Source organism: Schistocerca americana, chromosome 4 (assembly GCF_021461395.2).
Source record: "Schistocerca americana isolate TAMUIC-IGC-003095 chromosome 4, iqSchAmer2.1, whole genome shotgun sequence".
Lineage (NCBI taxonomy): Eukaryota > Metazoa > Arthropoda > Insecta > Orthoptera > Acrididae > Schistocerca > Schistocerca americana.
In genome coordinates, this window is record NC_060122.1 from 517,238,217 (window position 1) to 517,310,305 (window position 72,089).

The following is a 72,089-nucleotide window of genomic DNA, read 5'->3' on the forward strand; positions in this document are numbered from 1 at the left end:
TGTATACAAATATCTCTCAGCATTTCAACTACAGCTATACAACAAGTGCAGTTTACTGCTTCATTTTGTATTACTTCTCTCTGATGAAACGAAATACACTCACCTCCACCCTTGGTCTTTCTGTTTACTGGCACGTGGTTCACACAATTTACGTAAGGCAAGAGCAACCAGTTACACTGCGCTCTCTGTACTCATTTACCCGTCAAACTGGCTAATGGAAGACGAGATAATGATCTGCCTTTCCACAATCGTACATGCAGCCAAGGTTGACTTTATATTGTGGTATGTTCGTCTTAAACAGCGGAAAAGACATTATTAACAACTGAAGTCACCAGAAAACAGCGCCTGTAGGTGGAAGCACAACCAGCCTCTAGTCTCGTGTTCTACGTCCTGAAAAAAAAGAAAAAATGTGAAAATATTACACACACGCAGCAGGATTTTAATTAATCTGACGCTGTTATAGCTATTTTGTTATTCATTACCTTGTAATTGGAATGTTATTCTATACTGTGGAAATTAAATCAACGGCTCGCATTATCGATGCTGATGTACACACATTTTCTGCCCCTTATATTATTCATACCGACGTAATCACTCAAAATTAGCGACACACGCACGTAACCTCGTTCGTATGGTGATGAATTTGACACAAAAATTATCCTTCCGTGTTACTAAAATCTGTAGGATCGTTTATCACTGTTGACTGTTATCGAAACTGTCCGTTCTGAACGTATGTCATTTATCTTTTTACTTTCCTCTTGCCCTACATTGTAACAGCCCTATATTGAAGGCTGTATATTAATACCTGTCGCCAGAAGGTTTGTATCATGACCTTATACTGAAAAAAGAAGTTACTTTTGAAAGCAATGTATGTTGTTCGGTAGATATGCAAGGCGATTCAAAATCAGTATATAGCATTTATAAATGGCTATAGCTATTTAATGAATTTCGATACATCGATAATAGTTACAAAGATTGGAAAACAAAATTGAAAGAAAAATTTTGATTCTTAGTAGGTGTTCTATCACAGCATCGTCATGCGCAGCAAACCCAAGCCAAAAGTTTGGCAGATATAAAAATGTGCGAACTTCCATACATGGCATCCGATGCACTGCGACTGCACAAGTATAGAAATTTTGTACTCTTTTCTATATTATCGATTTACCGTTAGGCAGCAAATAGCTACAGCTGCTTGTAGTCGCTACAGTTATTTTGAATTGCCATGTGCAAAGTTCTGTAATCATAATCTTTTGATCCATTTTAATCGAAGGGAAGAAACATGAGGAAGTAGGGAATGGGCCGCGTAACTTATCAAGGCATATCCATTTAATTTAATTTTATTGTGTTACGTATTTTACAAGTATACCTAGCAGTACACATACTAGTCGCACTGAAATTGTGCTATAAAACGTCTCAGTCTGGAGCAAACTCTGAAATACCGCTACAGTTCTTTTTATATACTTACAGGGAAATATAAGTGTGAAGAGAGACAAAAGAACTCATACAAGAGTAATAGAATAAGAAAGAGCGAAACTGCAGGAATAACAGTATTGTATTTTAAATGTATACCGTTAGTCCTTCTTGCCTTGCTTTTCTAAGGTACAGATGTGGTGTTACTCTTATAACGAGGCTACAAGTGAGTTCTTATGGAATATAGTAGAAGGCGATATGAGCAGTAGGGTAATGAGGCTCTGAACCCAATTTTAATTTCAAATTGATATTGTGGGTCCATCCCTCCTCCTCCCTCCCCACCCATCCTCCACCCCATCCCGCACCTACGCTATTAGTGGGAATTTCGAATTTTGGCGGGAAAATAAAAAATGGTGGAAATTTCTAAAATGATGCAAATTTCATTGTCCCAAGGCTTTGCTGAGGTCGTGTCCCACCCTCTCCTCCAGATACTGGGGGTAAATTCAAAATGGCGGTGATCTTTCCAGGACCAACCCCATGTCCTTCTTGTCAGAAGCCCATGTGTACCCGCAGCACAGGGAAACTGTCCAATTGCAGGAGAGGAAGGTTAAGTCGGTGTATTACTTATTTTGATTGGCAAACTGAAGTAAAGATCGACAATAATTACGTAATTTAGCATAAAGTTCGGTCCTAATTATACATGTATATGCATAGCACTACACAAGGAGTGCCTAAAATAGAAATAAAGCTCTAAAATTGATGGTGTCATACAACTGGTGTTATCCAGCTGGGAAAAAATTTCACAATAACATTCTAAACTAGTGGTAGGCGTGCTCAAATTCTACATAGGATGATCTCTTCACGTACAAGCTGGTGGGAAAAAGGCTGGAGTGGGGGGGTACTATATTTTTGGAGGGTATTGCATTCAACTGTCGAGATGTTGGTATTGGACTGAGAAAAGATTAATAAGTGTATTACATGTAAACATACAGTTGACGACAGTACCTACCGCTGTTTGACGTCAGGGTTCGCTACAGATGCCTCCCGCCGCATTGTTCGACAATCACCCTGCAATCCAGGCGCTCGAAATTCAGGAATACCAATACACACCACCGCAACTGATGGAAATTGCTTTAATAATCTACTTACACATCGAAACTGTCGTGAAAAAAAAACAGCGCTTGTAAACAACGGGTCATAATGCATTATATGTCCTGGGGATTGGGGAAAACCGTTGTAATAACACAACTATCCCAAAAACCGACCCCAAAAGATTGCACCAGGAGAAAGGAGTGGCTGTTCCACGTGAATGTTCTCCTCAGTATGCTATCACGAACTAACCAATTGACAGCCAGACTTTACTCCCCCTGTTACCACTCTCCTCTCTCTTTCCTCATTGTCGGTGGGAGTACAGGCCTGTTCTATCTTGTCACTGATGGCCCTCAAAGAGATACGTCTGGTGGCAGTGATATACTGTCTGATATTCGGAACTCAGTCACAGATGGACGCTTTCAGGAAGCTGTTAAACGAATTTCCCAGGAACACTGGACACCTGCCACCGCCCTGGAACAACAACGAAATTCCGAAGACCTCTCCAGATCACTTCTCCAAACATCCACTGTTTCCACATCTGCGTGCAGACATGCAGTCCACCCTCCAGCAGATAGATGTTGTTGGAGGTCCAGGCAGTTGGTCAGCGCTAACGATGCCGATATATACAATAGGCTGCGACACTGCCAGGCCATGAAACAAACCAAGATAAATGACAGCTATCCCAACCAAGACTTGTTTGTTTAATCTGCAGCAGCCCCCCCCCCCCCCCACCCACACACACCACCAACTCCCATAAGCGTCCGACATTATGCGAGGAAAACACATCACTGTAACCATGGTATTTGACGTTAAAGCACCTCTTATAAGTGGGTATCTGCTTAAGAAAGAAAACGTAATCGCAAAGATAATAAATGTCCTGTTTCTATGAAAACATGAGCACTCTATTTACTTTTAGTTTCATGAGCAAAACCAGGATAGATTTTACGGTCGACTTCACGATACAGTTCACATCTCTCTCTCGCCACACACCTCGTTATTTTGTGACATCCAATGATGTGAAAAAAAAAAAAACTACAGCACTGCCACCATTTATAAATGACCAAACTACAGAGGTTGGTGTTGTACATTTGACAGATGTATTAACATATCTCATCTCCTATACAATTCAAACTTGTGTAAAATAAAAAAAAAACTTCCATTATTGTGCTGCAAAAACTACTAATAACTGCACAATGTTTTTTTTTCGAAACTGTCATCCGAGTAAAGAAAAAGCGAGAATTTATGAAACTCCGAAAAAACCTATATGTTAAGCAATTTCTTTCAGTTTCATGGACAAAATTGCATGGTTGAGAGCATCCTGATGTTCAAAGCAGTGTCTTTAAATAAACTGGCGTCCATGTGGGAGTTACAAACATTTCAGACACATGAAATAAAATTATTGAATAAAGTCTTTAAAACCATTTGTTCAAAAGTCAGAAAAAATACAATCGTTTTACGTTCAGCAACAACAAGCAGTAATTCAAGGGGATATTGTTGTTTCATACACAGGTCCCATTTTACTAGTGCAGTGGTAATACCTTGTAACAGAAACTCACAATGTCACCTAATACAGAACCCTATAATACTCCACCGATATATAGAAACAATTACTGTATGCGCACTGACCTCTGACATTTTTTTTTTTTTTGCTCCATAACTCACCTCTAGCAACCTGTGCGTAAAGTTTCTGTCACCCAGCAGCCATCATTCACAATAGCAGCAGCTTCTTGTGCTGCAGTTTCATAAGCAATTTAGTCATCACAGAACAGCCTGTTTCATGCTATCTACTCACATATCGGGAAAAACAGTTTCATTTCTGGATTCCAAAACGAGCTATAATTTAAGTGAGGCTACTTTATAATTAGAGGTTATGAAGTATGAAATAACACAGGACTTGCAGTAATACATGTCTCTAAACACATAATCATTACAATAATAATGAAAACAGTAATGATTCCTCAAGAATAGGTACAGTCGATTGTTTCGTGAGCGAAATTGATTGTGAATGCATCACATGCTCAAATTATGAATTGTCGTGCATGAGGGCATTACATTCATTTTAAATGTATAATATACCGATACAGATCAGCATCTAAACAGTCATTTATCATGTTCGAGAGCCCTCTTCATTGTTATTTTGTGACATCGACATTAGTTAAGAACGAGAAAAAAAGCTACAAACTATCTCCATCCAAACTTAAACCAGTACACCACTCTTTGCAATACAACTTTCTGTAAGATTTTACTGCGTCTCTCTTCTGATATAGCGAAGAACAAATACGGTCTGCATGTTGGCATCGACAATATTACACATACACGTATTCGACCACTGGAGTAGGTGGCCAGTGATCGAAGTCACTTTCACACAACTGTGTAAAGTCTTGTCTCTTGTACTGGAGGAAGACCATCTCCCATAGACTGACAAATCACAAGAGGGGGTTCCTCTGTAGTTCTTTCACAGGTAGTGTTATACATTGTTTTTCATCTGTAACAATCCATGCAGTGTGTGACTACAGCTTTGTACACTAATATAAGTTTTGTTTTTCTACCATGGCTTTGAGTGGTGTGTCAGGTGCTAAAGCGACATTAACATGTTTCCATCTATTGGCTCTGGCAGAAAGCTGGACTTCACATGATGGAAACTATGCTGCTAACACAACACACAGAATGGTAGGAACAAACAACAGAACCAATGTTTCTTATTGATAAAACAGTGGAAGGCATCGCAAAGTATGGAAACGTGAAGAGTTTGAGGCACTGTGGAACGTTTCCTAACAGCTGTCCGAAGGTGGTGACCTGTACATTTAGTCCCTCTTCCACACTGATGAGGTATCAGATGTCTCGATGTTCCATTTTGGAGAGACCAAGAGTATTGTTTCCTTATTTTGTAATCATGTACATTATCACTGTTCCAGTCTTGACAGTCACAAAAAAATGGCTCTGAGCACTATGGAACTTAACATCTGTGGTCATCAGTCCCCTAAAACTTAGAACTACTTAAACCTAACTAACCTAAGGACATCACACACATCCATGCCCGAGGCAGGATTCGAACCTGCGACCGTAGCAGTCCCGCGGTTCCGGACTGAGCGCCTGAACCGCTAGACCACCGCGGCCGGCTTGACAGTCACAATACGGTGCTGTTCGCAAAACGTGCAGTGTATTAGAAATAAAAAGAGGCACTGTTATCTTATTGGTGAAAAAGAAAGGAATGTGGAGGGCATAGCAGCATATGGAAACAGGATGAGTCTGCAGTATTGTGGAACATCTCCAAACAACTGTCTGAAGGTGATGACCTCTACATTTAATTCCATGTTCCACCACAACAACTAGCATACGTCCAGTGTTCCGCCAAAACTCTCCCCATCTCAGACAATCAGTTAATCATTATGTGGTAATCAACAGTGTACCAGTGGATGGATGGGATGGAAAAGATACCATTGATATGGGACAATGTACTGTAATAACCACTGCAGTTGATAGCGCTATCAGTCTTATCAATTTTACCAATTGTTCCATAATTTCAACGTCAGAGAATGACAAAGCAGAATACTTCACAATTTCTGTTTAGTTGGTAAATCACCACTCCACTACTTTGCAAGTACAATATACTAGCCTGCAATTGCAGGTAAATGACTGTGCAGTACATCCATTCGGTCATATGCATCAAAGTCAACCAGACAGCATCCTATACCAATGTAGTTAGGTTTCCTACTTATTTCTAGCACGTCGATCACAGTGCAGAATTTATCATTATGACTGGTCTTCTTTCCCTGTGTAGATTGAGTCAAAGAGTATTCCTGCGTTCATAGGATAAAATCAGAGATTCACAGATCCCCCTTCCGCATTGTCCATGACCAACTCTCTGTGCAACACAGGCGCAACTGCTCACAAGTAGGAGGATACTATACCCACTACATTCCATGTCTCATGAAGGAACAGACCCAACTTGTCCATAACTGCTGTTCAGCAAAGACTTCCGCAGCTGTCTTACTTACAGCACCTATCCAAGTGCACAAGGTCTTTCCAGATGCAAGCATGTCAGGGAAGTTAGCAACTCTGTCTCTTATCAGTGTATAGTAGACACGAGAGTGTTTTGGTGATATAACAGAAAATTAAGAAGAAATGTGTGGTTTATAAATGATGAAGCTCCAGACAGGTGAAGTTTGAAACATTTTACGTAAATCAGGTGTGGTACCATATCTGGAGTTTATTCTAGTGTCTGGAGTCAGTATCAAGAAGGTACAGGCATGAGAGAAATGATTGTTAAGCATAAACACAAAGACTCCTAAGGCTACACTGTTCTGCACCTAAAAACAATGTAGTGTTAAAGCCACATGGCTTCTGAAGTATACTCATGTGGAATGCAACACTCATAATACTTTAATGCAGGACACATATGTCCAACATCTGACATACAACCACCCTTCTAGTTTTATAACCCAATCACTAAGGCGACAAACTTAAAGGTGATAAAATTATGTCATTCTACGCTATTTTGGTGTCCTAGGAAGGGACCAAGCTGTTTCTCACAACGAAGGTATCGTTGGTGTAAATCCAGTGCTCGACTGCTTATAAACAAACTAGGACGAAGTCGGGAGACTGCTGGTCTGTCTCTTTGTACATTGGAGGATTTTATATGTCCTTTGAAGTTGGGAATATACATACTATTAATCACATTTTCAGCAAATTTGTGCTTATTAGTAGTAATAGCGGTTTTGATTGGTACGGCTGCATCTCACTAGGAAATAGAGCGAGGAATAAAACGACATGAATATTTTCGATAGCTCATGCATTGAGGTACCACCCACGGCCTGCTGAATGAACATGGACATAAAGAAACAGCGACTTCTTATGAGGAAGGAAGCACCACGATCAGTAGCCAAAGAAGATGTAACTATCCTACTGCTGTTTACAGTACCATCACCATGGCTCTAGTAGCATTCTTCTCGCACGCAGAGCCGGCCGCGGTGGTCTAGCGGTTCTAGGCGCTCAGTCCGGAACCGCGCGACTGCTACGGTCGCAGGTTCGAATCCTGCCTCGAGCATGGGTGTTTGTGATGTCCTTAGGTTAGTTAGGTTTAAGTAGTTCTAAGTTCTAGGGGACTGATGACCACAGATGTTAAGTCCCATAGTGCTCAGAGCCATTTGAACCATTTTTGAACCATCGCACGCAGAGTACATGGTGTAATGTTAGGCAGTTTTACTCTTGTATAGAATAATAAAGCAATTTCGTCCTGACACCAGGTCTCTAGAGTACATCCTCCTTACACTATTAAGGCTGGTATATAGAGTAAATTTTTCCAACATGAGGACTCTTTGATGAAAGGATATGGAAGAAAAATGCTCTAATGAACTTATGTCCGGAACTGCATGTTTTTCATGCAAGAAACTATCTACTGAACCATTCTTTGTTACAGAGACTGCAGTCTAGTACCATGGTTTCCTCCTGGAGGGCGGTACAGTTCCTCATATGTCATGCCGTAGCACCTTCTCCTATCATAGTAGCTGATGATGTCGTGTCCGATTCACTTCTCTTGCTGATCCACGTTGTAGTGGATGTGATACAGAATTATACACAATGGTTCCGTTTTCGCATCAAGAGCTTGCCGACAAGTTTACTAATGGAAAGGCAAACGGCAGTGGGCAGCGGGCAGCGGTCACCGAAGTTGTGTCAGAAGACCTATCCCCATCACAACAAACACAGCATTAGATGTCTGCAGTAGCGTTCGCCTTTTGTCTGAGGCAGAGTCGTTTCAAGTAGCAGAAAATCTGAATGTTTGGACACCAGACTTGGAGGAAAATGTGATACGCACTGCAGCAGACGACCACCGTGTCTGTATCAGGAAATTGTCCCACCAGTACAAGATAAGCTAGATGACTATGTGGAACATTCTCCATGGCAGTTGTTACTACCCTTATCACTTACAGCACATGCATTGCTTACTACCGGTAGACTTTTCACATCAGGAGTAGTTTTGTCACTGGGTTCTTCACCAGGCAACCACTGTTATGTGATTTGTGTCATCCATATTACTCACAGATGAGGCCACCTATTCAAGGAGTGGTATCTTCAACTTTCATAACACTCATCTGTGGGATAGTATGCAAAAACCCCATGGTATGGTGACAGCGAATCATAAGTATTGGTGCAGTCAGAATGTGTGGGTCAGGATAACTGGCCACTATAATTTTGGACCATTCTTCCTTCCACAACGCCTAATAGGCCGGAACTATTGGCGTTCCTTGTGGGTGACTTTGCCTTTCTTGCTGAAGTAAGTGCCACTGATGATTATAAGGGCTATGTGCCTGCTCAAGGCCACTTCGCTGTTTACAATGGGATGTACCTCAGTCACGTCTTCTCTGGTCGATCAGACGAGGGGGTCCAGTTGTATGGCCTGGTCATTCACCGGATCTCAGCTCATGCAATTTCTGGTTATGAGGCTATCTCAAAAGTATCATGTATGCAGAACCCATTCCAGATGTGGAGACCCTGGAGCAGAGTATTCATGCTACCTTTGACACTGTTCGCATGCAGCCTGGCCGATGTGAATGTGTGAGACAGAACATGCTATCGTGTGTACAAACTTGTGTTGAGTCACATGGAAACCATTTTGAACACACACTGTAACTGTGGCTGCATGGTACAGTGCATATTAGACCACAGTCTCTGTAATGATGTATGACTGAAAAAATGTTTCCAGACATAAGATCGTTAGACCTTTTTTGTTTCATATCCTTTCATCGATCAACCCCCTGCAGATTGTACACGGTGGAAAAAGTCACCCTTTATGTGTATGTGTGTACAGCTGTCAGCGGTGGATGGATATAGAATGAATATAGAACTTGCTAACTGCTAATGTATAAATTACGCTGCTTGGGAGACGCATTCTATAGGCAGGGAGAATGGGAGCTCTTACAGTCCAGTATGCTAAGTGCAGACAACGCACTCTCAACTAACGAATAACTTATTATTAGGACAAAAAAATTCCTGTTATCTACAGTTAAAGAGGCGAAACTTCTGTATCCCTATACAGGGCTGTGTTTTCACACATGCAATCGAATACAGATATTACCGAATTATGGTTGCTTTTCACCAGCAATGTTATTCCATAAGTATTGAGATGAAGAATCAATGTGTTTATCAGAATTAAGGCATTCCCTACCGCGTTCTGTAGGAGAATTGGCTGATGCCACGTATGTCAGCCTTGATAGTGTGAGGACGGTGTCCTCTAGAGACGTGGTGTTACGTCCAAATTACTATATTATCCTACATGTAAGCATAACTACCTAACATCATACCATGTATTCTGTGTGTAAGAGGAATGGTAAGTAGGCCATAGTGATCCTACTGAAAACAGCAATAATACTGTACCTCTCCTTTGGCTGCTGATCGTGGTGCTCACTCTCTCGTAAGAAGTCACCATTTCTTTGGGTGCATGTTTTGTGCAGCAGGGCGAGTGGTAACTCAATGCATCAACTATTGAAAATATTCACGTCGTTTTCTACCTCGCTCTATTTCCTAGTGAGCATAGCAGCATCCTTCAAAACCGCTACTACAGCTTATAAGCGCAACTGTGAGAGGCACCCACATCCCTTGCTCATACTGTGGCATCAAGCAGTCAAGCCTGCAAGATGAGTGGTCTGCCAAGCGAGTGGATTCATTCTTATTTATCAAGTAACATGAGCTCTAGTACTCACAATTAAGTTACAAATTATTCTCCTGTTCGAATATTGCGCAACGGAAGCGGATAACGCACATCTGACTGTTAAAAATTTGCACAACTCTGATTGTTCACTACGCACTGGCAATACCACATTTTCTTTCTTATTCAACAGTTTTGATCAACACGTGGCCATCGCACTGAATACGAATGGCGCACACTTTATAAATTCTGGATATCATGACAACATACTATTCGAAGGAAAAGGCCACCAATCTTTTACTTTTCACTATCTTTTTTATTCCGATAAATTCTATAACCTAAACAAACCATTACATTTTCTACAACAATTACACATGAGAAACTTCGCCCAGTGGGCATTGCTTTACATTGGTGATTCTCTATCTTATGGTCTCTTAATTATGTAACACTACAGTGCACTTTCTGGATAGGATGGTGGATCTTTTGCTATATCTCACACTTCGACTCTCACACCCATAATCACGAAAATTTCCTCCACACCGAGCGGTAGAAAAGGAACATGCATAACCCACTACCTCTGAACCTATCTTGCTACTCTCCCATGCAAACCACACATACTTAAATTACATGAAATACACCACACTGGCAACATGAAATACAACACAAGGAATAATCACAACGTTATAATCACATCACTTTCAGCTTTCCCACTTTAATTAGTATTCACCCCAGTTTCACACGACACTGCCCCACTTCGTAACATTTATTTCCTACTATGAACTCTGGAGGATATATGCACATATTCCTGTGCAATACAAGCCGAGCGGCGTTGCTGGATAGACGGCTGACTCACCTTGCTTCACTCTCAGAGTATTATAGTTTGAATCAAGCGTCACACGGAAACATAACACTCAAAGTAAATTAAGAACATATTCCTCACACACGCGAGTCCTCAACCGATACCATGGACCAGTACTTCTCTTTATCCTTTGTCTCACACACAGATTGAGACTCACACGGTACTCACCACGTGGAAGTACTCGTCTCTAATTTCAAGTCCTGCACACGCTATTTCTTAAATATTGAAACGTCCCCTTTGAACAATTATACAGGACTGTGCTTAAACTGATACACAGTATTTTTTTTTTAGCGCAACGCAATCTGACTTTCAAAAATCCCTACAAAAGAATGGCCCTGACTAACATTAAACTATACCTTTCACAAATCACTAACCTCACAAAAATCTTCGCTGCTCAAGCTACTGCAATACAGAGAGCTCCACTACTGCCAGCTAAATAAAAGATTCAAACTATGGAAGGCACTAACTACTGATAGGGATAGTTAGCAAATGAAAGATATTAGTAGAGAACTAACAATGTATTTACCTTGATATCATCATATATAAATATAGCAGTTCATGACAAATTACAAATCTCCGCCATCTCTCTCCCCACATCCACCACTGCTGGCGGCTCACCTCCAACTGCCCAACGCTACGCGCTGTTCACAGCCAGCTGCCTAACACTACAATGGCGAGTATTACAACAATGCAAACCAGCCACAGACTGCACACAGCACAGCCAGTGATTTTCATACAGAGGTGGCGTTACCAATAAAAAAACCTAAACAGCCTACTTACAATATTTCCAACTTATAGTACACACGCCAGTAATTCAGCTTAACTTAAGCACTCAGAAGTACTTCAACTTATTGCTAAACGTGGTTTCATTGTGACCGTTGGTCACTTCCGAAGATTACTACGATCCCCTTACTATTACCTGCCTGACATTTAATTCTCCCCACAAAAGTTCCTGAGATAGAGAAATTAATATTCCAAAGTACTCTTAAGTGTTCCACATGCATACCGTTCTATCCACTCTTTTGTCTTTACGGAGCACACCTAAGACAGGTCTTACCAACACAAGATCCAGCGCCAGAATGCCGAAAACATGGTCGTTCTTCAGGTCATCTCGCACCTCTGCCGAAGTGGAGGAGCACCGTGCTACCGTATTGGTCAGCCACATTTCAGGCGCTCGTAACTCCGGTAAATTTCATCTCTTTGGTTCCAGCAAAGGTGACCAAAGGTTCGTCTCAAAGATGATCATATATTGCACATTCACTATCTGCGATTAGCAGACGACCATACATTCATTCATTTCGCAGATCTCACCAAATTGGATATAGGGATTTATTTTGTGGGAGTGCACATGTGATCAATTAAATAAATAAATTGTCATTCTTTCCTACACTTGTATCTGCCTTCTGTGTATTAAGTGAAATTGAGTTATTATTACAAAAAATATGTTTTTCTGACAAGAATAACGAAGAATTTTGTACCTATTTTCAATGTCGGGCGGTACTGTACCCTTTCAACTGATATGTGAAATGTGATTGACAGCATGCCCTTTTCCAAATTAAACGACATATAAAATCCGTCAGTGTCCTAAGAGACAAAACAGCAATCACCTGACATCCTCCTAGTTAGTTTACAAGCAGCTCAAGTGGTCGATATACGCTGATGATACCTTCATAGTGAGGAACAGCTTGGGCACTTCATAGAACGCCAGAGTAGTGTGGAAAGACATAGTTTTATCGTCTTAAAATTTGTCACTGTAGTGATTGGGGTAGAAAACTTGCAGTGTGATTGTGTGCCAGGTGTTGTACATGTATGTCTTGCATTAGAGTAGTAAGAGCATTGCATTCCATGCAACTAATAATTCAAAAGCTGTATGACTTTAACAATATAGGGATTTTAGGGGCAGAACTGTGTAGCCTTAGAAGTGTGTGTGTTTATGCTTAAGGTGCATTTCTCTCGTGCCAGTACCTTCTTGGTACTGACTCCAGACATTGGAATAATATTCCAGAATTGTTAGCACACTTGATTTATGTCAAATGTTTCAAACTCCATCTGTCTGGAACTCCATCATCTATAAACAACACATTTCTTCTTAACTGTCTGTTATATTATCAAAAGACCTTCATACCTGCTATACACTGATAAGAGGTGCTAATCTCCTCAACATGCATGTGTCTGGAGGGATCCTGTGTCTTGAACAGGCGCCGTGAGTAAATCGACTGTGGAATGATCTTTACTGAATAACAGTTATGGACAGAGCTCACTGTGTTCCTTCACGAGACATGGAATGTAGCGGGTACAGTACCCTCCTTCTTGTGATCTGTTGCAAATTAAATCGGCGACTGTGTTGCAGAGAGAGTTGGTCACGGACAATAAGAAGGGGGGAGGGGATGGGGATCTGTGAATCTCTGACTTTATCCTATGAATCCTGGAATACTCTGTGTCTCAGTCCATACAGAGATAGAAGGCCAGCCAAATCTGTAAATTCCACACTATGACCGATGTACTAGAAATAGGTTACATAACCTAACTGCATTGGTATACGATTCTGTCTGGTGCACTTAGGTGCATATGGCGAAATGGACATACTGCAATCATCTACCAGCATTCTCAGTCTAGTGTGCTGTACTTGCAAACCAGTGGAGGGGTGATTTAGCGGTGATACAGAAACTGGGAAGCAATCTGCTGTGTCCTTCACTGGCATTGAAATTATGGAACCACTGGTGAAATTGCTAAAATTGGTAGTACTATCGCATGCAGCCCTTATTACGGTACAGTACACTTCGAAATGGAACACCAAGACAACCTCTACCATTTCACTGTCGAACATGAGATAAAATGTACAGGTCATCACCTTCAGACAGCTGTTTGCTAGTACTCCATAATGCCTTAAACTCTTCCAGTTTCCATAGGCTGAGATATCTTCTATAGTTTTGTCAATAAGAAACATCGGTTCTAAGTTTTATATTTAGAAGTCTCATTGTTGTGGGAGCAGAATAGTTTATAACACGTGGAGTCGATCTTTCTGTGAGAGCCAATCCATCGAAACATGTTAATATCGCTTTAGCATCTGACACAGACCTCAAAGCCGTGGTAGAAAAACGAAATTTACGTTGGTGTACGAAGCTGTAGGCATACTCTGCTTGGAATGTTACAGGTGAAAAACTATGTGTCAGACTACTTGTGATTGACAGTCTGCAGGGAAATGGCCTTCCTCCAGTACAGGTGACAAGACTTTATGCAGGTATGTGCAAGGGACTTCCGTCACTGGCAACTTGCTCCAATGGAACAATACATGCATATGTTATATGGTCGATGTTTACATGCAGGCAGTATTTGTCTTTCGTAATATGAGAAGAGAAAGATGTGTTAAAATCTTGTTGAAGGTTCTATTACAAGGGGTGGTACACTGTTTAAAGTTTGGATGCAGATAGTTCGTAGCTTTTATTTTCTTCTTTAACTACTCCAGATGTTACATTTGCCAATATAATAAAAGACTGTATAGATGCTGGTCTTTATTGGTATTTCGTAAGTCTGAAATGAATATAATGCCTTCATGCGTGATAATTTGTAATTTGAACATGCAGAATGCTTACAAACTATGCTGATTTCTCTGATAAAACTAATAGAAATCACTGCATCTATTCTTGTGGAATCATGACTGTTTATCATATCGATTGTCTGTTTAAAAATATGAATTACTACTGTAAGTAGGCTGTTTATGTTTTCTTATTGGCAACGTTACGTAGCGCTCAGTATGAAAATCACTCGCTGTGCTGTGTGCAATCTGTGGCTAGTTTGCATTGTTGTCTGCCACTGTAGTGTTCGGCAACGGCAGCTGGATGTGAACAGCGCGTAGCGTTGCGCAGTTGGAGGTGAGCCGCCAGCAATGTTGGATGTGGGGAGAGAAATGGCGGAGTTTTGAAATTTGTAAGACTGGATGTCACGAACTGCTATATATATTATGACTATTAAGGTAAATACATCATTTGTTCTCTATCAAAATCTTTCATTTGCTAACTATTACTATCAGTAGTTAGTGCCCTCAGTAGTTAGAATCTTTTATTTAGCTGGCAGTAGTGGCGCTCGCTATATTGCAGTAGTTCGAGTAACGAAGATTTTTGTGAGGTAAGTGATTTGTGAAAGGTATAGGTTAATGTTAGTCAGGGCCATTCTTTTGTAGGGATTATTGAAAGTCAGATTGCGTTGCGCTAAAAATATTGTGTGACAGGTTAAGCACAGCCATGTATAATTGTTCTAAGGGGACGTATCATATGTCGACCCTTAGCTGAGGATACCTCACTGGAATCTTCTGATTTTTTTTCTTGTAGTTTGTGTAATTAGTGTAGATTTTGTTTATTGCTAGCGCGTAATTGTAGAGAGAATCTCCTTTGTAGTTGCAGTCTTTCATTGTTGTTGTGGCATGCATGTAGATTTGCACTAAGTATTTCTCTGCTGCGCTTGCAATTAACTAGATATTATTTTCAGTGCTATGTTAATGTGTTCTCTTATTTTTGCTCTTCAAATTGTGTTTTTCTGTGTTGCCGTGTGAAATATTGTGACAATAATGGCGTGTGAAAAACGTAATACTAGGCTTCAAAGTAAACTGAGAAATGACAGTGAAGACGAAAGCAGTGGGTTAGCGCCGCAGAGTAATGAATTAACTAATGTTCAAATTAGTAATTTGGTAATTGTGCATAGGGAAATGGAGCAGGCTGCAAATAATGGTGTACGCAGTGAAACAATTAGTGAACAGGGAAGCATTATCGATCGATCGGTCGGCAACAGCTCGCCTCAGGATTCCGAAATTGCAGGACACAATCTTGCAATTACGGTAGATTCAGGTTTTGCGTCCTCACCGTTTTCTCAAATAAATCAAGACACATTTTCTGCTTTTCAAAATGCGAATATTGCCGGTTCAAATGCACTGCCGAACAGCACTGAGGAACATGTTTCAGACACCAGTGCATTGTTATTACAGTTAATGCAACAAATGGGACAAAGGCTACAAAAGTTAGACACAACGCTTGAACAAAATCAGAAACAAATGGGACCAAATCTTCAAAAGTTAGACACAATGGAACAAAATCTTCAAAAGTTAGCACAATGGAACAAAATCTTCAAAAGTTAGACACAATGGAACAAAATCTTCAAATGTTAGACACCACACTTGAACAAACACGTGAAGATTTAACTACTGAGTTACATAAAATCGAGTCGAAATGTCAAAAAGTCTGTAAGACGTAAAAACACAAATTTGTGAGCATTTCCAACCTATTTTTTCGCGTCATGAAAATGCATTACAGAATCACGAAGCAGCCATAAAGGAACTGCAAACTATTGTTCATGAAAATCATGAGACCTTGTGGGCTAAAATTGACTCAGTTGCATCTACCGATTCGGTTACGCAACTTGCAAAAACTCAGGAAAACTTAAAGGACACAGTAGATTCTATTTGAACACAAATGGACACTCTGAAACTTGGTTCAGAAAAACACACTGAGGAAATGTGTTCACTATCGGAGAAAGTAGCCGAACTTTCGGATCAGTTCACTATCTTATCCACAATGGTAGATGATAATCTGAATGACACAAAACCGGTAGTCTTTAATGACACAGAAGAGTGCGAACAAATTAGGAAATTCAAACAAAATCAGAATCAAATTAATACGCAACACCAAAAAAAAAAAAAAAAAAAAAAAACGGAAGTACAAGATCAGCTGACACAGGTAATACAAGAATTACGTATTTCAGAGGACACTCGCGCCCCAATATGGGAAGAGGGACATAGAAATACGGAACAGCCACAAAATAATAACACAGCGCATTTCGGAAATTATGAAAGAAATTGGCAAGGTGCACCGAATTTTGAAATGGAACCGCCGAAACGACGTAACAATGACCGATATGCGACTCGCCGACATGATGACTTTGACTATAAGCTGCTCATTACTACACGTAAATATAAATCATTTAAGAATTCTGGCAATGACATTCATCCACAAGCGTGGCTCCATCAATTCTCCCATTGTTTTCCACCCAACTGGTCATTAGAGCACAGATTAGAATTTATGTGTGGCTATTTAGAGAATGAACCAGCTGTAAGATTGCGATCGGTCATTCACGATTGTCACAGTGAAGGAGAATTTTACCATGCCTTCCTCTCAGCATATTGGTGTCAAGCTACACAAGACCGAGTAAAACATAGCATCATAATGGTGAAACATTTCGAACAATCTGAATTTTCCAGTCTTGTGAAATATTTTGAAGACATGTTGCACAAGAATCAGTACCTGTCAAACCCATACAGCCCCTCAGAACTCATCCGCATTTGCTTAATCAAACTACCTGAACATTTACGACATATTATTTTGGCAGGATGTTGCAAAGACGACATTGAAGCTTTTCAGGGACTTTTACAAGAATTAGAAATTGACAGTGATAATCGCGGAACGCGAAAACAGGAACACAACAATTACAGGTCACATCCGTCGCAATTCCGCGATGAAAGAAATAATAACTGGACACGACAAATCTATTCTTACAACGCAAATCGTGACCAAAACAGACACCACCCATATGACAACCACTGGCAGAGTAATAATAGTTACAGAGAAAGATCGCATTTCCGTAGTAATGAATATGACAGAGATTACCTTGGAAACAGACAATATGGGAACGAAAACAATTATTATCAAGGGAGACAGAATAACTTCAGACGCAACAGTTCAGCGCGCAGTTACGATTCAGGAAGAAATTCTCCACCACATGACCGACAAGAAAGAAATTATGAAATCTACCAACATGATGACAGACGAGATAATCATAACGTCAGACCTGAATTTCATCAGAACTGGCGGGATTCAAACAGAGCAGGGCACTTGCGACAACGTGAATTGGTAAAAGTTAGGTCTCCTAATCCCAGTAACGACGCGCGCCAACAAAGAAACAGACAATGACTCGCACCGCAGGCAGCCACGTGCGCCTGCTGGCTCAGGGAAAAATAACATAGACGCTAACCTTGAGAAAAATTCCGGTATTCTTTACCGACGTATACGACATGATAATTCCGTTGAAGCTCGAGCTATGCATAGTAGGAAGAGTAAAGGCTTGCACCACATTTCACATGTAAAAACGTTTATTGAAAGATGATCTGCTTTTTAACTTTGTCTTTGCCATAAAACTTTTCACTTTACATTACTAGTATGCTTTGTCAGACTTAGAATCTGTTAATATGCAACAATGTTTGAAGTTAAATATCCAATCAAGAACCAAGAGAACTTATTTAAACAGACATTACGAAGGCATTGTTATAGTGAACAGACGACACAGTGTTGTTATTTTTACATCCTTGCTTTGTTAGTTGCACGATTACGTAACGACTACAAGGCTTACATACTTAGAACATATACTGGTACTGCTAATAAGATTTTAATGCAACATTTTGGTTTACTTGAACAGACATTCTTGATTTAAAGTACTTTCTGTGAGATACCAGATGACACAGTGGTTAGTTTATTTGACAGCTACACGATTATATCACGACGCTACTAATGAGTGACACAATTTATATTATTGCTTTGCGCTGTATCTGTTTTATATCTGCACAGTTTTTCTGAATTATTCTGGAAAGCAAAACATGTTTTAGTAGTAACTTTTGTGGTATAGCTACAAGGAGACAGCCTTTTCCGTAGCACAACAGTACGTTACAGCACGGTATTTTCTTCATCACAACAATAAGCGTAAAAACTAAGATATCTATATGCAAAGCATTTCACTTTTGTTTATCATGAGGTAAGTACATTGACTTCTGCAGAACTTACCTTTTGGAGGACGATAACTACGACACTTCCACTGAGATTGTCTTACAACAAGACGCATAGTTTAGCGCTACAGTACATGTATTTGAGTGATTAATTTTGTACTTAAAAATTTATTTTTAAAGATTTTTGACTTACAAAGATACAAAGGTTTTCCGTGATACATTTCATTCCATTGCTGTAATCTGTAAAACATGAGGGTATAATTACATTAATCCTCAGGGGGGTACGCACTTACTTTGTGTTCCATGTGTTTGGCAAGCACAAGGCGCCCTAGCTAATATGGTATTTGCTACAACTTTACACATCGGTACCATATTTCTCTAACACACAAATTACAGAGCTATCTGATCATTTAACTGAGAGATAAACATTTTTTGCACTATATCAGTGACACATGTTTACGCAATTACACAGTTGGGTAACTTCACACTTATGAAATTGTATTTTGTCTGTAATTTGTGAACTGTTCTTATTTTTTCGGACCCATTGTGATATTATGAGAGCTTTGAATGATATATTTGTATGGGATCACGATTTTTAAAGTACGTTTGAGGTAGATGACACTTTTGATATGAGCAGAGATTTTTTTTTCGGTTTTGAAATTATTGGAGGAAGATACGACGATTTTGAGTGTTGACTGAGGTGTTATGATGTTATTGTGACGATGACTATGTGTATTATGCTGTTGAGGTATGTTTATGATCAATATGCTGATGCTATATGAGTTATTTGATTATGCTACGTATCTGTTATGATGAAATATTGAAGAAGTGTCGACAAATAAGGTAGGGAATAATGAGTAGTGGTTAGGGACTCTGGTTTGTGAAAAAGGGTTGTTGGAAACCAAGAATCGTACTTTAAGAGTTATGAAATGTATGTAAATGCGTGAATGTACCACAATGCCGACAAAAATTTTTTGGACACTGTTATATTTACAGGATTTTGTTTCTACAGATTTGTAACACAAATTCTAGACCTGTGAAATTTTTTATATGAGACTGTCACTGTATTGCAAACTGGTGTCGTTACGGTAAGAAAGCCAAGTGACCTTGACGTAATGCGTCTTGCGGGGCCAGCTGTGTCAGACACCTGGAGAAAAAGCCATTAGTATGTGTCTTTTCAGAGGCACGGGTGAAAAAAAAAGAGGCCATTATCCTCGCTATTGACATTCCTTTGTAGAAAGCATCGCAAATATGACACTCTCAAACTTGAAAACATATGATAACACTGTGGAGCTCTTAATTTATGATATTTACTGAAATGCCTAATGAAACGATGTTGCTAGTTGAGAGGAATGCCATATGGCTTGCTTTATGTATTTATTTGTTCATTTCGTTTAATATCTTGTTTCTAGCTGCACTGCAGCATTGGTTATTATAAAATTTATTAGATGTACTAATATCACTATTTTCTGTCTACAGACCCAGGAAAGAATACATTTATGATGTACTTTCTTAGAAAAGAGAGCACAAATAGACATTTCCCTTCACAGGAACTGCATACATAATTTACTTTTCAAGTACTTGGTAATTTTTATGGTGGAATAAGTTGTGATGCACCACTTTAATGACATAGACATTAAGATATGAATAGACATTTCCCTTATCTGCATTGTTGTCTTTAGTGTAATATTTTTTCTGCTCGAGCTATGTCATATTTAGGTATAAGTTATTGCATTTGATGCTGCTGTTTGCCAGGCATAGTGCTACTAACTTTGTATTACGCTGTTAAGCCTGTTTCACTACGGTTTTTTTTTCTTCTTTGCTGCACAGTGCCTTATATTAGTTGTAATATTGCAATTGCTTCGCCAATTTGAATTTTTTGTCATTGATGTTTGTGTTTTTTGTTTTGTGCTGCTGCATTGCCTTGTCCCTTAGTTTAGCATCTGAGCTCAGTAGATTTAAGTTAGCTTAAGAGGGGGTAGACTATATAAGAGAATGAGTTGTGATGAATTGGAAGAAATGCATTCAGAAGTTATACGAAAAAAAGTACAGAAAGCAGGTATAGGTAGGATTTTCTTGGAAATAAATGATGAGGTAATATAATGGAAAATAAATAATGAGGTAAGAAATATATGTACATATAAATACAGAAAGCATGCTTGGATAGGATTTTTTTTGGTGGAAACAAATGTTGAAATAAGACGAAAGATCTATGGAATGAAGCTTTGGGTTGGACTGCAGTACCAAATGTTACACTAAGAACAAACCCTGTCCTTTCCTTTTGTGTTATCCCACTATGTGTTTATGTACCCTTGTGTATTTGCTTTCTTCCTGTCTCTGTGTACTGTTTCATAGAATTTTTTCTCTTCTAATACTAAGCTACATTCACTGTGATGAGGAATACTGTTATCCTCAAATATAATTTGCATTAATAATATGTTATTTACTTTGTAAAGATGTTTAGACATTATTTATATGTTCTGTTTTGTTGCTCATGTGTGAAGTTGATGTTTCAAAAGTTATTCTGATCTTTTATGTATTTACTTATGTCATAATTCCTGTAACACTGATGTATATGTTATTTCGATTCTTTTGTAAAGCCTGTACTACAAATGTTATCTGTACTATTACATTCTTTAATGATGTATTTTGTACCTTTGTTATTGTATTCTTATGTTATAAAATTGTAATTGACACCAGTTCATCAAATTAAGTAACTTGTAAGTTACGTTTCACTGCACACGTTTCTGTTGGTCATAGTATATGGACAATACGTGAGAAGTACGGACTGTTAGTGTTTGCACGTGTGTTAATAATTCAGCAAGGGACTGGATAACAGCATTGCTGGTTCTAAGGACAATTCGAAAAACTGTGTGAGTGCACAAGTGGTGGTTCATGGACTTGCTATATTCTCCGCAAGACTCGTCGATGGTGATTGTGCACCTGCACAGTTGTAGCAGATGGCTGCTGGCCATCTCTACAAGGACTACAGAGGGTCTACTCTGTGATGACCTACCTACTAATATTCTTCAAAACTTCGACTGACTCTGCAGTGGGTTTGCTCTGTTGTGGCCCATTACACGTCTGCATATCAAGAGTCATCACTGTCTTTCCATTGGAAGGACAACACTACTTCTTCAAGACTGCATGGAAATCCACTACTTCCATGTGCATTTTCTTTTACTGCTCAGACATTGAGAAAAACACTGCTATTTTACTGTGATGAACGATCAGGACTGTGTTCATGGACTGTGAGAAAATTTTAGCTTTTGACCAACATTGTATCTATAAGTGTGTGCATTTGATTTATTGTAATTAAAATTATGAAAAAATTTTTCAAATCTGTATTGGCCACTGCCCAAAACAAATTGTAAAATTTTTTGTGGGGTGCATGGGGGCTAAATAAGTAGGCTGTTTATGTTTTCTTATTGGCAACGTTACGTAGCGCTCAGTATTTCTGTGTTCTGTGTTCCGTAATGTAATTTCATGTATCTGAAATGTTTGTAATGAGCACCTGCAGGGCAGTTTATTTACAGACACTGATTTGAACAGCAGGGACGTTCTCGATTATGTAATTTTGTCCATCAGACTGAATGAAATTGCTTAACATATATGTTTTCTCGGAGTTTCATAAATGCTCGCTTTTTCTTTACTCGGATGAGAGTTTCCAAAAAAAACAAAAAAAACCGTTCTGCAGTGATCGGTAACTTTTGCAGTAAAATAATGGAAGTTTTTTTCGATTTTATACAGGATGGGCTTGTATAGGAGATGTGAGATACGTTAATACATCTGTCAGATGTGCAGCACCGACCTCTGCAGTTTGGTCGCAGTGCTCTAGTTTTCTTTGCATATCGTTGGACATCACAAAATAATGGGAGGCGAGGGGGGGGGGGGGGGGGGGGCAGGAAGATACACTACTGGCCATTAAAATTGCTAAACTACCATGATGAAGTGCTACGGACACGAAACTTAACCGACAGGAAGAAGATACTGTAATATGCAAGTGATTAGCTTTTTAGAGCATTCACACAAGGTTGGCGGCGGTGGCGATACCTACAACGAGCTGACATGTTTCCAACCGATTTCTCATACACAAACAGCAGTTGACCGTCGTTGCCTGGTGAAACGTTGTAGTGATGCCTCGTGTAAGGAGGAGAAATGCGTACCATCACGTTTCCGACTTTGATAAAAGGTCGGATTGTAGCCTATCGCGATTGCGGTTTATCGTATCGCGACATTGCTGCTCGCGTTTGTCGAGGTCCAATGACTAAGCAGAATATGGAATCGGTGGGTTCAGGAGGGTAACACGGAACGCCGTGCTGGATCCCAACGGCCTCGTATCACTAGCAGTCGAGATGACAGGCATCTTATCCGCATGGCTGTAACGGTCGTGCAGCCACGTCTCGATCCCTGAGTCAACAGATGGGGAAGTTTGCAAGACAACAACCATCTGCACGAACAGTTCGACGACGTTTGCAGCAGCATGGACTATCAGCTGGGAGACCATGGCTACGGTTACCCTTGACGCTGCATCACAGACAGGAGATCCTGCGGTGGTGTACTAAACGACGAACCTGGGTGCACGAATGGCAAAACGTCATTTTTTCGGATGAAGCCAGGTTGTGTTTACAGCATCATGATGGTCGCATCTGTGTTTGGCGACATCGCGGTGAACGCACGTTGGAAGCGAGTATTCGTCATCGCCATACTGGCGTATCACCCGGCGTGATGGTGTAGGGTGCGATTGGTTACACGTCTCTGTCACCTCTTGTTCGCATTGACGGCACTTTGAACAGTGGACGTTACATTTCAGATGTGTTACGACCCGTGGCTCTACCCTTCATTGATCCCGGTGAAACCCTACATTTCAGCAGGATAATGCACGACCACATGTTGCAGGTCTTGTACGGGCCTTTCTGGACACAGAAAACGTTCTACAGCTGCCCTGGCCAGCACATTCTCCAGATCTCTCACCAACTGATAACGTCTGGTCAATGGTAGCCGAGCAACTGGCTCGTCACAATACGCCAGTCATTACTCTTGATGAACTGTGGTATCGTGTTGAAGCTCTGTTTGAAGCTCTGTTTGACTCAATGTCCAGGCGTATCAAGGCCGTTATTACGGCCAGAGGTGGTTGTTCTGGGTACTGATTTCTCAGGATCAACCCACCGAAATTGCATGAAAATGTAATCACATGTCAATTTCTAGTATAATATATTTGTCCAATGAATTCCCGTTTATCATCTGCATTTCTTCTTGGCGTAGCAATTTTAATGGCCAGTAGTGTATATGTTTCTTCGGAGTTTCGTAAATTCTCTCTTTGTCTTTAATAGGATGAGAGTTTCGAAAAAACCAGGACGTTCTGCCGTGATCGGTAACTTTTGCAGGAAAACAGTGGAAGCTGTTTCGATTTTACACAGGGTGTGCTTGTGTAGCAGACGTGAGATAATTTATTACATCCGTCAGCTGTGAAGCACCGACCTCTGCAGTTTGGTCGTCGGTAAATAGCGGCAGTGCTCTAGTTTTCTTTGCCTATTGTTGGATGTCACAAAATAATGGGAGGTGGGGTTGGGGGGGGGGGGGAGGGAGGAAGATAAGTGAACCGTATCCTGTAGTCGAGCGTAAAAACTATACCGATTTTGCTCATAGGGCTAAAAGAAAACGAACTGCTCCTATTTTCGTGGAAACAGGACATTTATTATCGTCGCGATTTTTTTTTTTTATTATACAGATGCTCGCTTGTAAGGAGTGCGTTGACGTTACGTACAAAATGATGCCTCGATACTGTCACGAGAGAGATAAAAAAATGAGAACGTAGGATGTCCGTGATATATCATTGAGCGACCAGAGATCCTTGAATCACTGTCAACAGTGACCTGAAGTGCAACCCGATGATTCCCCGCATCATGACGCAAGGGGTATTACCGCTGTGCCTCTCCAAACGTTAGAAGAATGGAACCGCTCCCTAGAATGTCACAATCCTCACCGACGACGATCACCCAGTGCCGTGCAGAACCGTGATTCGTCCTCGAAAAGGTTGCAATGCCACAAATCAGCAGTCAATGCTTCTCGCTCGCAGCACCATTCCAAACACATTCGTTTGTGTCGTGGTGTTAACGGCAGCCTGCACAAGGTACGGTAATTTCCTAGCCGGTTGCTGCTAGTCTTCGAGCAATGCTGTGAGATAACACAAAATCCCTCAGGGAGTTCGTTACCTGTTCCCGGATGGCAAACGCAGATACGAAAGGAATTTAGATGTGGTTGGTGCTCAATGCGGTGATACTCCCTTGTGGTGGTCAGACGTGGTCGACCGGAAACTTGGCCAGGAGTGTGCCTGCTCTCACGTTCCCATACAGTCCAATATCGGGCCAGCGTCACATTCGAATTCGCCACTAATCAGTATATTGCACGACTCGATCAGCTGGCAATATGGAGGCCCCTTTTCAGACTCTGCCAGGCGCTGATAACGCTGTTTCAGATGGGTACACAGTATCTCCGTGTCCTTCACAGTGATAACTCTACATCTCTCGCTGCTGACGCCCCTTATACAGGGTGAGACACCAACTATTGCCACCTAAAATAACTCCGAAAGTATGATAGTAGCTGAAAAGTTTGTGGGACAAATGTAGCGCGAGACAACGGGGACCATAATATGACGTTGGTTTTTTTGTTGCTGGGTGGTGTCGCGTCAGAGATATGAAGGCCAACTTTTTTTTTTTTTTTTTCAATGGGATGCTGTAATTTGGTACTTATTTTCTGATACGGCTATAGATACGAGTCCAATTATGCGTAACAGTAACGCCTTTTAAGTTTAACGAAGGTCACAAATGTGGCGTGAACGTCCATTTACAGAAGGTGTTTGAAGTGATGACCATTGATATCAATGCTGTGCTGCAATCTTCTTATCATGGACTGAGTGGTATTCCTTACCATTTCGGTACTTACCGAAGCACATGCTATGGCATTTCTATCTCGCATATCGTGCAAATAGTAAATATTTGCCGAATACGGCGTATCCATCTAACGTGCCATTGACATGTAAATTCCATTCGACAGTTTCGCAATACACCACTAATAGGTCAGGTGAGACTGATATCGTCGAATCATGCGAATGTGAATGATGTATTCCTTCGAAGAACAAGGCGATATACTTCTCATTTACCGATAATGCCAACGAAATTCAGTGAGAGCTAGAGACTTGTTCGCTGAAAGGTATCCTCAACGTACTCACCCTACACGTCGCACATTTAAATATGTGTATGATAAATTGAGAACAACTGGATCTTTAACCCATCGGAAACATATCCGGCGAGGAAAGTTACTAACGACGAAACGGAAATTGGTATTCTTGCCACTCTGGTTCGAGACCCTTGTGTCACTTCGCGTTAAACTGCAAGGGAATCTCGCATGAGCGAGAGTAGTGTTGTTCGTGTTCTGCATCGCCATAAATATCATCCTTACCAAATCAGTCTCCACCAAGAATGAACTGGTACGGATTGTATGCGTTTCATTAAATTCTGCCGATAGGCTCAACTTCAGATTCAGAGGGATGTCACATTTATTAATTTGATTTTATTTACTTACGAGGCTACATTCACGAACCATGGAAATGTAAATTTACATAACATGCATTATAGGGTAACTGAAAATCCATGCTGGCTGCGGCAAGTTGTACACCAAAAACCGTCGTCGGTGAATGTATGGTGTGGGATTCTGGAGGACCGAATTATAAGCCGCTATTTCATCGAAGGAAATCTTAATGGAAGGAAGTACACCACATTCCTGCAAGAAACGTTAGATCTGTTATTGGAAGAAATACCTTTAGGAACAAGGAACAGAATGTGGTATCAACACGCTCGATGTCCGCACATTTTTCGCTGATGCCTAGAAATGGGTCGCAGAGACAATTCTCAGATCGTTGGATTGGACTTTGAGGAGATGTGTTGGGGCCGGCTCGTTCGCCAGACTTGATGCCTCTGGATTTTTTCTTGTGAGGATTCGTGAAAGACATTGTTTATAAAGACGTTCCAACTACATCTCAAGATATGCGAGAGAGAATTGTCAGAGCATGTGCTTCTATAAGGGTAAATGTGATACGGAATACCACTCAATCCATGATAAGAAGATTGCAGCACTGCATTGATACCAATGGTCATCACTTCGAACACCTTCTGTAAATGGACGTTCATGCCACCTTTGTGACCTTCGTTGACCGTCGTCAAAGACATTACTGTTACATATCATTGGATTCTTATGGGTAGCCGCTATTAGAAAATAAGTACCGAAATCTAGCATCCCATACAACTTTAGTCCCACCAACTTTTCAGCTCTTATCATACTTTCGGAGTTATTCTTGGTGGCAATAGTTGATGACTCACCCTGTATAACCTGCCTAAACACAAACCCGGTGGCCTCTCTATCTGTCACAGAGGAGTGCAACTCTTGATTATTTACATCCCTGCCGACCGCGTGATAGTGTACGAGGTTATACGAACATCCCACCATGTCTTCTTCGTGCTTCAGTTTTCATGTTAGGCAGTGTGTTTGAGAAGGATGAAATTGAAAACGCAGCATCTAGACCTGAATAACGGAAAACAATAAACGTAGATATATTAAAGGATGCTGTGTCTAACATAGGAAGGTATTCTAGAAATTACTGGTACTAAAAAAGCAGCAACTGATGTTAAAAGACAGGGCGCAACCTTGAACTGTCAGTGAATAACTTCCATGATGAATTATAAGAAGTGAATTGATCATTTTGTACTATTGATATGACGTTGAAAGGTCTGTTAGTTTAACCTGATGACTGCTAGAATCACTGCAGTCGAAATGTTTCATTTTCTGGCAAGGCGATTTGTGATTTGTGGTATTCTGTCGTGTCAAGGAATTAGTACAGTGCACACCTAAGCATAATCATAATGTAACAATAGAAATAACCCAGCCACCTAGTGAAGAGGTCAGGAAACAGAAGACCAAACAGAGAGTCACCATTACGCTCAAAAATCTGGAGGTGGAGACTGATCTAGGCTCGTCATTTATTTCTTTTTAACACTAGAAACTGTTTCCGGTTGCGTGTGACCATAGCGGCTACAGGGATTTTACCGCAAATTGGGATTTGGTAAAGGCTAAATGGTTTTTCTCAAAATTTGAGTTGCTAATTTATGATAGTTTCTTTGTGAAATAGGTTATCTCTGCTATATGTGGGTGAAACTTCACAGGTTCTTGGCAGGAAACTACTCGTAAAATCCATAAAACATACTCTTGCTCTTTACACTAGGAATATCGTTGCCCACCTTCTGTTCAGCAGGAAAGATAAGATTCCACTTTTAGAACAGAGTAGAATTTATAGTACTTCCTGTAATCTGTGTGGAAGATTATATGTGGGTCAATCAGCAAGGGCTACAACTATCACACTGACTGAGCATGAGTTCGAGGTTGAAAGAGTCCACCTTTGCTGAACAAGCTCGGAATGAGTGTCATTCACATGATATGAAATGTTATTTTCTTGGCATAGCAACTAAAGGCAGAAAACTAACATTACTCGGAATTCTGGCCATTAATGAACACCAGTTAAAGAATCGTAACCTCATCCTTAATGATCAAACATAGTTCCATTTCTCAACCTCACTAAAGTAACAATAGCCAGTTATTATTTCTCTGACCATCAGATAATATGTTTCTTATAACTGTTCCACGCACACATTATATAGACTTCTTCCCTTCCCCACCTTTTTCCGTCTGTCCATCACATTCACCACAAGATTGATTTTTTCGGAGTCTATATCTACATCTACATGGATACTCTTCAAATCACATTTAAGTGCCTGGCAGAGGTTCATCGAACCACCTTCACAATTCTCTATTATTCCAATCTCGTATATCTTTCCGTATATCTTTCCGTACGAGCTCTGCTGTCCCTTATTTTATTGTGGTGATCGTTCCGCCCTATGTAAGTCGGTGTCAACAAAATATTTTCGTATTCGGAGGAGAAAGTTGGTGATTGGAATTTCGTGAGAAGATTCCGTCGCAACGAAAAACGCCTTTCTTTTAATGATTTACAGCCCAAATCGCGTATCATTTCTGTGACACTCTCTCCCATATTTGGCGATAATACAAAACGTGCTGCCTTTCTTTGAACTTTTTCGATATACTCCGTCAGTCCTACCTGCTAAGGATCCCACACCGCGCAGCAGTATTCCAGAAGAGGACGAACAAGAGTAGTGTAGGCAGTCTCCTTAGCAGGTCTGTTACATTTTCTAAGTGCCCTGCCAATAAAACGCAGCCTTTGGTTAGCCTTCCCCACAACATTTTCTATGTGTTCTTTCCAATTTAAGTTGTTCGTAATTGTAATACCTAGGTATTTAGTTGAATTTACGGCTTTCAGATTAGACTGATTTATCGTGTAACCGATGTTTAACGAGTTCCTTTTAGTACTCATGTGGATGACCTCACATTTTCGTTATTTAGGGTCAACTGCCACTTTTCGCACCATTCAGATATTTTTTGTAAATCGTTTTGCAGTTTGTTTTGATCTTCTGATGACTTTATTGGTCGATAAACGACAGCGCCATCTGCAAACAACCGAAGACGGCTGCTCGGATTGTCTCCCAAATCGTTTATATAGATAAGGAACAGCAAAAGGCCTATAACACTACCTTGGGGAACGCCTGAAAGTATCTTTGAGTATTACATTAAACTTGTGTTTTGTTTGAGTATCACGTTAAACTTGTGTTTTGTATTGATATAGTCGTAAAACGTCACATATCTTTGTAGAGTTACGAAGTCTCTCTGAAACTGTGTGGACTATCTATTTAGTATTAAGTTATCTAACAATGACGTAAGCGCCTTAAGCCGGTTCATAACGAACTATTAAAGAATTTTACTTTGGAACATCAGTACTTCGTACTCAAGCTTTTAATATGTCTGTGTGCCTCCAAGACCCGACTGAAAATGCCAGAAAATGTTATTTGCAGAAAAAATGAGAACTTCTTTCATTATGTTGCCTCTGTGTCGACAAAACTGAAATGCTCTGCCCTTTGTCCGCTCTGACAGACAGAAGAGAGTATTAATTCAGCAGGCGAAATGGAGGTGCCTGTCTGTCTTTATTTCTAAATACTCGGTCTTCGACAGTAACAACAAAATAATTGCAACATATGGCTAGTTTCCAGAGGTTATCGCATCATGCAGCATTCGTGGCATCTCCCGCGTAGTGATTTTAACTAATTGTCACCAGCGATGTAAGAAGGTAATCAGTCCGTTAAGTATGGAGACGGAATTCAGTTATACGGCCACCAGGGCAGTAAGCTTACAGGTTCGCGGGGCTGCGGATCCTGTGAAGAAATTAGTAGCAGAGGTGCGGAATCATTCGCAAGATGCAGTCTAAGAGATTATTACCGCCACGGTTTAATGAGCGTATCTAACTGGACGTTGATGCTGTGAGCACTTACAACAGAAAATGAGCTATTCTGCCAGTACTACGTAAAAATACTGCAAATAAGACGTTCGTAATTGACATGCTCGTAACTCCACCAAATAAAGCATTTAACCGATATTCCTGGGGCCTCTCTCGCTATAAATTAGCGCTGAGGCCATAGGCTACTGCCGCTGTTAAGTTACAGCACTTAAAACAGAAAGACATTAGTGTGAAACCAAATCGATGGGACATTGAAGAGATAGTATATCTACGTAGCAGGCAAAGCAGGACCACATGAATATTTCTAATAAACTCTGGCAGTAATCCGCACAACTTTCTTACAGTGCAGAAGTAGTCAGACAGACTTGATTGCATTTATGTTTGTGCCTTTTATCTTTAACGTACATACATGTGGAGTCGTCCACAGTTATATTTCTTCAACGATCTCTCAAACCTTTATCGGTACGACTCAACTTACACGTCTTTCGCAACAGAAACGCTCCCACATTTAGCTACTTATGACACCTCAATGATTTTCCTGATAGTGTCCAAGTGATTCTCGATTTATACCACCGATATACTGAATGCTTTCTCTACTTGGAATAACGCTATCCTCCGAGTAAGAACAGATGATTCTTTCTCGCAAGTTGTACTTTGTCTTTGCCCGGGAACACAGGTCTCTTTCACAGCAATATTGTTCACTCTGATTCGTCCAGCTATCGCTTCAGCCTGTGTGCACTTTTCTTCTTCACACCAAGTTTCACGTAGTTTTCCCTACACAACTTTTGGACTAGCACACTTAGGAAAAGGAATATATCAGATAATTATTTAGCCACAGCTATCGATTTTTCTAGAATGATTTTTTCAGTTTAAACTGAAATTTCTCGACAAGTCAGATTTTGAGGTCAGATGACAGGGCACGTACAGAGAGACGTATATGGACAATCACTTTGCTCTCGCTCATTACGGTAACAGAATAGGTCTGATGTACGTGCGCAGTGCCCTCTACCATAAAATGTAGAGTCACTTGCAAAGTATGTGTGAAGACGTCTGTAAATCAAGTTGTTATTTTGTAGCCTATGCTTCAAAATGGTTCAAATGGCTCTGAGCACTATGAGACTCGACTGCTGAGGTCATTAGTCCCCTAGAACTTAGAACTAGTTAAACCTAACTAACCTAAGGACATCACAAACATCCATGCCCGAGGCAGGATTCGAACCTGCGACCGTAGCGGTCTTGCGGTTCCAGACTGCAGCGCCTTTAACCGCACGGCCACTTCGGCCGGCCGTAGCCTATGCCATCCAGTAACAAAGTTACTGAAGACGGTGATAAGCAAAGAAACCACCCTCTTTCTAGATCAGGTCAACAACGTGTATTTGAAAGCTGGTCTCACTCCTACAAAAACTGGGGCCAAATGTCTCGGACGGATCATCAGACGTGCAGAGTGCCACGTTAGGCGCACATCTGTGAAAACGTATCTCGTATTTTCAGTCCGAGACACATCATCTTGCGTCCCTGTTAGATACGTTGAGGACTGCATGACAGACTAGAGGTCGCAAAACATACAGTGACGCAAAAATCTCAGCCGGAAACCTGCTTCACAAGCGTCTGCGCTGTTTAGAAAGCAGGAGAATGATGCCAGCAGACTTGGGGTTTCCAGGATATCACTGGACATTTCAGTCGGTAAGATCCAGAGGAATGTTACGGACAGGAGGCATATAAAAACCTGTAGACACGAACGTTAAGTGTAGATGGAGGCGACCATTAGGATGAGCGTCAATCTATGTGCTGACCTCACTGAAACAAATCATGCCTTGTTATTGCCATATACAGTGTCGATATGAGAACAGTGAAAAGTTGAGAAGACTGATAAATCAACAAACCAATAGTAAATAGAGTTTGCAGGTATCAGTCAACTAAATGTTATGGAAAACTGCGCAAGAACATTTTTGAAAAGGAACTTTCATGCCGAGTTTGTACTTCTTTTAGCATGGGACAAAGAGAGCTTACAGAACAGTAACAGCAGTTACTAACAAATAATTGGATAGGCAAGATAAAAGAATACAAGCTGACATGATGTTTGGACACACCTAAGCACATTTTGCAGAATTCAGGAACTACTCCTAGTCTGAAACGCTTCATGGGCAGACCTGATGGGAGATACATAAGTGCCTGCTGAGAAATCACCCATGACTTGACATGTGATAGCAATGCTAGTCTGTCAGAACGACTCCCAGAAATGCCTGCCGTCTCTTCAATACAGAACACACAGACCAGCTGTTGCCTCCATTGCTACAGCCTGACAATGATCCCAATACGTGCAAAGCACTGCAAATACGCCACACTATCAATTTTGCTATGGAGGGACGAGTTGTTAATGACAGGGTCTAATGTACTCAGGTAAAAATCGTCCAGCTGAAGTCCTATTTGTGTCAGAGAAGTTATTTAAACCCAGGAAAGTTACTCTGAATATAAGCACGATGACATGTTATTGATTTTCTTTGATTTATTTTATCTTGTCTCTCTGAAAAATATCAATGGTGTCAGAACAAATTTTGTGAATATTAACTACATTCGACCTAACCATAACTGAAAGCAAATATATTTTGTGGAAAAGAAATGTCTTACTGTAATTTCATTGCATGCACGTAGCCCTTGTACCTAATTCATTTACTCAGTGTTAATTGCAAATTTTACTTCAGGTGGATGTGGATCTTACCTGTGGTTATGTCTTTATTAAAACATCCAATTTTGTAACATTTCTTTTACGCTCTCAGACCAGACACATGTGTAAAGAAAATTAATACGTTATCTATTCACTTAGTTACAACATATCTTGAAAGGGTACAGTACTGCCCGACATTGAAAATTATTCTTCATTATTCTTGTCTGAACAACATATTTTTTCTAATAATAACTCAGTTTCAATTAATATAGCGAAACCGCATACCAGTGTGGGAAAGAATGACAATTTATTTATTTAATTGATCACATGTGCACTCCCACAAAATAAATCCCTACATCCAGTTTGGTGAGATCTGTGAAATGAATGAAAGTATGGTCGTCTGCTAACCACAGATAGTGAATGTGAATATATGATCATCTTTGAGACGATACTTTGGCCACCTTTGGTGGGACCAAAGAGATGAAATTTACCTGAGCTTTGAGCGCCTGAAATGTGGCTGACCAATACAGTAGCAAGGTGCTCCCCCACTTCGACAGAGGTGCGAGAGGACATGAAGAACGGCCATGTTTCAGCACTCTGCCGCTGGATCTTGTGACGGAAAGACCTGTCTTAGTTGTGCTTTGTAAAGACAAAAGAGTGGAGACATGGTATGCATGTGGAATATTTAAGAGTAGTTTGAAATAATAATTTCTCTATTTCAGGAACTTTTGTGGGGAGAATTAAATGTCAGGCAGGTAATATTAATGGGATCGTAGTAATCTCGGAAGTGACTAATGGTCACAATGAAACCACGTGTAGCAATAAGTTGAAATACTTCCGTGTGCTTAAGTTAAGCTGAATTACTAGCGTGTGTACAATAAGTTGAAATATTTAAGAAATAGCGTGTGTACCATAAGTTGAAATATTTAAGAAATGGCGTGTGCAGGACTTGAAATTAGAGACGAGTACTTCCACTTGGTGAGTACTGTGTGAGTCTCAATCTGTGTATGAGACAAAGGACAAAGAGAAGTACTCGTCCATGGTATCAGTTGAGGACTCGTGTGTGTGATGAATATGTTCTTAATATTACCTTGCGAGATATGTTTCTGTGTGACGCTTGATTCAAACTATAACACTCTGAGAGAGAAACAAGGTGAGTCAGCCGTCTATCCAGCAGCGCCACTTGGCTTACATTGCACATGAAGACGTGCATATATCTCCAGAGTTCATAGTAGGAAAGTAGAATTACGAAGTGGGGCAGTGTCGTGTGAAACTGGGATAAATATTAATTGAAGTGGGAAAGCTGAAAGTGATAATGTTGTGACTATTTATTGTGTAGTATTTCATGTTGTAGTGTGGTGTATGTCATGTAATTTAAGTATGTGTGGTTTGCATGGGAGAGTAGCAAGGTAGTTTCAGAGGTAGTGGGTTATGCGTGTTCCTTTTGTACTGCTCGGTCTGGAGGAAAGTTTCGTGATGATGATTGTGAGAGTCGAAGTGTGAGAAATAATAAAAGATCCACCATCCTATCCAGAAAGTGTACTGTAGCGTTAAATAATTACGAGACCATAAGATAGAGAATCACCAATGTAAAGCCATGCCCACTGGGCGGAATTTCTCATGTGTTATTGTTGTAGGTTATAGAATTTGTGTGTTTAGGTTATAGAATTTATCGGAATAAATAAGATAGTGAAAAGAAAAAGATTGGTGGCCTTTTCCTTCGAATTGTATGTTGTCATGATATCCAGAATTTATAATGTGTGCGCCATTCATATTCAGTGCGATGGCCACGTGTTGATAAAAGCCGTTAAATAAAAGAAACAAGAAAATGTGGTATTGCCAGTGTGTAGTGAACAGTCAGAGTGTTGTAAATTACTGATAGTCGGTCTGCGTTTCCGTTGCGTATTATTCATTCAGGGGGTTGATTAGTGACTTAATTGTGAGTACGAGAGTTCATATTACTCGATAAAGAAGAATGAATCCACTCGCTTGGCAGAACACTCATCTTGCAGGCCTGACTGCTTGATGCCACAGTATGAGCAAGGCGTGTGGGTGCCTCTCATAATTTCGACCCTGCCAGGATGTTTTGCCAGGATATTTTGCCGGGACATTTTGCCAGGATGTTTTGCCATGATATTTTGCTGTTAGGGTTTGCTGTTAAGATTTTTTTTAATGGAATGTATTGTGATAGCGCTAAGAAGTAATTTTTTTTTTGTTTGCAATTTCTTTCTGGATTGGTGAGGATCTTTTATTTTTTTTATGTAATCGCTTGCTACGTCGTCCAAGGCTGGAAGATCGTTGTATAATTTTTTTTGCGTAATGTCCGTAGTAACTAGGTCACAGTCAAAAAGTGTAGTCACCATGGAGAATAGTGATTCTGGCGTGAACGTAGCGGTGCGGCAAGAAGTAGCTGTCAACCATGGGTTAATGAGCGAGAACGGCAAACACTCGGAAGGGGTTGAATTGTTCAGCGGACCGCGGCTAGGTGATCCATTAAACGGCGGGCTTTGTCCACATTCGGGGGCTGTTCCCGATGACACGGGCGAGCCGGGACTAAGTCAGGTATGCAGTGAAAGTGCAGCTACCCTTAGCGAAGCTACGGTTTCTCAGGCGAACGAGGTGAGCGCACCGAAAGTAGCAAATGACAATGTGCTACTGCAGTTTTTACAGAGGATTGATAGAGATAATAAGGAAAGATTGGAAGCGATGGATAGAGATAATAATGAAAGATTGGAAGCGATGAATAGAGATAGTAAGGAGAGAGAGAGGGAGATTAAGGAAATATTGGAAGTGATGAATAGAGATAGTAAGGAGAGAGATAGGGAGATTAAGGAAATATTGGAAGCGATGGATAAAGATAATAAGGAAAGATTGGAAGCAATGCATAAAGATAGTAAGGAAAGTATGGAGGCAATGGATAAGGGAAATAAAGAGGCAATGAGGAAGCTACACTCAGTTATCGATGAGCGTCTCCCCGCAGTTAATAATCGGTTAGATGAGGGGGAGAAGAATCTCGGTGCGTTGAAGCAAGTATGTGATGCCGTGAAAGAAAAAACCAATAATTTGGAGGTACGAATATTTGCAATAGAGCGTGATACTACAGAACGTAGGGATGTGTTGCCGGATGAGCGAATCAAAGAGGTAGTGGTCAGAATGAATACGATTAGTGCAGATGTAGAAAAGATCAGTATAAGAGGCGAGACAGGCTCTGACAGTACGCAGCGAGAGGTTTATGCCAACCAGGGGGAGATACAATCGCTATTACAGCTTAAAGAGGCGCTATTAGAAATAAGTAGGAAACATTGTGAAGAACCAGCACAGTTGCAACTAGCGTGCAGTAGCGAAGGTGACACACCACCAGGTAGATTGCAGAGGGAGAGTGAGATAAATTCAAAAAGCGAAAATAGGCAGAAAGAGGAAGACGAATTCAGAGAGTCAGAAGAACGGTTGTGTCGGATAAAACAGGTGGCAAACCCAACTGGGTATAGTCCAAGGCTGTCTCAATTTCAAGATTCATTACCTTCATCGTGGGGACCGCTCCTCAAAATGAAGTTTGAGTGTAACCATTTGAGGGACGAGGCTAAAGCGAAAATGCAGGAAGTCATTAAAGACTGTAGTAGCTATTTAAATGAATTCTGGTCGAAAAGTAAGCAGGACCAGGTTACGCAAAGCATATTGATGATGCCAAATTGTAACGAAGGTGGTATAAGAGATCCAGTGGCGTGCTATCAGGAAATGCTGAGACGAAATAGGTATTTGGATGTGGCATATGAAACTGGGGAGCTCATTTGGATTTGTATAACGAAGTTGCCAGTGAGATTGCGCAGAGATATAGTGATAGCAGGCAGAGGCTTAGACGATTCCGCGTCATTTCAGCACTTGTTACAGGAACTGGGTAATGAGAGCAACATTGTGAACGGAGACACGACTCATAGGTCAGACAGTGTCGAGGATAGGAACGGCAGAAACTATCAGAATGACAGGAGAGCATGGAATCCTGGCATTTCATTCTTGTCATAATGGATTGAAGGATAGGAGAAACTAATCCAACATATCAGCCCTTAGCATCTTGCCTTAAAACACATGCAGCTGGCACTGAAAATTATCTATGTAACAGGCATACTCTACTGATATGTAGGAATGCAAATACCATACTTCTGATCAGAGAATAAAATACCAGTAACGGCATCTGTTAGGCTGGTCCCTCACAGCAAAATTTGCAAATTTTTATTTGGAACATGTAAGTAAAAGGACTGTTTCCTCAAAAAAAAACAGTTACTAAAAATGTTATGTAATAATGCCAATGAGCCCAGTTTAATTAGTGCGTTTGACTATTGCAGGTACTTAACACGTAATGTAAACAAGTCAACATTGTGATCGAAGTTTTTAGATTAGCTGCCATCTGATCGGTAGTATGTCATTGTCATAGTGACAGTTATATTGAAGTGCTGTGTATGGTTGTTTGGAATCTGGTGTTAGGGAAAGAGGCCACTAGCACCAAAGTTTCTAACACTTGGGCTGTCCCATTTCTCCCAGCTTGTATACTCTCTGCACACATTTAATTTTCATGTAAGCTCAGATTCCTAACTAGCAAATTCTTTACTGTGTATAGTGGACCATTCAGAGTGAGGCGAATTGTCCAGGAAAATGCTGTACTGATTGAGACGATCAAGGGAAAACAATCTCGTGGGCTTCATCACATTTCTAACATCAAATTATGGAAAAGTTAAGGATAAATCGAAAGTAGGCAATTTATGGTAGATAGTCAGTGTATTAATTTGTGGTGTGTAACGTTGTGCAGGGTCAAATCGAACATAAGAATTTTCAGGCGGGATGTCAAGAAGTATGACGGAATAGACTGGTCGAATGAGTCATGAACAGGAGTCGACAGAGTGGTGTATGTACGTATTTTTTGTCATATGAATAAGGATCAAGCAGAAACGACGTGATGATTAATGAGAGGATAAAGATGGTAGATAGAGAAGCGACGTGATAAATAGTAGTGGATAAAGGTGATATTTAAGGAGAGAAGCGACGTGAAGCAGTGTGATTAATAAAGAGAGATTCAACGCGGTGAAACAGTGGTAAATAAAGGTGAGTAGAACTAATAATGTGGAGATGTCTTAGAGGTATGTTACAGAGAGGCCTGTGTATGCTGCAATCGAGATTGATGCGAATGGCGAAGGAAGACCAGGAAATGATGGAGTAATCGACGGACGGAGAGCCGAAATACAAATGAAGAGATGAGGACAACTGCACAACGTGAAAGGACATAAAGGGAGTATGAGATCCAGATGGTGAACGTTGTGGAATACTGACGTAAGATGTAATATAAGTGTAAATCTAATTCTTACCATAACATTTGCTATATAAAAAAAATAATTTTTGTTGTTGTTGTTGTTGAAGCCTGGTACCAGTATAACTAATCAAAACAGTACCAAGAATGTGTACTGTTATTTTGCAGGATGAATAATTTGTGTATTTTTTGTTCTTAGATGAAATGTTGCAATTCTAAGTTGATATTTAGCAGGATGAATAATCGGTAAAGTGAATGCAGAGGTAAGCCGATGGAGAGAGGTGCCAGAGTGAAAGGACGAATTCGGAGACTGGAATGCTATCTCCGAAACAGCTTCATGTGTTATGTGGTTGAGTATAAGGGAGCAAAGGTATGGTATGTTGTCGTGAGTGTGGTGGTGTTAAGATTAGCTGACTTCTAGACCTATTCTGTTAGTGTATTAATGGATTGAATGAGAAGGAAAATGTGATGTCTGGTGAGTGAGAGTCGTAGAGCAGTGTGATCAATGCGCACACTCCTGTAAAGGGGATGCTACCGATCCATAACTAAAACATTATTGTGTTTTATTGTTTGATTTGGATGAACCTCGATGGCAGGTCAGGATCTGACATCATGTGGATGGTACATACATGTCCTAGAAATGTTGTTATATATAATAAAAAAGGTAAAATATATAAAGAGATACTAATTTCAGTCTGTCACAAGCACAAAGGTGCATTGTATGTTGTAGATTTAGAGTCATCAGTTTCTAAAATGTTTATTGTGTTAGGATGTTAAAGTAGTTTACTAAACAAAATGTGGTGGGTAATTGTGAGCTGTGTAGAATATTTCTTATTTTTTTGTTAGAACAGTTTCAAGGGGTAGTAATTTCAGTCTGTCACAATCACAAAGGTTCACTGTATATTGTAGTTTTAGAATCAACAATTTCTAATATTTTCACTGTGATAGGATGTTAAAGTAGTCTACTATTTGATATTGTAATTATGAGCTGTATAGATTGTTTCTTATTCCTTTTTTTTTTACACTTTCATGTTTTGTATGAAGGACGACAGGTACAATCAATAGCACAAGTGTGGGCTGTATATAGAAAAGGGATAAATGTTGTATGTGTAGAAAACTAGGGTGTATGATTTTACGTTTTTTGGAACAAAGATTCTTTTATTACCAATGTATCTAATAGATGATACATGTAATCAATGAGTATTTAAATACTGTAAGAATATCCTTTTGTCTGTAATGTTGCAAGATGCATGGAAGGGTCTGACTGATTGGGTGTCGTAGCGCTGAGGTGCTCATGCAGAACGCGCCCGTACCTGCATAAGAAGGCGGGAGGCCAAGCTGACGTCGCCATGGGAGAGGTGACAGAACAGCAGCACTCCCCACTCCACTGCCGATCGGGGTACATTCCACGCGCTCGCTACAGCAGGTCAACGGCCTGGGGCGACACGCACGTACCACTGGCCATTCATAAGTTCCGCCACCCTTACGACTGGGGAAAGTATCCTGCGGAGGCAAAAGCGGGTGGTTTCTTCTGCTCAACGGCTCGCGCGGCAGCGCGACGGCAGAATGAACAACGCGCGGCAGAGTCCGGCGGGCATTTTTTTCCAGCAACTATTAACTAGTACTGGACTGTGGAGCTGTGAAACAAGATGACTGCTCGTATGTCTCCATAAGGTGGAAAGTGAAGGACTGGTGTTTCCACATGTGAGTGGTGGAAAAAATTTTGTCTTTAGCAGACAGGACGATAGTTTTGTTTTGTCTTGACCACTGAACGGTGGGATCCATAAACTTTTGGCAGTGACTTGTTAAGTGTGCTTTGTGAATTGTATGTGGGACGCTTGGTATACTTAAAGAGGACAGTTGTCGTTTGGTGACTAATTATTGTATGAACGCAAGAAACTAAAGTGGGACATTGACATTGGCATTTGTAGTAGGAGACATTTCTTTAATTGGTGTGGGAATAAGTGCTGTTTGTTGGAACTTACGACTTTTAATTACATCATGAACTGAAAGGACAGAACCGTGGGTATTAGCAGTTGTAGGGCCATTTCTGGATGACCAGATTCGTGTGGATGGTAATCTGAGAGTGACTATGACATTTGTGGTTAGTGTGAGATACAGTTTATGGTTCAGTGCGTGTTCAAAATGCCGATTTGAGTGACCTAAGGACTTTCGTCGGGGTAACCATGGGAGGTCTTTGACACCGAGACAGTGTTTCTAGGGAACCTGTCAGCAACTTTTTTGACCCCAAGAAAATCACAGAATGAAATGATTCCGTGTGACTCGCAAGATAGGGAATAATGTATTTGTACTTGTAATTGTGTAAATTTTTTTTATATGTTTCAATCCTAAAGGGACAGCAAGTGTAATTGTATTTCATTAACATTTGTGTTTAGAATAGTAGTGTTTTTTTGTTTGTTCTGGGTTATCAAGTTCACGTAGCAATTTTATTAGAATATTTGGTACAATGATGCTTTAATTATTAGCCAGTGGCGTAATACTAACGTAGCAGCTCTTGTTGCATTGGTCAGTAGGGTTGTCACAGGGGACAAGAGTTTGCATTGCACAATAAATACCGGAATTAACTGATGCATTTTGATGTCGTGGACAGTAATGATCTTGTTGGTGTGTTGACTGAAGCCACTTATTTGCATTATCACAGTAGTGATATTTCACATTAAAGTGTAACGAAGGCTAGTCGAAATGCAAGTTCTTGTCGTCTAAATGTGTAACAACAGAGAAATGAGCAGTAGAGTAAGATACGAGAGCTACTGGTGGATTCAAGCACTTATTGCTAACTATTTACTGCGTGTATTGATCAAAGTTGATGGACTGACTGGCACAGCAGCAGGTATTTGTACTGGTGGACAAGGATAAGGTTAAACTCGCAGTCGAGTAGTAATGGAAATTGCTTAAGTGATGGTAGTTAATTAGGTATGACATGATGTTTTAGATTAACTATATTACGTAACCAGTATGTAACTTGTGGTATATTTCATTCTTTTTCTTCTCAGTTTTATTTCTCTGTAGGTTTGTTGTATATTTTAGAGTAATGGTATGGAGGCTGACACTCTACATCTAACTGGTGTACGCAATGTTTTTCTTTTGTTGATTTTGTGTTGTATTTAGACTTTGCTGTGTAAAGGTTTTTACCCCACAATTTATGAATTTCAGATTACTTGCTCTGTGTTTGGACGGTGCGCTATTTAAAATTTCATGAGTACAATTTGTATTTCTTTATTTTTTTTAGAATTATTGAAGTTTGGATCACTCCCAAAAATAATGGAGATCCTGGAAACTAAGCCAAATTTTGTCTCACCATTATTTTTTGTTTGTATGATGTGATGTTTTATTTGTAATTTGGATTGTTGTAAATATGTACGTGTACGTTACTCCGGATTGTGGAGAGTACAATAATGCAACAACTATGTCAATAATTTGGTAAAGTAACATCATTTGGTCGTCTATTTGAGGTCACCAGGTGCTACGGTCTCCTCCTGGTTATTATGATGACTTGCTACGTTTGTTCTAATACAGCTTTCTTAAAAAAATGTTCGGAACTACCCTCGCATTGCAAGGATAGTACCATGCTATATTTTCTGCATGGGTAGCCGGTGGTGAAAGGGTACAGTACCGCCCAACATTGAAAATAGATACAACGTAATTCATTATTTTTGTCAGAACAACACATTTTTTTGTAAAATTAACTCAATTTCAATTAATACAGCGAAGCTGGATACAAGTGTGGGAAAGAATGACAATTTATTTATTTAATTGATCACATGTGCACTCCCACAACATAAATCCCTACATCCAGTTTGGTGAGATCTGTGAAATGAATGAATGTATGGTCGTCTGCTAACCGCAGATAGTGAATGTGAATATATGATCATCTTTGAGACGATCCTTTGGCCACCTTTGGTGGGACCAAAGAGATGAAATTTACCTGAGCTTTGAGCGCTTGAAATGTGGCCGACCAATACGGTAGCAAGGTGCTCCCCCACTTCGACAGAGGTGCGAGAGGACATGAAGAATGGCCATGTTTCAGCACTCTGCCGCTGGATCTTGTGCTGTTAAGACCTGTCTTAGTTGTGCTCCGTAAAGACAAAAGAGTGCAGACATGGTATGCATGTGGAATATTTAAGAGTAGTTTGAAATAATAATTTCTCTATTTCAGGAACTTTTGTGGGGAGAATTAAATGTAAGGCAGGTAATATTAATGGGATCGTAGTAATCTTCGGAAGTGACCAACGGTCACAATGAAACCATTTGTAGCAATAGGTTGAAATACTTCTGTGTGCTTAAGTTAAGCTGAATTACTAGCGTGTGTACAATAAGTTGAAATATTTAAGAAATAGCGTGTGTACCATAAGTTGAAATATTTCAGAAATGGCGTGTGCAGGACTTGAAATTAGAGACGAGTCCTTCCACGTGGTGAGTACTGTGTGAGTCTCAATCTGTGTATGAGACAAAGGACAAAGAGAAGTACTCGTCTATGGTATCAGTTGAGGACTCGTGTGTGTGATGAATATGTTCTTAATATTACTTTGCGAGATATGTTTCCGTGTGACGCTTGATTGAAACTATAACACTCTGAGAGAGAAACAAGGTGAGTCAGCCGTCTATCCAGCAGCGCCACCTGGCTTGCATTGCACAGGAAGACGTGCATATATCTCCAGAGTTCATAGTAAGAAAGTAGAATTACGAAGTGGGGCAGTGTCGTGTGAAACTGGGATAGATATTAATTGAAGTGGGAAAGCTGAAAGTGATAATGTTGTGACTATTTATTGTGTAGTATTTCATGTTGTAGTGTGGTGTATGTCATGTAATTTAAGTATGTGTGGTTTGCATGGGAGAGTAGCAAGGTAGTTTCAGAGGTAGTGGGTTATGCGTGTTCCTTTTGTACTGCTCGGTCTGGAGGAAAGTTTCGTGATGATGATTGTGAGAGTCGAAGTGTGAGAAATAATAAAAGATCCACCATCCTATCTAGAAAGTGTACTGTAGCGTTAAATAATTACGAGACCATAAGATAATCACCAATGTAAAGCAATGCCCACTGGGCGGAATTTCTCATGTGTTGTTGTTGTAGGTTATAGAATTTGTGTGTTTAGGTTATAGAATTTATCGGAATAAATAAGATAGTGAAAAGAAAAAGATTGGTGGCCTTTTCCTTCGAACTGTATGTTGTCATGATATCCAGAATTTATAATGTGTGCGCCATTCATATTCAGTGCAATGGCCATGTGTTGATAAAAGCCGTTAAATAAAAGAAAAAAGAAAATGTGGTATTGCCAGTGCGTAGTGAACAGACAGAGTTCTGTAAATTACTGATAGTCAGAAGTGCGTTTCCGTTGCATATTATTCATACAGGAGGTGGATTAGTGACTTAATTGTGAGTACGAGAGTTCATGTTACTCGATAAACAAGAATGAATCCACTCGCTTGGCAGACCACTCATCTCACAGGCCTGACTGCTTGATGCCACAGTATGAGCAAGGCATGTGGGTGCCTCTCAATCTGACTACATACATTCCATATATATTCAATTATCCACGCATTGTGATTGTACATACACTGGGGGAAAAAATTTGTACACCCTGAAAGGTGGTTACACTGAGTCACAGCGCCAGAGATTGCGCCAGAGGTTATTATTCCGCCGCCTCCACTGGAGCAGTAATAATTCAGAGGTTGCCGTGGGCAGTACTTGTGGAGAGGATGTCGAGAGCACTACTAGTTCTGAGGATGTCGTGTGCAGTTGTTGTTCTGCTGGCCGAGAGTGTTGATGCTGTTCGGTTGGTGTAATGTATAGATGGAAGATTTTGCAATGATCACAGTGTATTTTTCGACAATATATATGGAGGTAAAAAAAAATTATTTCACATTTCCTTGATGACAATGCCTCTTAGTCACAGGTTCAGTCAACAAAGCATCTGGCTCTGGTTCATGTATTAGACTTGTAATTCAGGTTTCTATGTGCAATTATAGTATTTCTGGTTTTTCAATTAGTTCATTGCAAATGGTGTTTAAAACATCTTGTCGTACTGAGGAAGAACCGTGCCATATACATGTATGTTGAATCACACTTCCACACACAGAACAGTTACACTTGTGCTTTGTTGTTTGGTAGCTTTTGTAGTTGCAGGGGACTTAATTAATCAATTGTGTTAACGGAAATTTCCTTTCAGTCTATATTGTTAATTTATGCAGTCAGATTGCGTACTAATACTAGTCTGGGACAACCGGTTACGAGACTTCGTAACCGGACACGTAGCTACTAAAATTATTGCATTTATTAATTAAGCCCCCATGCACGTGGCGACCGCTGCTACCGATCGTCCCTTGGAATTCTTTTGACAGTAAAAATAGCAGACAGTAGTATTGTTGTAGTAATTTGTAGTTTAGTAATTGTAGTCTATATTGCATGTGTAGATTTGGAAACTGAACATTTGTAGTTGTCTTGTCATTCTTATAATGGTATTTTTGCAGAATTTGATTTTTGATGCCTCGTATACGGGTTTGACAATTTTGTGAAACTATGAAGATTTTGATTGTTCGTTAATCGTGTTTGTCGGGAAGCATTTCTTGTGAATGGTATTGTTGGTGATAAAGTGTTATATTGTGTGTAATTTTCGTTTAGTGATGAGTTTTGTCTGTTTTGTAAATGATTACGCGATTGATGAAAAGGTAAAAATGATGGATAGTCAGAATAACGAAATTGTTAATATGGCGAACTCGCCAACACAGAACAGTATGATGAATAATGAGGTAGAAAACAATTTAATAAGCCGGGAAAATAGTCCGCAACCAGTTCAAAATCTTTCACAATTAAAAAATTCACAGAATACGAGATTAACGACAAAAGATTCTGGAATAGTATCGAAACAGATACCTTTACAGCTATGACGAAGGAAATTAGTTTTACGGGAAATGTTAGGGGCGAAAAGAATTTCTAACCAGTTAAAATGGAGCAGTTGATGAGTGAAATATTAAATTTGGGATCACAGTTAGGATCTCCATTAAAAACGGAGATGAGAACAATGGAAACACAGTTAGACTCACGAATAGGGACATGTTTTAAAAAGTATGAAAGATGAATTAAAGAAAGAAATTAGAGAAGAAGTACAATGGATTTTGAATGCTCTCAATAATAGATTAATTTCAATAGAAATTAGACAAAAGGAACAGGATAGAGAACAGGAAGAAAGAGATCGCGTGACAGTACAAAAATTTTCAGAGTTGAATCTTCAATGTGTACACGATAAGGAAGAAGTATTGAAAGAATCGAGGAATCCGTACCAAATGTCAGAATAAATAACCTAATACAACAATATGAACAGTTAACTACTAAATGTGTCAATACTGAAACCCGAACCGCGACACTTACGGAAGCCGCAAATAAACAGAAAGAATAAATAGGTGACTTATCGGAAAGAGTTGAGGAGATTTCAGATAAATTGACAAATCTTAGTTTAAATGGGGACAGAGATTCAGATGATACAGCTCCATTGCCATTTGCAGAACAGAAGAGTACCAGAATATAAATAAACATGTTGAAAATCAGGGAAAATTTAATGAACGCGTTAAAAGGGAATTTGAGGCGTTACGAAAGCGTTAAACAAATTAAAAGCGAAATCGTAGGAAAAGACAGTAGAAGAAATTTGGAATCATCGATAGCAGCGGGTTTTGAAGAAAATAATTTATTTCATTTACGAGATGCAACAAGAGAGCGCCAGGCGCGCGAACTTGACAATAACTGACATTCCGACTGGGACAGACACGGTAGGTCTTTGTCGCCACGAGGCGAAAACTTTTGACTATAAACACTTTTTAACTGTTCGGAAATTTAAGATCTTTAGCAATTCTAATAATGACATGTTCGTGGTTAGATCAATTTATGTACGCACTTCCACCAAATTGGCCACTAAGTCACAAACTGGAATTTATGAGTGGCTATTTATGTCCTCAGGGGATTCACTACACTAAGTGAATATGGGCCGTAGCGTGCACAGGGCCCCGAGCTGTAGTGGTGCTATTTCCCTTTTAGTTTTCTGCACTGCTGTCTACTCTTTTACTATTCTTTGTATCTATCAAAACAACTCTTCAACTATCAATCTATCTAGAAAAGGAGTCAGAAAGAATAACCGGATATGACTATTTTACCCGAAAGTGACAGTTTTCAGGATATTGATGAAAAACGAACCAGCGACGCGCATGCACGCACTTATTAGAGATTGTAATAATTTAAATGATTTTTATCATTTCTATCGGCATATTGGTCCGAAAACACGCAAGACAGAGTCAAACATAGTCTTATTATGCAGCGTATTTTTAAACAGAGTTCTGCACGCCGGCAGAATACTTTGAAGACATGATTCGAAAGAATCAATTCCTTTCCAACCCTTATAGCCTGACTGAATTAATTCGCATTTGTTTAACTAAGCTGCCACAATCGATGAGACACATTGCTTTAGCCGGAAGATGTAAAGACGACATTGAAACTTTTAAGACTTTGCTACAAGAACTTGAGTATGACAACGACGACGGAACTTCTTGTAATTTTTTCAGTAACGGTAATCACAATAGATTTTCACAGAAAAGGGATAATGATCGGAACCGAAGTTATAGAGGTAATTTTGAAAATGACAGACGAAACAAACAAGAACAATAGATACCAGCCTTATGAGAAAGGAAAGCGTAGCGATCAGACAGTATTATTTAGTTCGCAATGATATTCTTTTTAAACGAAAATCGGTTGACAACTCTGTTTGGTTAGTTTGCATTCCTGATGAGTGGGTTAATAAATTGATTTGGTATACACATTTCAGTTATGCACACATTGGTTCCAGCAAATGCTTTCATAAATTACGAGACAATTTCTACTTCAGAAATACGGAAAAACGTATTCGATTTGTTCTTGCCAAATGCAAATTATGTCATAAGGCTAAGCTGCCAACTATTTCTCACAGAGCACCGTTGTTTCCTATCATTCGAGCGAAATTAAAGGAGATGGCTGCAGTCGATTTGTTCGGTCCAGTCCAGTGGTTCATCCTACTAATGGTTTTGCGTACATTTTGGTAGTAGTGGAATTGACATCAAAATATTTGTGTTTTACACCTTTACGCAAAGCAACAGCTCGTTCAGTATCTAATGCTTTCATCAAACATTTTCTTAAAGAAGTGGGTCACGGTGATAAAGTTATATCAGATAATGGATCACAGTTTCGCTCTAAAATTTGGCTTCGTATTCTACGGCGTCGTAACATTAAACCAATTTTCATTTCACCTTTTCACCCTCAATCTAACGCTTCCGAGAGATGGATGAAGGAAATCAATAAATTTTGTCGTCTTTATTATCATCAGAATCACAGAACGTGGGATCAGTAACTCCATACTTTTCAAAACATTCTGAATGAACTCCCTAATGATTCAACTTCTTTACCGCCGATATTGATATTAAAAAATAAAGCACCGACAAATCGCATTTCTGAAATCGTTCCTTTTCCGCCTACACGGAAACTGCGGTATTCTGAAGTTGTCAACCTGGCTCTACAAAATATTGCATCTGCGGCTGCTAGAAGAGAGAAATCAGCTAAACGTTCTGGTCGTTTATAAACCTTGTCAGTTGGTCAGAAGGTGTTATTTAAGTCTCATCGTTTGGCTCACAAAAGAAAAGGCTGGTGTCGCAAATTTTTTCTGCTTTATAACGGTCCATATAGAGTTCGCAAAATTATTCATGATAACACTGTCGAAGTAGAAAATCTTAAATCACGGCGCTGTAAGGGAATAAATCATATATCGAACGTTAAAATTTTTGTCGAATGACATACTTTTGACAAACTAACAGTTACACGTAAACACGCAGAGAATACGAGGATACCGCGCCGTGTTTTGGCGGCGGCACATACTCAAAGCAACAGTCAGGTCTGTGCGCCGCACAAGACAGTCGTTGACCGCAAACAATTACTGCCTACGTCACGCGTACCAACAGCTGATCGAGCACTCAGTGCGAATGCACTGACAGCCGTAAACAAATACACAATCTAATTTCTCCGATTAAATTCAGTATAAAGCTATAGTGTCTTGATAAATTACGTTATTAACGTTCAGTTTTTTTCAGGATACAGTTGTAAAAAATATTTAAGAACTTCAGGTAAATCCTGTATGTGTCCGACATTAAGAGGACTTGCTATCGAGAAAATTTCAGGAAGAATTTAATTTCGAAGAAGAAAGTAATAAACTAAAAAGGTAACTATTAATTGAGTTTAATTTTCAGGTGACATATGTCTACTTAGGTATGTACTTGATACGTAATTTGCTGCTCGCGATTACGTGATTTATACTTTGTGGTAACTGATTTTGACAATGACTGATTAATGAACAGGGTTGTTACTTATGTATATTATGCATCGCTTGGCTGCTCTGCTTTTTCAATGATGTCATATTTTTTTATTATTTGCCTACTGCGCTTATTTATTTAAATTATAATTGTCACCTGATTAGTTGTGCTGATATGGTTATGTATGTAAGTCATACTTTGTGATTTATCTGCTTGCGCCTACATGTTTACTTATTAAGATTACATATGAACATTTATTTGCTTATGCTGATATGATGCTAATGACCTGTTTTTTTATGTAACATATATACTTGTTGCCTTGCGTATGGATTGCATATTTACACATTTCTGTTTTGCTGTCATAACTACTCTTTAATTTGGTGTATAGAAATGCTGATATACTGTGCACGAACATGGAGTTTAGGTCACACTATGGTATTAATTATAGATTGTTCGCTTGGTAGAGCCTCGTTGTAGGGATTGTGCTACATCCACTTGTTGACATTCTGTTCTCTACTGGTATATTTACTCGCTGTTGCATGTTTTGCTTACGCTCAGTGCTTTATATTTTAAGATAAGAAAATGAACTGCTATAATTCTACGAACGACATTGGTACAACAAACTTCATTGAAGTCACATGAGCTGGAGGTTTTATGGAAGCTGTATAAATTTATGCTAATAGAAAGGAAGCTAACGACATGAAATACCAACACTAGGTTTAGACCATTGACAGTTATTACACTGCATTCTTCGTGAGCAATTGAAATAGCAAATGACACTTGACAAAAAAAAAAAAAATACCACATGTTTGCTTCTGTTTTGCCATGATTCTTGAAGTGGTGTACACACTGAGAAATATTACGATTTATTCATTCAAAGTCTTATATAATCATTCATACTACGTACTCGTACTTACTTACTGAAAGTTGTTCAAACTGAAGGCTGTTAGAGGTCATATATGCATTTATTTTATTTAATGATGGACAAGGTAACCAAAATGTATTTTATAATTCATAATAAGTAGAAGATTTGGGCAGGTGGATTACACAGAGGTTGTGTTTGGACATTGTGTCTTCGAATTGTATGGGATGATGAATTGAAGTTTGCGCTAGGATTTTACCAGTACTTGTTCGAGGAGACTGACTAGAGGAAAGAGTTGTTACGGAAGTGAAATGATATTGGTGATAAGGTTTATATGTATCGACGTATTGAAGAGGTATTATTGAGGTATTCCGATTGTGTGAAGTTGATGATTATTGGAGTTTTGGTGGACAAGAGGTGAGGTAAATGATATTGATGATAAGGTTTATATGTATCGACGTATTGAAGAGGTATCATTGAAGTATTAAGATTATGTGATGCTGATGATTATTGGAGCTGTGGTGGATAAGAGGTAAAGTAAGTGAGGAGCATATATTTTTTTTTTTCGTTTATATGGAACAAGGAGGATGAAGATGGCAGACTAGAATATTCAAGTGGAAGGAAGATTGTCTACACACACGCTTTGTTAAATCAATAAGCAGTATATACACTCCTGGAAATTGAAATAAGAACACCGTGAATTCATTGTCCCAGGAAGGGGAAACTTTATTGACACATTCCTGGGGTCAGATACATCACATGATCACACTGACAGAACCACAGGCACATAGACACAGGCAACAGAGCATGCACAATGACGGCACTATTACAGTGTATATCCACCTTTCGCAGCAATGCAGGCTGCTATTCTCCCATGGAGACGATCGTAGAGATGCTGGATGTAGTCCTGTGGAACCGCTTTCCATGCCATTTCCACCTGGCGCCTCAGTTGGACCAGCGTTCGTGCTGGACGTGCAGACCGCGTGAGACGACGCTTCATCCAGTCCCAAACATGCTCAATGGGGGACAGATCCGGAGATCTTGCTGGCCAGGGTAGTTGTCTTACACCTTCTAGAGCACGTTGGGTGGCACGGGATACATGCGGACGTGCATTGTCCTGTTGGAACAGCAAGTTCCCTTGCCGGTCTAGGAATGGTAGAACGATGGGTTCGATGACGGTTTGGATGTACCGTGCACTATTCAGTGTCCCCTCGACGATCACCAGTGGTGTACGGCCAGTGTAGGAGATCGCTCCCCACACCATGATGCCGGGTGTTGGCCCTGTGTGCCTCGGTCGTATGCAGTCCTGATTGTGGCGCTCACCTGCACGGCGCCAAACACGCATACGACCATCATTGGCACCAAGGCAGAAGCGACTCTCATCGCTGAAGACGACACGTCTCCATTCGTCCCTCCATTCACGCCTGTCGCGACACCACTGGAGGCGGGCTGCACGATGTTGGGGCGTGAGCGGAAGACGGCCTAACGGTGTGCGGGACCGTAGCCCAGCTTCATGGAGACGGTTGCGAATGGTCCTCGCCGATACCCCAGAAGCAACAGTGTCCCTAATTTGCTGGGAAGTGGCGGTGCGGTCCCCTACGGCACTGCGTAGGATCCTACGGTCTTGGCGTGCATCCGTGCGTCGCTGCGGTCCGGTCCCAGGTCGACGGGCACGTGCACCTTCCGCCGACCACTGGCGACAACATCGATGTACTGTGGAGACCTCACGCCCCACGTGTTGAGCAATTCGGCGGTACGTCCACCCGGCCTCCCGCATGCCCACTATACGCCCTCGCTCAAAGTCCGTCAACTGCACGTACGGTTCACGTCCATGCTGTCGCGGCATGCTACCAATGTTAAAGACTGCGATGGAGCTCCGTATGCCACGGCAAACTGGGTGACACTGACGGCGGCGGTGCACAAATGCTGCGCAGCTAGCGCCATTCGACGGCCAACACCGCGGTTCCTGGTGTGTCCGCTGTGCCGTGCGTGTGATCATTGCTTGTACAGCCCTCTCGCAGTGTCCGGAGCAAGTATGGTGGGTCTGACACACCGGTGTCAATGTGTTCTTTTTTCCATTTCCAGGAGTGTATATATTGGAGAGAGAAATGTATTTGCATATCTTGGCACACTGACAGTTGTTCAGCAACCGTACATTTGATTTGGCTTGGCAAGCATTTGTCTTGACATTATGACTATGACGTTGACTAACTGTTATTGACTGTTATACACAGTTGCCAATACTACTTGATACACATGTTGAACATCAAATTTTAACAGAATTGCATTTACACAGTTAATACTATTCAATTACAAAGATGAGTGAGTGTGTTTTGTGTGTTTTCCTTTCCTAATCCCAAGTAATTGGTACCGACCTACCTCCTAAATATTATTTTACTTGTTTGTTGTGGCTTGCACTGACACCCATAAATGTTATAGTTTTACTGATATCTGTGTATTTGTAATACACTCCTGGAAATTGAAGTAAGAACACCGTGAATCCATTGTCCCAGGAAGGGGAAACTTTATTGACACATTCCTGGGGTCAGATACATCACATGATCACACTGACAGAACCACAGGCACATAGACACAGGCAACAGAGTATGCACAATGTCGGCACTAGTGAAGTGTATATCCACCTTTCGCAGCAATGCAGGCTGCTATTCTCCCATGGAGACGATCGTAGAGATGCTGGATGTAGTCCTGTGGAACGGCTTGCCATGCCATTTCCACCTGGCGCCTCAGTTGGACCAGCGTTCGTGCTGGACGTGCAGACCGCGTGAGACGACGCTTCATCCAGTCCCAAACATGCTCAATGGGGGACAGATCCGGAGATCTTGCTGGCCAGGGTAGTTGACTTACACCTTCTAGAGCACGTTGGGTGGCACGGGATACATGCGGACGTGCATTGTCCTGTTGGAACAGCAAGTTCCCTTGCCGGTCTAGGAATGGTAGAACGATGGGTTCGATGACGGTTTGGATGTACCGTGAACTATTCAGTGTCCCCTCGACGATCACCAGTGGTGTACGGCCAGTGTAGGAGATCGCTCCCCACACCATGATGCCGGGTGTTGGCCCTGTGTGCCTCGGTCATATGCAGGCCTGATTGTGGCGCTCACCTGCACGGCGCCAAACACGCATACGACCATCATTGGCACCAAGGCAGAAGCGACTCTCATCGCTGAAGACGACACGTCTCCATTCGTCCCTCCATTCACGCCTGTCGCGACACCACTGGAGGCGGGCTGCACGATGTTGGGGCGTGAGCGGAAGACGGCCTAACGGTGTGCGGGACCGTAGCCCAGCTTCATGGAGACAGTTGCGAATGGTCCTCGCCGATACCCCAGGAGCAACAGTGTCCCTAATTTGCTGGGAAGTGGCGGTGCGGTCCCCTACGGCACTGCGTAGGATCCTACGGTCTTGGCGTGCATCCGTGCGTCGCTGCGGTCCGGTCCCAGGTCGACTGGCACGTGCACCTTCCGCCGACCACTGGCGACAACATCGATGTACTGTGGAGACCTCACGCCCCACGTGTTGAGCAATTCGGCGGTACGTCCACCCGGCCTCCCGCATGCCCACTATACGCCCTCGCTCAAAGTCCGTCAACTGCGCATACGGTTCACGTCCACGCTGTCGCGGCATGCTACCAGTGTCAAAGACTGCCATGGAGCTCCGTATGCCTCAAATGCTGCGCAGCTAGCGCCATTCGACGGCCAACACCGCGGTTCCTGGTGTGTCCGCTGTGCCGTGCGTGTGATCATTGCTTGTACAGCCCTCTCGCAGTGTCCGGAGCAAGTATGGTGGGTCTGACACACCGGTGTCAATGTGTTCTTTTTTCCATTTCCAGGAGTGTAGTTAATATGACAATTATCTGATATCATTTGTGTGTTTATTATAATTTGTATGTTTAGTGTAAGAGCATTGATAATAATTTTGTAAAAGCGATTGTGTGTGCATTCAAACTCTGATGAACAGTTTAATTATTGATAGTGAATATTATGGACTGTTACCTGTACGCGTTCAACATTGCTGGGTGCCACTGTTGGAACTGCTTCTATTGAGATTATGTTACTTGTTGCTGTCTGCACCTGTTCAACATTGCTGGGTGCCACTGTTGGAACTGCCTCTACTGAGATAATGTCTCTTGTTGCTGTCTGCACCTGTTCAACATTGCTGGGTGACACTGATGGAACTGCTTCTACTGAGATGATGTCACTTGCTGCTGTCTGCACCTGTCAACATTGCTGGGTGCCACTCATGGAACTGCTTCGACTGAGATAATGTCACTTGTTGCTGTCTGCGTCTGCTCGCCATTGCTGGGTGCCACTGTTGGAGCTGTTTAAGTACTGCTGATGAAATGTTATGGGACTGCTATTTGCACCTGTTGACGATTTCTGGGTGCTACTGTTGGAACTGTCAACTACTCTGAGGAGTGCTACTTGTTCATTGAACTATTGAAAAGATTTTATGTGAATATTTGTATATACTTATTTTTTGTGTATTTACTGCTTATGAAATGTTATGAGACTCTTACCTACACGTAATCGTCATCGCTGGTCCCTTTGATTGAATTGTTTAACCACTCTAACAAATGATACTTGTGTAAACTATTATGTAACATCACATGTACGCAAGCATTTGTATTCCTTATTGTATTTTATATATTAGGTTATTGAAGGGTCACTGCAAAGCCAAAATTTATCTAGTTATATGATATTTACTTATTAACATCATCTTTTATTTTGGTCTGTGGTTTTTGGACGAATTTGGTGGTATTTTCACGACCAACACTGGCAAAAATACCATCAAATTCTAGCCCGTGGAGGAGGGGCTTATGAAATGTGGCTACACTGAGTCACAGCGCCAGAGATTGCGCCACAGATTATTATTCCGCCGCCTCCACTGGAGCAGTAGTAGTTCAGAGGTTGCCGTGGGCAGTACTTGTGGAGAGGATGTCGAGAGCACTACTAGTTCTGAGGATGTCGTGTGCAGTTGTTGTTCTGCTGGCCGAGAGTGTTGATGCTGTTCGGTTGGTGTAATGTATAGATGGAAGATTTTGCAATGATCACAGTGTATTTTTCGTCAATATATATGGAGGTAAAAGAAAGTTATTTCACATTTCCTTAATGACAATGCCTCTTGGTCACAGGTTCAGTCAACAAAGCATCTGGCTCGTGTTCATGTATTAGACTTGTAATTCTGGTTTCTAGTGCAATTATAGTATTTCTGGTTTTTCAATTAGTTAATTGTAAATGGTGTTTAAAATATCTTGTCGTATTGAGGAAGAACCGTGCCATATACATGTATGTTGAATCACACTTCCACACACAGAACAGTTACACTTGTGCTTTGTTGTTTGCTAGCTTTTATAGTTGCAGGGGACTTAATTAATCAGTTGTGTTAACGGAAATTTCCTTTCAGTCTATATTGTTATTTTATGCAGTCAGATTGCGTGCTAATACTAGTCAGGGCCAACCGGTTACGAGACTTCGTAACCGGACACATAGCTACTAAAATTATTGCATTTATTAATTACCCCCATGCAATCCCTCTAAAGGTTTCCAGTTCACTAAAGATTTATTGTTGCAGTGGTACATATGGAATACACGAAATGAATACATTTACAGATATTGCACAAGCGGTTCTGAGGTGCCAGGTATCGGTCCATTTTGAAACACCCATAGTAGTACGTGGTGTAGCCTCCACAGGAGGCAATACAGCCCGTGAATTTGGCATCCAGTCGATCGTACAGGTGGCGTATACTGCCCCGGAATACGTTACGCCACGCCTGCTCGAATTCTTCACGTAGTTCTGTAAGAGTTGGTGGTTGATGAGCAGCAGGTGTCACTTCTCTTCCCATCCTATCCCACTCGTGTTCATTGGAGAGAAGTCCGTAGGCCGTGCTGGCCAGGGGACTTGATACTGTACACGATCTTGCAGTGCACCTTGAGTTTCACAGACATTGTCCGAGCGAGCATTATCCTGTTTGAACAACGCATCACCTTCCCGTTTAAGAATGGCAAAGTAACGGCTCTAACAATATTCTGCACGTGCCGAGAGCTGATTAGCGTCCCTTCCAGAAACACCAAAAGTGAACCAGAGTTGTAACTTATCGCACCCCAAACCGTGAGGCCTGAAGTAGGAGTATGTCTTGGACGATTACACGCTACGAAACAGCGCTCACCAGGCGTACTTAGTACGCGCAAACGACCATTCCTTGCGTGCAGGCAGGATCTGCTTTCATCGCCGAAGACCACGGTGAGCCATTCCATCTTCCAAGTGGTCCTCTGACGGGAGCAGTCGAACCGTTTACATCGATGCTGTAGTGTAGAGGAAGACGGGCTAGAGGTGTATGTTCCCGTAGTCCCACTGCTAATAACCATCTGGGCTCACAAGCCCTATTATCTGTGTGTGTGTGTGGGGGGGGGGGGGGGGGTGTCTGTGTAGCGTGGGCGTCCAGAACTTCGTCTACGGGTGTGGGAATGTTCACGTGAACACTGGCACCAATATCATTGCACAACTGACGGAGCACATCCAACTTCTGTGATAATTCTCCGAAAGGACCATCCCGCCCCTCGGAAGCCCATAATTTGCCCAATTACAAACTCGCTCAGTTTGATGTAGGAAGCGCAAGTACTTATCCATGGCATGGTTGCTTGCTTGCTTCACACGTCTACGCAACACTGAGACATCTGGTTGTGAGCGTTTGCTGTTAAAGGGCAGACACAGCTGGCGATCTAATAGCTGTGTCACTACACTCTCTGCTGGTGGACGACGTTGAAACCATTATCACAACGTCTACTACCCCCAGTTGGCATACGCCATCAGCGGATTAAAATCTACGTCGTCTTTCGAGGTGAACTATATTTTTTTCCGATAGCGTATATTTCAGTTAAACTACGACAGTTGATAACAGAAACCAGATCGAATGAAAAGTTGTAAAAATCGTATTAGTGGCTTGTGTAATTATGGAACATCTTGAACAACAATTTGAATGAGCATAGAAATGAATTTCATCAGGCACTGCTTTCATTGCCTGGAAACGTAACCCTCTACCTAACGTCTCGTCCTCATGAAGGAAACAGGATAATAATCATGGAATAAGGAAAGATTGCAATCACCGATTAAGACAGTACGTTTATTTGTTTGAATAACTATACGAACCTCTGCATCATTCGAATACGTTAAATAAATATGAGATTCGATCCACAATCATCTCCATAATAACTCACACTCTCGATGCAAATAAACGATGCTGAAGGTTAGAGAAATGAGCTACCGGAATCTTAGGGACACAAAGCGCATCCGTGACTACACGGGGTCTCAAGAAGCATAACCGATCTCACTGAAAGTCAGTTACTCGGTAAGCATTTCAGAAAAGACATAAAGTTAATGTAAGGTAAAATTATTTGGGATTAGTTCTACATTTACATTTACATACGTACTCGGCAAAACACCGTACTGTGAATGGATAACTTGTACTACTCCTAGTCATGTCCAAGTAGAGCGAGGGAAAAACAACTCTCTAAAGGCCTCCGGACAACTCCTGATTTCTCTTATATTATCTTCTTGGTTCTTACACGAGATGTACGTTGGCGGTGGTAGACTCGTTCTGCAATCAGCTTCGAATGCTGGTTCCATAAATTTTATCGTCTTCCCTCCAGGGAATCTTATTTGAGTTCAGGAAGCATCTCCACAATATTTGCGTGCTGATCGAAACTACCGGTAACAAATCTAGCAGCATGCCTCTAAATTGCTTCAGTGTCTTCCTTTAATCCTACCTGGTGGAGATCCCTAACATCCGAACATTACTCATGAATGGGGGGCGCTAGCGTTCTATATGCCGTCTCCTCCACGGATGAGCTACAGTTTTCAAAATTCTCCCAGTAAAACGAAGTCGTGCATTCACTGCCAATATGACGTGTTCATTCCATTTCATATCGCTTTGCAACGTTATACCTAGATATTTAGTTGATGTGACTGTGTCAAGCTGCACCTTAGTAATGCTGTATTGGAACGCTACAGGAGCGTTTTTCCTAGTCATCCGCATTAACTACCTTTTTCTACATTTAGAGCAAGCTACGATTCATTACATCTTCTAGAAATTTTGTGCAAGTAATCCCTGGTTTGACTCATTACACGGTTGGATTTGGTATCCTTTCTGCTACGGGGCATGTGGTATGTCAGGTCTGCGAATCCTCGATATGACACCGCATTAAATTCAATAAATTAACTTGCATTCGCCGCGAGAGACCACAGAAATTGTACTGCAAGATATACGCATACTGAAGAATCAGTTTGCGGAGGGAAGCAGCAATATTATCTCTATTTCTGCAGCGATCTCCGAAGGGCATGTTGGTCATCTCGATGATGGAAGCAAGAGTGAGTCTCGACGCTACCGTTCGAAAAACCAGCCTTTTGCCCTCCTCTTCCCAATGGTGCACTATGCTGCCCACGAGGGCGCATCTGCGGACAGTAACTCGTGAAAATTTTAGCCAAAAGTCTTGCTCGGTAAGGCAGGCAACTAAGGAAGTTGTTATGTTGCTGTCCCCCACTCACCGGAGGTGGAAAGATTGGTTATATCGCCACCCTATCTCACCAGTTCTAACTTGTCGAAATATCGCGATTTGTTGGAGTGCGTAATTACAGTGTTGAAAAAAATTAGGAGAACACGTGTATTAACATCCGGCATGTTAAATCTGTTTTGGTACTGGCGGTATCTGTGTTCGTATTACATGGCTTGAGACCTTTGCTCTCAGTGTAGGCAACAGTTAAAATCATTCGCCATCTATTGGACATACTATGCATTACAGCGTCAGGTGACCCCTCAGAAGGAAGTGAATACCGGTGTCGCATTGTTTTATAGTGTGATACACATATGGCAGCTGTTATTTGTGGACGTTGTATTCAACCAAGCAAACACATTGCGACGTTTTAATGCAGTGAAAGTTGCAAGGACAGTCTGTTTGATCAAAAAAAGATTGAGTTTTGGTCGTGTTACTGCAGATGACAACGCCCCTCCATGTGTCATCCATAGGCTGTGGGCACGCTACAGGGAGACATTTCAGTACACGAGGCTAGATTGAGAAAGTCACCGACGCAGTAAAAGCATCCGTGAAGGCCAATATCAGGACATCTCTGCGTTGTGGCGTCTTACGGTTACCGGCAGAGCACTGCAAGAGCCACTGGAGCCGTTGTATTAGGACAGAATATATTGAACAGGTTACGAGAAAGGATAATACGAACAAGACGACCTGTTCAGATACACCGCTTGACAAAACAACATTTTGCACCTCGCCTTCAGTTCTACCCTTACCATTCCAACTGGCACCTTTGTCAGTGGCAAAACGTATTGTTCATAACGAGTCCAGATATCCACTGGTGGCCGTGTTCGTGTGTGCGGTATTTGCCAAATGTTGTCCAGGAAATCTACAGATTTCCAAGAGTCTGTGATGTTGTGGGGAGGCTTCAGTATTGAGAGCCATACGGACCTTGTCGTTGTCCACGGTCGCCTTACCGCCAGGCAGTACATCGAATAGAAGCTGTTGGACCATGTTGTGGCTGTTGCATACAGTGTTGGCCCCAAATTACTTCTAATTCCAGGGCCCATTGACGGTCGTCAGCAGGAATGTGTTGTGAAGCTTGGTCATTGAAGTAATGGAATGGCCGAAGGGGAGTCTCGATCTAAATCTCATCTTGCGTGTGTGGGACCTGCTTGACAGACGTGATGCTGGTCGTTCTGGCCCACCACTTACTCTTCAAGAACTCTTGCGGCCTCTCTCATTGAAGAACGGGAACGGATACCACAGGATAACCTCCGTCGACTTATACGGATTGTGCCACGTAGGTGTCAGGCTGTGATAAACAATCACGTTCTTGAAGCTCTCAGAGTCCATTGAACCCAAAATGATGGAATGAATGATTGTTTCCACTTTGCTTTCGATACCTGTCGGATATTTCATATTTTTATTTAAACGAGCGAGAATACGTAGGCTGGAACTCAAATAGTGGCAACACTGCTGTGGAGACACTATGCAATGGAATCTACTATTGTCGCTGATAGCACACGTTGTCGACATATTTACCTTACTTCTGAGCAAATGGACTCGCCCGTCCCACGTAACCGGCGTGCGCACAATCAAGGGTAACACAGTCACTTGTGAGCGAGTGGTCTAACGTAACGGTGTCACTATGTTTTCGAAACAGGAACAACGGAGCTGGATGAAGATTGAATGTGCCAGAGGTCTTACAGCGCGACAGTGTCATCAAGATCTTCAAGAGGCGTGCGGAGAATCGGCATGGCCGTACAGAACAGCGGCACGTTGGGTAAAAGCCTTCAGCGTAGGTCGGCACACTGTGGTAGACATGCAACGGGCAGATCACCCTAGCGTCTCTGAAGGAGAAGTGCATGCTGTTGCCGCGTTACTGGACGTTGATCGACACCATACGATTCGTGAGCCTGCCCACGACACCGGAGTAGCGCATACGACTGTGCTTCGCATCCTGAAGGAACACCTGGGCAAGAAAAAAATTGCATCACGATAGATTCCGCATGTCTTGATGGAAATGCAGAAATGGATGCTTTAGGACGCTGCTCAGACGCACTTGGAGCGCTATGAACGCGAAGGAGACGCTTTCTTACGCCGTCTCGTAACACTGGATGAGACATGGTCCACATCGTACGAGCCAAAACTGAAACGCCAATCCAACGAATGGTGTCATTATGGGTCGCCGCGAAAGTCGAAAGTGCGTCAGAGCCCCAGTATGGTGAAAGTTATGGTGATTCTCGTGTACGACTGCGATGGTGTTATTGTGGTGGACTGACCAGACAGCCAATCCACTATGACCGGTAGCCGAAAGGCACGCGTTGAGCTCACGCAGGCTGGCGTGAGGTCTGAAACATTACAAGGAAATGAGAACTTAGAAAAGCGGACGTAACTGGTAGAATACTTAACTTTAATCCACAATTGGTGAACATCTCTCTTGACTGTACATGCTTCACAAGATAAATATCAAATGCTATGGCGCCTTGCTAGGTCGTAGCAAATGACGTAGCTGAGGGCTATGCTAACTATCGTCTCGGCAAATGAGAGCGTATTGGTCAGTGTAGCATCGCTAGCAAAGTCGGCTGTACAACTGGGGCGAGTGCTAGGAAGTCTCTCTAGACCTGCCGTGTGGTGGCGCTCGGCCTGCAATCACTGACAGTGGCGACACGCGGGTCCGACGTATACTAACGGACCGCGGCCGATTTAAAGGCTACCACCTAGCAAGTGTGGTATCTGGCGGTGACACCACAGTTATCCTAACGCATTACGTTCCTCCTCGGCAGACCATCAGTGCACAGTATTACTGTTCGTTTTTGGAGCATCACCTGCGACCAGCTTTGCGAAAGAATCGGGGGCACATTTTGTGCAAGCTACCCGTTATTTTGCGCGACAACGCGCGGGCGCATACAAAGCAAGCTGTGGCTGCTCTGTTCGGTCGATGGGACTGCGAAGCACTGTACCATCCACCATACTCCCCAGACCTAAGTCCTTGTGACTTTGTTGTGATTCCGAAGATGAAGGAACCACTCCGCGGCATTCGCTTCAGAACTGTTCCAGAGACTCGACAGGCAGTAGGCCGCTCCATTCGCACCCTCAGTAGAACAGGCTCTGCTAACGGTATACTCGCTGGCAATGGATTCTGCACAACGCTGGTGACTACTTTGAAGGACAGTAACAGGGGCAAACAGGTAACTATTTTGTATCGGTTGTGAATAAATAGTTGCCACTATTTAAGTTCCAACCTTCGTATATAGATGATTTTCTGTGTAGTTAACTACTGAAAGGTAAAGGTATAATTTGGTAACGTACACCCAGTACTCAATTATTGCTTAGTGGAGCATGGCAGAAGTGCAAAGTCATTTTCCCCTAATTCTTTTGAGCAGTGCAGTAAGGAATTGACAGGGGCAAATAAATGTCAGTGAATTCCAATAAAACATGATGGGAGGCGCCCAATGAACGTGTCTCTCAAATATTATGTTTATTGACAATACTATCTTATTATTAACAGATATAATGATGATGAAGTTCCATACTTCGTAACAGAGCGGAGGGGACGATGAGGGAGACCCGCACCGCCGTACTAGGCAGGGTCCTAGTGGGAGTGGTTTGCCATTGCCTTCCTCCGACCGTAATGGGGATGAATGATGATGATGATGATGATGATGACCCAACACCCAGTCATCTCGAGGCAGGTGAATATCCCTGATCCCGCCGAGAATCGAACCCGGGACCCTATGCTTGGGAAGCGAGAACGCTACCGCGAGACCACGAGCTGCCGACATTAATAAATATATGTAACATTAATTAACTGCTAAGTGTTGCGCTTAACCGAATTTATCACGACCAACTTCAACATCGCGTTAACGAGGTCGACACAGAGATAATGTGAAGAACAGTGAAGGAATTCAGCAGCGTTTTTGTCAGTTAACCGTCCCGAATTATGCCGAAAGTGATTCTGAAAAACCGTAGAAAACCTAGATGGTTCGACTTGATAGTGGATTGCCATCCTCTCAGTGTGTGAACTACTACGAACTCTCGCTCTGTAAAAAGAGAAGGCCTCGGCTCGAATCCCAGTCTGATTCGTATCTTTAGTGTGTCAGGAAGTTTCACTGCAGCGGTCGCTTTGCTGTAGAGTGAAAGAGTCACTGACGAGAGCCGTAGTATCGCCGTATAAGCGGTTGTGGTCCGGTTGGTGCGGGCCGGCCACCGCCACAGATCACCTGCCGGCTTTGGCCGCGCATTGTGCGGGCCGTGCGGCAACGGCGATCAAATGTTAATGCAGCGCTGCGCCGTGCGGCGCGGCTCTTTGAGCGCCGCACACTTCTTGCCGCCGCTGCCGCTGATTGGGTCGGTCCGAGCCGCGGAATGCCGCCGGTAATTTATTTAGCGGGCTGCTGTCTAGACCTGTCCCCTCACGGCCCTTTTTCCTGCCGTCTCGCCGCCGGCTTCCAGTCCTCCGCCGCTGGCCTCTTGTTAGCACAAAAAGAACGGGCAATCCATCAAGGCGGCCCGGATCTTTATTACGATTTAAAGCAAATGACAATAGATCGGGAAGAAGCCAATTAAGAGCCATAAAGAATGGCCGCCGCCGCCACTCGCAGGTCCCTGTGGCGGCCCCCGTGTTCTCGGCTCGCTGCTGACACGTGTCCTGCTGCTGGCTGGCATTCGACCAGTGCTCCTCACCGGCCCACCCGTATGTTACCCAAATGCTGGCATCTCGCCGCATCTGTAATGAGGACGGTATGCTGCAGGTAAAGACCGGTAGTCCACGATCAGTTGTTACCGTGGTACCGTAAATCACTTCTTCCTCTGCATAGCGGAAGCGAAAAACGTAACAGATACTCAAACGTCCTGGCAGGTTAAAACTGTGTGCCGGACCGAGACTCGAACTCGGGACCTTTGCCTTCGCGGGCAAGTGCTCTACCTTCTGAGCTACCCAGTCACGACTCACGCCCCGTCCTCACAGTTTCACTGCTGCCAGTGCCCCGTCTCCTACCTTCCAAACTTTGCAGAAGCTCTCCTGCGAACCTTGGAACTAGCACTCCCGAAAGAAAGGACAGTGCGGAGACATGGCTTAGCCACAGCCTGGGAGATGTTTCCAGAATGACATTTCCACTCTGCAGCTGAGTGTGCGCTGATATGAAACTTCCTGGCAGATTAAAACTGTGTACCGGACCGAGACTCGACGCAAAAGTCCCAAGTTGTGGTCTCGGTCTGACACACATTTTTAATCTGCCAGGAAGTTTCATATCAGCGCACACTCCGCTGCAGAGTGGAAATCTCATTCTGTAACAGATACTTTCGGAATCTTCTGATATTCCGTGACCTTTCAATGAAATTCACTCTCATAATCTGCTTGCAAAGTGTGGATATTACACAGTCATACCGCATATATGCGAGTATACCCGCGGTCTCCTCCTAAACCCCTGGAGCAGCCCGCATCTCGTGGTCGTGCGGTAGCGTTCTCGCTTCCCACGCCCGGGCTCCCGGGTTCGATTCCCGGCGGGGTCAGGGATTTCCTCTGCCTCGTGATGGCTGGGTGTTGTGTGATGTCCTTAGGTTAGTTGGGTTTAAGTAGTTCTAAGTTCTAGGGGACTGATGACCATAGATGTTAAGTCCCATAGTGCTCAGAGCCATTTGAACCATTTTGAACCCTGGAGCAATTTAAAGTAGATCAGTTGCATAAACATCAGACTTCGTGAGTGTTAGCACTGTTGGGTTTATAACCTTCTAAGTGCAATAGGAGGAAAGATACGGGAAAAGAACGATTCTTTCAACCCCTGCATTGCAGTGTGCCCTGCAAGACAAATGTATTTTGTTGTAGTGGTACTGGCCAACTGTGTTGCATGGCAGACTGCACATCAGGGGCAAGAAACGGTTTGAAGTCCTTGATGTGTAGGCTGCCCAATATGAGGCATGTGTTGTGAGGGAACTATTAGCCTACTTTGTCGGGGGGATACACATGCAGATGGCCATGACTGGGGGAATGTTGGTGTACACAGGAGCGATGGACGGAGAGAGGGGATAGGAGGTCATGGATAGGAAGAGAGGGAGGGGATGATGTGGGCAGAGAGTGGGCAAGCAGCGGACAGTCAGAGAGAGAGAGAGGGAGGATGAGGAGATAGGCATAGAAAGGGGAGAGAAGACAATATGGAAATTTGTGGTAAGGTCTTACAGGACCGAACTGCTGAGGTCATTGGTCCCTAGGGAGAGGAGAAGAATGGCAGAAAGGGGGAGGAGCAGATGATCAGAGGGGGAGGACAGAAGGGGTAGAGTGGTAGTTGGTAGGTGGAAAAGAAAGAGGGGGGAGAAGGAGATGGCCAGAGAGAGATGCAGAAAGGTAAGGATAAAAGGAGGGCATAGGATGGTACGGTCAAAGAAAGGGGGCAGAGGATTATGACAGAGAGAGTGGAGAGGAAGAGATGAAGAGACAGACAGTGTGAGGCGGAGGAGATTGACAGATGGAGTTGCGAGGATGAGGTAAACAGAGCGACAGGAGCAGGAAAGGCGGACACAGAGAAGGGAGGAGGACATATGTTTTATATATGTGTCAAACGTGTACATGGGCGAAGCAATCGTTAAAAGTCTATATATAACAGCCGCCTCTCCTTACTCGTTGCCCCTGGCACGGGGGCCAGCGTCTCGTGGTGGGTTGTGGACTGCCGTTCGAGCCGCACGGGATTAGCCGAGCGGTCTTAGGCGCTGCAGTCACGGACTGTGCAGCTGGTCCCGGCGGAGGTTCGAGTCCTCCCTCGGGCATGGGTGTGTGTGTTTGTCATTAGGATGATTTAGGTTAAGTAGTGTGTAAGTAGGGAATTATGACCTTAGCAGTTAAGTCCCATACGATTTCACACACATTTGAAGATTTCTGAACTGCCGTTCGTTTCTCGCTGCGTTTAGTCTTGCCCAGACTCGCGAAGCGTCAACTATTGGGTGCCATCTCCACATACAGGTGCTAGCCTAGGGTTCCATGCCGAGCTCAGCAAACTTCTGGACTGCTGACGAGATACTCATTGAGATACATCTCAACTGTCTCTGTAATAATGATCTCCCAGAAGCCATAGCTTGCCACAACATTTTTATTTTCTCAAATTTGAACATATTTCCTCGGTTAAGGCTGACCTTTATGACACAGACGTACGCACCTAATGTGTTCGAAGCAGCGTTGTGAGATACAGCGTTGTGTTTCTCCAATGTACTGGAGACCACACTCACAGGATTTGCTATATATGCCAGGCATTTGTTGTTCTAATTTGTCCTTCACCGAGCAAAGCATATCTTTAGTTTTTTGTGGTAGGCGAAATACGGTTTTGATGTTGTTTCTTGCGAGGATTCTCGCAATTTTGGCTGAAGGAAGCCCAATATAGGGGATAATGGCAAACTTCTCATTTAACGGTCGTTCCTTTGCAGATGGCTGTATCACTCCTTTCCTTAAATGCACGTCTAATCTGCGCTTCGCTGTACCAATTCTGGTAAAAAACATTTTTGAGGTGTTACAACTCAGCTGGGACGCTCTCTTTGACACAAATGGGATGTGCTCTTTGAATCAGAATTGTTGGAACAATGTTCCCCTATGCCGGAAGGGTCCTGTCAAATTCTGCGTAACGTAGTTCTACAGAAGGTAGTAAGAGAGTGGGATAAAATCAGTTATCACGGGGGTAAAAAACAACCTCAAATTTTGTGGTCCTCACTCTAAGGCTGGTTTGCTACAGATCCGTTTTACTCTCATTTCTGCATAGCATTATATCCTACATCTATTTGAATTTTATTGTACTCAGTTCTTAGTCACGATACACTTCCCTCGATTACTTACTTGACGAGTCCTTGTAGCCTCGTGATGTGCCTTTTTAGATAAGTTATACCATAGATTTAGTTTCTCTCCAGTTCGATTCTGCACACCCACTTTAGTAGTCCGACTCACCCATCTAATCTTAAGCATTGTTTTGTAACACCACATTTCAAATACCTCCACTCATTAGCTGTCGAAACCGTATGTTGTTCATGTTTCATTTAAGTCCTAGGCTACACTCCAGACACATATCTTAAAAAATTCTTCCAAACACTTAACCTGACATTATTTGTTAGCAATTTTCCCTTTTTCAGAATTGTTTTTCTTGATACAGGAAGTATGGATTTTATATCCTCTATGCTTCGGCCATCAGTTATTTTAAGTATCAAATATTGTAAGGTGTCAGGCAAATCGAACACCTTCCACGAAAACCCTGACATGATAAGCAAATCCAGTAGTATGTCACATAGCTCCGAATAAATCGTGACATTAAATTAACCAAAGTAATACGAGTAACGAGCGAGCAAATGGAATACCACAGACTAACACAAGAATGCCTAAATGCATGTCATACCTTCCCACCGTGAGACAGACGCAGTTCCGAGGGGAGAAACGAGAACAGAAGCAGAGAGCGGAACCGTGTTAAGCTAGAAGGCCCTACGATAAGGGACGGACTGGACACGAACGTCGCCAGCTAACCACTAGGACCACCCCAGCTGCAAGTTTTAGCGTGGGTCCTTTTCGCGTCTCTGTTACGTTAGGACCACCCCCCATCCCATGTTAAAAGCTAGAGCCCTCCAGAAGAACAGTATAGATCTTGCGATAACACAAAAAGGACCACACCACCCGCAAGTTTTGCGTGAGACTTTTTCGCGTCTCTGTTACGTTAGGACCACCCCCCAGCCCATGTTAAAAGATAGAGCCCATCAGAAGAACAGTATAGATCTTACGATAATGCTAAAAGGACCACACCAGCTGCAAGTTTTAGCGTGAGACTTTTCGCATCTCTATTACGTTGCAAACTTTAAAAACATTGCCCCACCATGAAAAGTATAACGTTTCTCATTGGATAGACAGAATTTTTGTAGGCAGAGCTTAAAGTTAACATTGAGACCCTGATTGGTCAGATGAAAACACAGCCAGATAGTTTTTTTTAAACCAACTTCGGTAAATTGTAATAAGGAGAGAATTGCTTCAGAGTTGCTTCCGAGACGGCGAGGTGAGTGGAGCTGTGCTGCCCACCGCCCCCTGACGAACACCGACAAGGTAATGAACGCACGCGATGCCGCATAACAGCGCATAAAGCTTCACTCAGAACTGCAGAAGTCTCATCTGTTACACGCACTTTTTGCGTAATACTAGTGTCGATCGTCAATTAAAGCTCACGGGGTTCACATTTGCCACTTGAAGTAAAAATCTGAAACGTGATGATTTTTCTGTTATATAGTTATTGAGAAGCCACATCAGCCACTGTAATTTACGACAAGTTAGATAAGTAATTAAAGATAATTGAGGGTCACTGTAACCATTTTGATAGTTTTCTCTTTTGTGAAACTTAATTTAAACCTAGATTATAGATGTGATATGGCATAGGTCATCCTTCGACCGATTGTAGAACTTGGAAACCCATTCACGGAATATTCGTTCACATTTTTGTTGAACACAGTTGGTTTTTTACCATCCTGTATTAAAACATTTCCTTTTATCAATAGTGCAATTTATAAACAACGTTTTCTCAGTAGAATAAAATTTCCAGTGGTAAACATAACTGCTTTTACCAGCTAACTAAAAATAGGAAAGCCTTGAACCCCTTCCACTAAATTTAGTTAGTATTAAGATTCTTTTACAGGGAGTGCAGTGGAGCTGACGCTTAAATCATTAAGTATTTGGTTATATCATCGCTGATCTCACTGAACTTTTCTGAATTCTACATGTCATGTGTGGTGTGACGTCTCCTTACCAGCAACAGGTCCCAGGTTCAAACTAGTCATTTCCCTAAAAAAAAAAACGCTCAGAGCGTCGTTGCGCGAAAGTGGTAGGGAGACACGACATAAAACAAATAGACATCACGCAGAATGTTAGAAAATGGCGACCCTGCCAGGATGGTAAAATACCATGATTGAAGGTCGACCACATGCCTAACTAGGTCAGAAAAATATCCTGTTGAAAAATTTTTGTAATAAAGAAATTTTTTTTGAAGGTTATAAATAGTCGAAAACAGTAGTTGCAGCGATAGATGGTAATAAAGTATTCAATAGATAGACATTCTAGTAGAGACAACAGCATAATTAAGTTACGAATTTTAAAAATTGTTAGAATTAAGATTTATCTCCAATGCAAGCGCACAGGTGGCGGATACAATGTTGACAAGTTGGTTCTGACCCAACAAGTAAGTGAATTGATTGTCAAATCGTGTGTGCAAAAAGTTTATGAAACGCGTGAGATCGTATGAGTGCATGTTGACTCGAAGTAGGGCGCGTGAATTGCTTTTAAAACAGAAGATAAGGGATTCGGAAAGATTAGCAATGGCAGATCGAGACCTAGACTGAATTGAGGTAGAGACCCAGCCTGAAAATGGACAGAGAATAGAGGACAGTACAACAGACGATGCAGTATCGCGAGAAATAGGACATATAACGAACCATAACGAGGATAATGTACGTCAAGGCATAGAAAACGTAAGTCAGCATACGACAGAGGAGCAGGAAAGTAGAGAGACAGTCGATGAGGATTCTTACTTGCGTCTTGAATACGTAGAACCCATAGTACAAGTAATCAGAGCTCCCTTACCACAGAGTACAAGGAATGCGAGCAGAAACGTGTCACAGCACAGTTCAATGCAATCGGTTGCGAACCAACACTTGGGCGAAAACACTGAGCGTAGGACGTCGGAAGAAAACGCAATAGGACCCACTAATCTGGCAGAATTATTACAACAAATTACGGAAACCATGACAAGGCAAAATAAAGACATAGCGAACCAAATTCAAATTTAGAATGCAGAAACCACGAGACAAATGCGTGAGATTAAAGAACAAAACAAAAAAATTCAGTTACACCTAAGTCATATTGAAGACGAGGCAAAAGAATCTCGAGAAGTGATAGGAAACTTAATAACAGGTCACAATCAGTTGAGAACAGACATTGACAAAGTACAAGAGGACGTACAAACATTGCGTAATGAAATTCAGGACGAGATCAAAACATTACGTAACAACACCCAGGGAGAAGTCAAGAAACTAGAGAAACAGATAAACGTAATTACTAGACAAGCAGCAGGTGCAGTGCGTGAAATTGTTGAAAACAGTGTGTTACACAAACGTATCACAAAAGCACCGCTGAAAAGATACGATAACCGCATAGTCAAAATAGAAGCGCAAACGAAGCGACAATTTCAGAAATTGCGAACAGAGTTGTTGGAAACCATTGAAGAGCGTAGTGAACAGGATCGGACAAGCACATAGTCTGCAACCACATCCGTATCTGTAACAGCAACGGAAAAACAAGCAATTAACGAAGATATTACGCATTTGCGATTCCAATCACAGGCGGAAAGTAACATACGTGAAATCAGACAGCCTGCACAGCAACAAACGAGTTTCGAAATTCTTGATGAACAAACGTCATCACAAACACATGCGGAACCACAAATGTATGTTTCAAGACAGTTTGGATCGTGCAATGAAGCAGCAAGGTTAGCCAGACAAGATACCGAACCAGTACCTGACAATGGAAAGCCAGGTCGCGAAGAGTACAGTGCAATTCATTCAACTACACGTTCACAACCGATGGAAGAAAATTATTGCGTACCACTCCAACGATACTACGCAAGGGTAGGCGAAAGTTACAGTGGACAATATCCAATGGATCTACCACAAGCGGAAAGAACGACGGGAGAAATGATCAGAAACAAAAGTGGCGAAGAATCGCGACTTTCATATGGAACTATGACGAAGTACGGCAACGATCATTTCCTCACAGTCAGAAAATTTCAGCACTTTCGAGAAGGAAACTCATTAAATCCACGAACTTTTATTAATCAATTCCGAGTAGGATTACCAGAACACTGGACGTTAGCACACAAATTAGACTTTATATGTGCACACATGTCTGGAACAGTCGCAGAAACTATGCAGAATGTTGCAGCGACATGCCGATCGTACGAAGATTTCAGAGGGAAGTTTCTCTCACGGTATTGGTCCAGCGAAGCACAGAACAGAGTGATGTACGAATTATTGCAGTACCCATGTTTTGAAAATTCAGGAGCGAAGAGTCCCGTGAAATTTTTCGAATTAATGGCAAAGAAAAATAAATGCTTAGATGTACCATACAGTGATGGAGAGTTGATTAAATTATGCGCGATGAAGCTACCATTGAAATACCAGCAATCATTAGTAGGTCGCGGAGGCAATGACGTCCAAGCATTTAAAGGTATTCTAAGGGAACTAGAGTTCATATTTTCGGAAGATGACGCAAGAAAAAGACGAAGCCCACGTGAAAACGAAAGCAAAAAGCAGTGGAATCCCCAAGACACAGTACGAAGAAACAATAATTACGAACCATGTGGTAACTTCGCACCAAGAAACGACAATAGATTTCAACAAAGAACCGGTTATGAATTTAGATGAGAAAATGGCAATAACTATAATTCACCCAGGGACGGCAACAACTATTACAGAGGGAATAACGACAACCGGAACGGGTACTGGAGAACCAATAGACCGACAAATTATCAACAAAGAAACCACTATCAACAAGCTGAACAAGAAAAGAGAATACAGATAGAAGAGGTGGAGTTAAGACCACCAAACCCCGATAAACGTTCGAATTGACAACTAAGCGCCCATGTCAAAGAGAATGACGCACCGACCCAGGATAATTGCAGCACCTTGAACAGTGAAGTAAAAATGTTATCACGAGAAGAGAAGAAGGAAGAAACAAATCCGCAGGGACCAGATGAAAACGAAGACAAGAAAATAAGAATATCGTGTTGCGACGTAATTAATTGGGAGAATACTGACGAGGAAGATGAATTACCAGACGCATGCACAACGAATGTAGGAGGAAAGGACGAAGTAATGAGTATTGCAGAGATATTTGAGATGGAAACCAAGGAAAGCGAAGTCAATGAGGATAATGCGCAGTCGACAGAAGTGAAAATGAGTTACGAGTGGGGACACAACCCAACGTATATAATGAAGGAAGTTATGAAGCGATAATTAGAGCATTTAGATGCGATTATGTGGAAGTAGCGACGAAGAAGGAGAAGATAGACGAAGATGAGGAAAAGGTAGAGGACGTTGAAGAAAGCGTAAATGAAGGAAGAAATAGAGAAGAGGATATAAAAGAGAGAGAAGTAGCAGTCGAAGCTTATCCCACAGAAAGTTCGAATTCACAAGGGAAATTCCTAAAAAGACTCATGTATGATTCAGTGGAGGATTCGTTGATGCAAGAAGAAGAAGAACAGAACCAACCCTTTCAAATTCAACCAATTGTGAAGGCCATGGTAAAGCATATCCCAGTCAATATTGTAACTGATAGCGGAAGTGAACCGACTGCGATCTCAGAAAATTATTCATGCAGTGCAATGCCAATGAGGAATTGCCAGTTCTGGAAAGTAAGAGGTCCTATTAGAAACAATGCTGCGGAAGTTACGAGACAAACAAAGTTAACTCTTTCGTGTCAAGGTCAAAAGATCGAAGCCAACTTCGTGATTATACCTAAACTAACTGTAGATTTGATTATAGGTGCAGATTTTTTAAATGAGAGACGAGCGATAATAGATATGGGGAAAGGCAGCGTAACATTCGGGAATGTCGCACTTCTCTTTGAGCAAAAGATAAAATTAGATGAAATACCAGTTATAAACAAACAATTAAGAATGACGCGAGATAAACAGGAAGAAGAATTAGAATGGTATGCACAAAAGGGTGAACCGCCTCAACTCATGTTAGAAGTTCATAAAGAAATCGACGAAAAATTGCAAGAAGTTCAAGGTATTTCGGAACACATTAAAAGAGAGTTAGAGGGTATTTTACGAGATAAAGAAGAGGTATTTTTACCTAAGACTGGCAGTATTAAACACTTTCAGTACAAGTTTGAAGATTAATTTTATTACTGGTAAATAATCAGCACAATATTTCAAGATTATGTTGCAGATAAGATCGTCAGGAGAAAGAAGAATGAAGAGAGAGGAAGGTGGGAAATAGAAAGTAGTTTCAATAAAAACAAAAACAAAAATAACACCAATAGTACCATAGATTAAGGTGAAGGGATAAAGCGTAGATAGTCTAACAGCATGAAATACTAAAATGCTATACACCACGACACTACACAAAAATAAAAAACAAATTTGAGGTTTCTTGTAGAAGTTAAGACTCAAAATATCTTAGAGTTGTAACATGGAATGGGC